This window comes from Stegodyphus dumicola, chromosome 4 (assembly GCF_044657685.1).
Source record: "Stegodyphus dumicola isolate Sdum_Otavi_A_Nest chromosome 4, ASM4465768v1".
Classification (NCBI taxonomy): domain Eukaryota; kingdom Metazoa; phylum Arthropoda; class Arachnida; order Araneae; family Eresidae; genus Stegodyphus; species Stegodyphus dumicola.
The window spans coordinates 96,461,386-96,517,759 of record NC_140771.1 but is presented as its reverse complement, the minus strand read 5'-3'; the positions used below and the strand labels follow the sequence as shown (position 1 = coordinate 96,517,759).

Here is a 56,374-nt window from a genome sequence, read left to right as displayed (position 1 = left end):
TTTTCCCTGGGGCAGAACCTCGCGCTCAATCGACTGGGTCAGGGGAGAATATCGCAAGTTCTAGTCCAGTAATTAAATCTTGTGTTTCAGACTTTAATTTTCAGAGTGAAGTTTTATTATGTACGGCTGTTATTAAAGTTTTAGATTCATCGGGTGAATATCAATTGTGTAGAGCCCTCCTTGACCCTGGCAGTCAAGCAAGCCTGATTTCAGAAGATTGTGTACAAAGGCTAGGGTTAGCAAGAAGAAATGCCAAAGTTTTTATTTTATGTTTAGGGTCTTTGGATACGAAAACTAATGGAATTACGGAAATAAACTTCGTTCCGCATTTTCCGGCGAAAGTGTCATTTAAAACACTAGTATTTATCATCAATAGAATTATTGGAACTTTGCCGCATTTTACATTGGATAAGAAGTACGTTGAGGAATATAATGATTTAATATTATCAGATCCAACATTTTACAAAATTGGGCTGGTGATATACTTTTAGGCGTAGATATTGCCTTACCTCTTTTAAAGGGAGAAATAATTAAATGCGAAGAAGGTAAACCGATAGCTTCTCGTTCTGAAATAGGATGGATTATTTCAGGTAGTGTGAATAATTCAACAGAAATTAATCCTACTATCTATGTTAATAATATACAAGTGGAAACTGATCAGATGCTGTCTGACTTTTGGAAGTTGGATGCTGTACCTACGTTTGACATGCTTACTAAATCGGAGAGAGCATGTGAAGATTATTTCAGATCTACATATACGAGAGAGGAAAGTGAGGTATATACTGTGAAATTACCGTTTCACTCTCCGCCTTCTCAGCTTGGAGATTCCAGACAATTAGTTATGCGTAGATTCCAATCTTTAGAAAATTCACTTCTAAAAAGGCCTCAGATATATGAACAGTATAAGGATTTCATGAGGGAATACCTTGAGCTGAGACATATGGAGGGAGTTCCTGAGGGAGAGATTCTTATTGACTCTACGTATTACATGCATCATCATGCCGTATTAAAGGAATCAGTACTACGACTAAACTGAGAGTTGTTTTCGATGCTTCAGCTAAAACGACATCGGGTCTTTCATTGAATGATATTTTGATGGTTGGGCCAAGAGTTCAGCAAGAGCTGTTTCTAATTCTTCTACGGTTTAGAACTTACAAAATTGCAGTATGTGCCGATGTAGAGAAGATGTTCAGACAAATTCGTGTCCACCCAGAAGATACAAATTGGCAACGAATGCTTTGGAGGGATAGTCCTAGTGAGCCCTTGAGTACATTTAGATTAGTGACAGTTACATATGGGACTGCCTGTGCGCCATATTTGTCTACTAGAGTAATGAAACAACTTGCATTAGATGATGAAGTGAGATTTCCTTTAGGATCAAAAATTGCCCTTCGTGATTTTTATGTTGATGATTTGCTTTCAGGGGCACAAAGTGAAGAGAAAGCGAATGTTCTAGTTCAGCAGTTGAATGAAATGATGAAAAGGGGTGGATTTCGCTTAAGGAAGTGGATTTCAAACAGTTCAGCTATTTTAGAGAATATTCCCGAGTGCTTACGGGAATCCAGTATTTCTCTTGAAATAACCAGTGACAAGAAAGTAAAAGTATTGGGAATTAATTGGAACAATTCTAGTGATACGTTTCATTTTTCGGTATGCATAAGTGATAAAGAGTTTACTAAGAGGACTATTTTATCAGAAGTAGCCAAAATCTTTGATCCAATGGGATGGTTAGCGCCAACAATAATATACGCGAAAATATTATTACAACAGTTATGGAACTTACAGCTGGGCTGGGATGAACTCGTTGATAACAGAATATGTAGAAAATGGAAGCGTTTCTATCTAGAACTGCCCTTACTTTCAAGCTTACAATTTCCGAGGTATGTCTTGAGTCCGAAGGCAGTAGTGATAGATATCCATGCTTTCTGCGACGCTTCAGAAAAGGCTTATTGTGCAGTCATCTATCTCCGAACAATCGACCTTGATTCGTCAGTCAAAGTCAGCCTTCTGACATCGAAAACCAGAGTAGCGCCCTTAAAAACCCAGTCTCTTCCGAGACTAGAGTTGTGTGCTGCGTTACTTTTAACCAACCTCTTACATGCAGTATTATTATGCATAGAACTGCCTATTAAACCTTTAACTGCTTAAGACGTGTTTAAACGTTTTTGGAATATCTTTAAAAATGCTTAAGACGTCTTTACACGAATTTCAAATCGCACGAAAAATGCTTAAGACGTGTATTCACGGAGCCCGAATTCCGAGAAGATTGCTTAAGACGTGTTTAGACGACGCGATCTGGTCTTCCTTCCCCTACCTTTCTGCAGGCGGCTGTCAGTTGACACAAAGGTCTTAATAGGGTGTGAAGTCTCTTTGAAAAGAGCACTTTAGGAAAAAGTCCTTAGAGTGAAGTATCTTTGTCAGACAGCAGGTATGTATTGTCTGTGTGCCGACTAAAAGTTTGCGAAAGAAGATAAATCGTTTTACAACTGTTTGCCTTGTGGTACTTTATACAAATGAAAGTCAAACAGGATCCGACGTTGTTATAGTACATTGCCGAATTTTAGTAGAAACAAGAAAAAATAAGAATTGTAACGGAGGACGCCTTTATGCCTATATGTTATAGAATCAAATATTTTATTTTTGTATTGAAAAATTATTACAATTTCTGATTCGTCAGGAAAAAATATAAAATGTTGCAACCAGCTTTCTTGTTTGCCTTCGTATTTCAAATGCGCGTTATTATAATGGTATATTCTTCTTTTTACATTCTTAAATGTTAAAACTGTGCTTTCAGCATGCCTGAGTTTTGTACTCGTATGTGAGGCTCTATGCTCCGTAGAAATGGCGAACTGACATATAAAAATTATATGAATGTTGAAAGGAAGATATTCTACTCGAAACTTCAACTAAATGGAATAAATGAATACGCCGAAGGAATTTCTAGAAATATTTGTTTTAAAAATTTTATTATTAAGATTTTAAATCCAAAATGTTTTGAAATCTAAAGAAAAAAATATGTAATCCTTGAAACATTTTTGGAAAGAAATCTATCGATATAAAAATCTCTTAAAACTAATGGAGTGTAAATTAATTAAAACAGTTAGTGTACGGAAGGGTTAGATATACTGCGCACAAAAAATTACAGTCAGAAGATCAATTATTTAAAGATATAAATTAATTACATTAAAAGAATTTTAAATAAATTAACATCTGTCCAAATGTCAATGCTAACAGCAATAGCACGAATGAAAGTTATTCTTTAAATTCCGAACTTAGTTCATCCGTCGGTACGCAATGATTGTGTCTTTGCGATTACTTTTCTTATAGATACTACAAAAGGCCACCAACGAAGTAGCGGTAAAATCGTTGAATACTAATAGTTTGAAGCGGGTTCAAATCCTGATGAATGGATTGCCTGCATACCAGTTTTAGCGAATGTTTTTTGCGCATGTTTAATGTGAATATGAGTCAATTTTAGTTAGCTTTTCATGATGACGTGCCTTGACTACGAGTCCTCGCTCGGGTTGTGTTTGGTTTGGCTTGTTAGATTATTAAGCACGTGAAGGCGATCTGTCTAAGGGGAGGTATGCTTTCGTGACAAATTTTCTAAGGGAAACAATTTCGCACTACAAAAAGTTACAACCATAAAAACGCCCATGCAATCACCTTGTTCACGGGGATTTGAATGCAAGTCAAACTACCAGTATGTTAAGATAAGCGATTCCAAGAATGTTTAATTATTTTAAGATATCTGATTATCGCTATTTCGACTCATATTCGAACCCAAACAAACGAACTGGTTGAATTTTGTGATTTTCCCTATGTTTAACATGAACATGAGTACGTTTTACTTAGAAAGTCGTCCATGGAGACATTCATTGCCTTCGGCTGATAGGTCTCGTTACCTTTGCCATACTCAAAAAATCTAAAAATTTTTCAAAAAGTCTAACAGATGCATATAACAAAATTAAATTAAGTAAATGCATATAAGAAAATAAAATTAAGTAAATGCATATAAAAAAACTAAAGTAAATGTATATAACGAAAAAAGAAAAATGAGGTAAAAACAAATTTTCAATAATTTTTCAATACAGTAGTTTTTAAATTGCTTGTTTTCAAATTTTATATCATTTTTATGTATGTACTAATATACAGTGTATGTGTGCGAAAGTGTGCTTGTTCGGCATATCCATATATATTAATTAAATAAATCTGATTTGAAAATGCATGCAATAACGCGCTATTCTCGTAATTTGAAAAACACTAAAGTATTGTCTGAGATAAATGTTTATTAATTTTTTTCTTCTTTATTAAAAAACAAATTAGTTTCTTTTCATCTGTATATGAAAAATAACAAAATTTTGCTGTCAGAATGGAAATTATTAAAAATATAAAACTCATTTTTTTCGAACAAAAGTTTCTGAGAAATTTCTCTAGGTCAGCAGGTAGTAACAGGACCACTGACTGCTTTGTTTGAAAAACCCGATGAAGTGGATGATTTTACCCACAAAAGGTTTTCTTTAACAAAGCAGATGCGGTGCAAATGGCTTTGCTGAGAAGCGTTCGTATTTGAATAGCTTGAAGCTTGAAAGCTTGAAGCTGCGTTCACACTGGCGCGGCAACGCGTTCGCGCGTAAAGCGTTAACCAATCAGAAGCGAGCTCAGAGGCGGCATTCGCCGGATGACGGATGGCCGGATGGATTGATTCAACTTCAACTTTTCGACGCTTGACGCGTGTGTTTCTCGATTCACGTGATTGCAACAACCAATGATTATGTTTGTTTACCTACCCGCTTACTACTGCAGCTTTGGAAGCCATTTTTACCCATTTTAGCACTTTGTACCAACAAAAAATCAAACAAACAAAAATTAAAAATGAGTGTTTCTCTAGCGACGGATGAACTTTTAATAAATGAAATTCAGAAATACCCGTATTTATATAATCTGAACGATAAACGCCACAAAAATTCCCTGATGAGGAGGAATGCGTGGATCAGCATAGCTGAAGCCATTGGATCTACAGGTGAGTGGCATACAATTTTTCTGCATTTTAAACTGATTAAAATTCTTTCTATTTTAACTACTTACGCTAATTCTTGAAATATAACTAATTCAGTTTGACTAAAATTAACTTTTAAATAAACTCATAAAGCATGATTTACTGAATTTGTAAATTAAAAATATCGTAATTTCCTCTCATACTACTGCTTAAGTGAATACTATGTTTTATTTCATTTTTAGTTTATATTCTTTAATCAATTTAAATAACGAAGTATTACGATCTATGACTTTTCTACAGATTAAAGTTTCTCATATTTATGATTTGTTCTTGCAGCTGACAGATGCCAGGAGCGATACAAATCGCTCCGAGATCGCTTCAGGAAAGAAAAACGTTTGCTTAAGCAGACGAGTGGCAGTGGTGCAAAAAGGAAAAGAGAATGGCCACTGTTTCAATCAATGACATTTCTTGAGCCGTTTTTAATTGATAAAGAGTAAGATTTTTAAATTATGTACCTGTTCCACAATATTCTTGCATAGCATTATGATTAACTACATACAATATTATTTTACCTAACAGAACATTTTTTGAGGATTTTAATTTGGAAAGATAATTTTAAGCAATTAATATTTTTTAAATGTATATAGTTTCTTTTGTGTGAGTTTATATGGTTTGAAAATATGTTAGATATGCTTAAGGGATTGAAATGCAGATTGAAAATAGGTATTAGTGTCCTATCAAATTAATATCATCACTGAAATTAATATACAAAAACATCTGAATGAAATTTAACATCAAATTTATTCATGTTAAAATGTATATATATTTTAAGAAGTGTTTCTATGAATTTTAAAGCACTTCTTTTTACCTTAAAAATTTGATTACTTTGAACAGGTCAAGTAATCAAATTTTGAACATTTGAACGTCCAAATTTAAGCTTTTTTCTTTTTTGTATAGAAGACCCTTTATCAAATGGCAAACATTTAACTGTAATTCTTTAATACGATACTAAGAAGTTTTACTTTGAGAGAAACAAGTGCCTATTTATATCGTGAAAAAATATTATTTGAAAACTTCATCTTTTGATGCTGGGAATAAAATGTAAACATTATACAGTATAAAGTCCGGAATGATATAAAATCTGGACCTCAAAACTCCCCCACCTCATTTGCCTCCCCAACCCCTCCATGCATAATAAAACATGTGAAGAGTCCCGATTCTTAATTTCACTTCTACACTAAATAAAATACATTCTTATTGAAGAAACAATCATTTTAGCATAAATTTGTACAATCAGTAATTTGGCTTCATTGCTGCGTTTGAGATGCATTGGCACACATCTCAAACAGAAACATTCCATATAGATACATCGCTGATGTGACACCAACCTGGCAAATCATTATTTATGTGTATTATACTTTCCTTTCATCATGCCATGTTTTGCCTAAACAATTTTTTTTTTATGTTAGAAATTGAATAATAAAGGAGTATGTTAACCTTTTATATTGACACTACGCTTGGCGATGATGAGGTAACATTTAACAAAAATTTCTTTGCATATGCTAAAAAAAGATTTTGTTGATGAGACTCATAGACCCAAAGTTTAACTTTAGGGTTGCTGAGTTCATTGGAAAAAATGGCAACTTGCCATACAACAGCACTATTCAAGTGAGACTTCTTTAACACATTTTGAAAACAATCTTAAACATCATATGATGACATACATACTTTCTTGGACAATTTTTTATTGAAATGAGCTAGGGATGAAAATGAAAAAATTGTAGAGAAAAAGGTCAGTAGGTAGTAAAAGGACCACTGACTGCTTTGTTTGAAAAACCCGATGAAGTGGATGATTTTACCTCCAAAAGGTTTTCTTTAACAAGGCAGATGCTGTCCAAATGGCTTTGCTGAGAAGCGTTCATATTTGAATAGCTAGATGCTTGAAAGCTTGAGTTGGAAGACGTTCCCGTAGCAATCAGTCAGACAGCAATAAAATTTGTTATAGATATTTCTCTCTCTCTCTCTCTCTCTGTGAGTTCTTGAAATCTTGGAATGGGTGAAAGTTTATTTTGTTTTACATATATAAGGAAACTGCATGTAAAGCAAAATAATTCATGGCACCCATTGTATGTTAATCATTGTACGTCCCCTCAGCTCTTCGGTTGGGTATTAAGAAAAGAAATTCCTATACTGCTTTTGTATTACTTGTATAGTGAAAGAATTGAAAAAAATAACTTCATATGAAAAGTTTTTCTCCGATGAACGAATACAGCTGAAACATATTTCTGTCTTCAAGTATATCCACAAAACATGAAATAGTATTATACTCTTTTGTATTCTAATTGTATTTTTATATTACTTCGTGGTAAATTTTTTGATTCTTAAATTTCTCTCTCTCTTTTCTTATAATACACAAATACTCTTTCAAATATGGATGACCTATGAACCTAAATATTTATTCTATAAAATGTTATATAAAAATTAGTCGCAATCAGTAGACACAGCTTTGTGTATATTATATTCTTGAATACATGCCTGCAATTAATACTAAGAATACTATTGATAAAATTCGTGATAGGATTAATAATGAAAATACTGTTTAAGCTAAAAACCGATTTGAATCTTTTTTTCATTATAGGGTAATAGGGTAACATGAGCCAAACAATTTTCGTTAGAAATATACAATTATGCTAACTTGACACATCAGATAGAAAATATTATCGTCAGCGTCGGCTATGATAAAAGATTTTTACGCTTAAGATTTTGGATTATGATAAAGCACACAGGACCTATTTGTCTAAGGGAAAGGAAGTCTTTGGGGTAGATTTTTTGTGGGAAACAAACTGTTAATTCACAATGAATTGTACTTATGAAAAACCCCTAAACACCCCATGCAGCCGCGAGAATTTACCGGTGCTCAGCTATCTTACCGCTTGGAGACTAGTTGGCTTTCTGAACTTACGCAATACCTATCTGAATTTTAATATTTGCATAAAAAACGAGCAAAATAAAATGACACATTGTAAATAGTACATTTTACTGAAATCAGACTTTCTTTGAAAAAGGAAAATTAATTGTAAGGAATAAGATGGATGCATTTAATTAAACGGCGGGCAATAACAGCGCTGATCATATGTTTCGTATAGGAAATCATTTTCTTCGTGTTATCGTATAACGGAAAATAGCCACAGATTATATTTTACAGTTTTTAAGAAGTCATGGGTTATCTGCTTTAAGAGAACACCTTCGTGGGCAATTTTCTAAATAAAATTGGCTTGAATTCACGTTACGCATCGGGAAAATCATAAAGACCACAAGCAGCTAAACTGTTCGGTTGCCAACAACAAAATACCAACATCAAGCAATCGTATTCACTCAACTATAGTGAACTTAAACTAATGTTTGTATATTATTAATAGTATTAAAATAACGAAAATATTTATTCTAATAAAAATTTTTGTTTGAATATCCTCCTAATAAGGTATTTCCTTTGGTTGGACATTTGTCAACAATAAATGCTATGTTTAAACAAGACATTTATTTAGAGCATAATGCTTCAAAAGTGTATGCTGGGATCCCTAGAAAAAAAATATCGCCGGAAAATATATCTCCGAAAAAATATTTAATTATTCATATTCTTATGATTAATTATTAAATAATTAATGACTTTTATAATTATTAAATGAAATGCTTATTTATACTTTACCAAATGTACAGCAACACTCTTTCTTTAAAAAAATACCATATTGAATAAATTATATTGTAAGCTAATAAGTAACAACATTGCTTTGTTTAATTAAGATACAATAACAAGCCGAACAAACATTAAATTGGAAGTCAAACAACAAAAATCAGCGTTATATTTTAAAATTTTCACAATCTAATTTTCATTATATCTTATCTCGTTCATTTGCGCTTTTGCAGCTGAAGATGATGGTTCGGTAAAACCATCGAAACTAGTCCTGTGAAAATTTGAAAATATAACGCTGATTTTTGTTCTTTGACTTCCAAATTAATTGCTTTGTTTGTTATTAATATGTCTCATCTTTCCTATTTCAGATAAAATTTACTAGTGTTTCTTGGACAGGAAAGCAAGAATTTTTAATTTGAATCAATAAATTTATGATACACTGAAAACGGTTTCATGTTATAATTCGCTTTCTGAATATCTTGAATGTATATGAAAAAGTAAAATGCAAATTTAATATTAATATTATCACCCTTAAAAACACCCAAATATTTCGTTTATTACTCTCTTAAAACTACGTAATAATTAAGGAAAAAAGAAATTATTTAAAATAATTATTAGTTGCCTGCAGTTGAAGAATATAGGAAAATGCTGAAGGTTTTAAAGATTTTTAATTAATGACAAAAATACAGAAAATCGGAAATAATACGAAATATTTCAGCAATATCTCAGTAGGAATGAAAGTTGCACCAGATATTTGTCAGAATATAATTTTAGTGATAGCAGTTTAATCAGTCCGCATTGAAATTCCGGTGATAATCAGTGACATACAGATTTAGGTTACTTAGGTTAAAAATGCGTAATAATTTAAAATACAACTGGGTAAATTTTAAAACCAATTTATTTGAAAACTAGCAGCTTCGCTGCGAGCTTTCGCCTGGCTTTTAAATGTACCGGAAAAATGGCTGAAGGGAACTCCAAACGTTAAATTTAAAAACTGCGTAGGATTTTATTCTGCAGAACAACTTCATAAAAAAGTTATTACGTATAACAAAATTACAATGAAATAAGCAATATCCCTTAATACAAATATTAATTATCCTAATATATAAATTAACCAAATTCCATTTGCAAAATCTTAAGAACTCAAATGGTATGAAGGAGGATAAGAACTTTGTTTATTAAAAAAATCAGTCAAAACTTTTCAATATCTTAAACACAGTGAAATGAGCAATAAGTAAAATAAAGGAATGCAAAAAACAAAAAATTCTGAAAAGCAAAGTATAATTAATGATATTTTATCTTATGTTTTCAAGGGGAAAAAATTACAATGAAATAAGCTATATCTCTTAATACAAATAGTAATTATCCTAATTAAAAAATTAACCAACTTTCCGTAGAAGAACAAAAATCATGCAAAACTTTTCAATATCTTATAAACAGGGAAATAAGCAAAAAAAATGACATGAAAGCAACTCAAAAAACATAAAATTCCGCGCAGAATTTTACTCCACAGAACAACTTTATCAAAAAAAAAAATCAAGAAAACTATATTATATTTATATAAAAATGACAATGAAATATGCCAATCTCTTAAAAACAGTGACATAAGAAATACGATGAAAAATTGTTGCCAAACCCATATTTCTAAAAGAATGAAACTATTCAAAATGATGTGATTTCATCAAAAATCTATCAACAACAATAAGACAGGAAAATTGTTGCCAAAATCAAATTTTTAAAGATGTGAGATGTGAAAAATGTACTCGGAAGCTTCATTTAAAAAATCTTTTAAAAATACAAAATATTATCATTTTTCCAAAATTCTTTTTGTAAAAGCATTCGCAAGGATGAAAGTTTAACGTGTCCAAAAATCAAAGAAAAATAAAGTGTACATTTTTAAAAATAAACTTTTTTAGAAAAAATCCCATTGAAAAAGTGTTAAGCTCCCTTTGTTAAATAAATTCGTATTTAATCGATTTATTGAAACACGAAATTTATTTTAAGTTCGTAAAATAGCTAAGTGCCTACGTTTCATGATGATGTGAAAATGGAGTGTGTAGAGTAAAATCTCGCTTTCCTATAGCCCATTATATTTCAAAATGACACGATTTCGTCACAAAACATGAAATTAAAAAAATTCGAATTCGAATTTCGAAAAAATCGCTTCGAAGTGCATTGGCTCTTGTGTAGATGTACCTATGTACCAAATTTCGTAGCCGTGGGTTTATTAGTTTACGCGCAGCGCGAACGAAAGGCGCACACACACAGACAGACACTTTCTTTTTATTATACTGTTGCGTGCGTACGGGTTCGTTACGAAAAGAATGCACAAGTCCGATGAAAAATGAACAAAAATTTATTATTATCACAACAAAATGCTTAAATTTTCTCAAGTTATGATGCAGTATTACAATATCTCCCAGTAGTTATCTTTTAACTACTCAAATGTCCATTAGAACGTAATTCAAAACAGCTAAAGAACGCTAATCCGCGAATTCGCTACAATCAACAAGAGCAGTTTTCTAAACAACAACAAACTAAGCAGCAACTACAACTACTACAAACTGAGATGTTTTCCTCCTTTTATAAGATTTTAAAATCACGCGCTAGAATTTTCCAGTACTTTCTCGAAATCAAAAAGAGATATTTATTTATTTAATGCACGCGCTCTTGTATTTTCAATTTTCCGGCTTAGCTTTCTTTTAACCACTTCACCGTTTGCCCCGATAGAGCATCGTCAGTTTGAAATGTTTATTTAACCGTCAGCGACGGCAGACTATCGTCGAGGTGAAATTTGGCATGAACCGTGACCCCCGAGAGAGATTCGACGCTTCTTATTTTTCCTACCCCTCAGTACCAGTCGAAAAGGAAAAGAAGTGATTGATGGCTTAATTGACCAGACTCACTCCACAGATTGTACCTGAAAAGCAAACGACAGGGGATCGCTTTTTCCGAGGGAATAATCCCCCTTAACACAGATTTCGAGAGATGCACAACAATTCACACACCTTCCCATTAACTAACAAACAAGTCTGAAGGTTTTAAATGCTATCCTTTCAAATCCGAACGTGGCCTTTTTTTTTTTTTTTTTTTTTTTTTTTTTTATGAGTACATACACTGTATACTCTGAACTCTTTCTGAAGTAATAAGAATTTCGCATAGAAATAATTCCCTTACCCCTTCATGATTAACTTAGTATAAATAAAATATTTTCTGTTTTAATTTTGATTCCTTGAAGAATTTTTTTTTTAACTTTTTGAATGTAGAGAAATGAATTCACTTTGAAAACGTACCACTTTTTCAGGTTATTTGGCTGTTTTTTAGTTGAAGTGATTGTATTCGCTTTTGTTTTATTTTATTACTGTGAGAAGTAAAGGAAGTTTATAAGCACGAAAATTTTTGGGGTTCATATTTCATCGGAAATATCCATTTTGCCCGTTCCCAAATCCATTTTCACAATCCTTTTCCAACTGTGCGTACGGACAGAATAAAGAAGTCATTTTTTCTTAAATGGGTAGTTAAACAGTAAAATAGATTCAAAATAGATTTTTTTCCTGACATCTGTATGGTACGTACATACGTATGTATGTATCTCGCATAACTCAAAAACGATTAGTCCTATAACAATGAAATTTTGTATGTTGGGCAGCTATAACATCTAGTTGTGCACTTCTCTTTTTTATTGCAATCGGCAGTACCAAATATATATATATATATATATACTGCTCCTTACCAGCTTAAATGTTTTTACACGGCTTTTATTTTATTTTCACAATCTTTGGTGGTAGTCATGTATATCCAATTATGAAAGTATTATAAATGATGAAAATATGCATGTTTTGACAATGTCAAATTAAAAGAAAAAAAAATTATTTGGATAAATATTGAAATCTATCTTTCAATGTGTTCTTCAGGTTCCCATGCCTATTTAGGCTAGTTCTGTACTCGTTATGAAGAAAAAAAAAAAAAAAAAAGTTTCAAGAAGCTTGACATCTGCACGACAAAAATTTCCCGGGATATTCAGTGCTATTTTTCGTCTCATTTTCAACTTGCATGAGGGATCGGTTAATTAGAATAATTCGAGAAAATAAGTTTAAATGAAACGCAGAAAAAATATGTATGATGTAAATAAGTCGTCTTGTGGTGTTCACATCAGTTTTTTTTATTCTTCTTTTTGTTCATTCCCCAAAGTATTTCGGTTTGGTTTATATGTATGCGGCAAAGCATTCGAGGGCTATCTGCATAAGAGGAGGGATGCCTTCGTAGAGGCCTTTGTAAGGGAAACTGGCTCGTATACATGTTACAAATCGAAAAACAACGAAAGCGCCCATGCAGCCAGCCTCTCCGCAGGGATTCGAACCCCAGACCAAACTACCAGTTTTCAGCGAGTTTACCGCTCAGTTGCTGGTGGGCTCACAAAAATAAACGAGATGTTTGACAAAATATTTGATAATGAAAGAGAAATATCTTATTTTTTTTCCGAATGGCAACAGTCTCGCGAGTCGGAGATAAAAAATGTTTTATTTGGAATAGTGTTGCCACTGCTCGCTTTCCGATCTTTGAGACTGTTAACTAATAATTAATTAAAGTATTACAAAATATGAAAAAATAATAAAACAAATTCGAAATTAAAATTTGTGCTTTCAGGTGCACATGTTCGCATGAAAATTACATTATTCAAAATTTGACGGTTGTATCTACCATCATTTTTTCACAATACATGCAGATTCTTCATTATTTAATTTCTTTAAAAATAATGCAAGGCGATAACATACTTGGTGGGATCAATTTAAAAATGATTCAGACATTTAAAGTGACAGGACGAGAAATCCCGATATGAGATTAATAGCGCTTTTGGGCTAATAATTAAATGTATGAAAATATATGAGAAGTAATTCGAGCGTGTTTTATTACAGTGCATTAAGAAAAATAGTAGCAAAACATTATTTATAGCTATTTCAGATAAGCAAATATACTCATTTTTGCTTTAATTAACAAAGCTTTTATTTCACAATCAAAAATGGCATTTGCATTTGAATAACTTTCAATCGATTTTACTCTTCTTACTAATTATCAGATGCAAATCGAAAAGTCCTAAAATGCATAGCATTAGATGAGACGGATGCGAGTTTTTAACACGTTTTATCATCACATCATTACCCCGAATACACACACACACATTTATATATATATATATATATATATATTATATAAGATATTAAGATATTTTATTTATTTTTATGTAAGATTTTTAATTTAGGAATATTTCGTACGAATATAGTTTTATTATTTATAAAATGATGTATGATATATTACACTTTAAAATTATTCCTATATTTAAAATAATTATAAAAACAGATTTCCAGGGACGACATAGCTTGGTCTTAAATGGTAGTGTGGTCAAAGCTGATAATATCTCCTCTACGAGGTACCAGCTTTTGTGTTCGATGGTCGCCTTTATGGGGTTGTCACTGACGTCCTTGAGTGTGACAAGTACGGGGTTCAGGTTCATTTCAATAGAATTTCTCAATAGACCTCACAGGTAGTGGAAGGGGGAAGGAAATATTTCTCTCGTTAATTGAGCTAAATTTCAGACACAAAATGTTTACCTTTGGAAGAGAAAAATGGTACAAAATATAGAAGTTTTGCTCGTCGTTGAAGTGGTTAATATTCGTCACGCGCTGCACTGCGCGAGAAATAAAACCATTTAATTTATAATTGAACTAACATTAGCTTTTTAAATACCAAATTCGTAACAATATGTAGAGAAGATATATAGAGATAAGATTGTTTAAGGGAAGGAAACTTTCAAGTTTCGCAGCTGTAGCCTGCGGCATTAAGACGATCATCACGGAGAGTCTAGCCTTTTGCAATTCTCTTGAGAGCTCCCAGCTACTGAACAATATCTAGTGTAATCAATCTCACTTAGCGGAATCATTGAAGTAAAATTCTGGGAGGGATGGGAAATAACAAAAGAACTGCTTGACAATTTTCAGAGGTTTAGGGTTATTTTCGCGACATTTTACGGGAAGTTCAGTCCAAAACTAGCGACAATTTTAAAGGGATTCGCAGAAAATCACTCGACAGGCTAAGGGTTAACTATATTTACACTTGGACCGACTCGCGGGTTACATTGGCATGGGTCTCGTCCCTACCTCGCCGTTGGCTACCTTTTGTGGCAAATCGAGTTGCAAAAATCCAGGAAGCTGTTTCAGGTATTCAATGGAATTATGTTGCTGGGAAAGAAAATCCTGCAGACTGTGGGACCAGAGGTTTTATTCCATCAGAATTCTTACAATGTGAGTTATGGATGAAGGGACCGCAGTGGTTAAACGAATCCCTAATTCATGTACAGCAAAATTCAAGTGTAGAATTAGAGGGTGAAGTTATGTTGAAAGAATTGAAAAGGAGTTTCAGTTCAAATGTTTCCAAATTTGAAGAGCCTAGTGTGTTTTCAAGATTTTCATCATAGTTAAAGTTATGTCGAGTGTTAGCGTGGTGTTTAAGATTCAGAAATAATTGTAGTAAGTTACCTACAGAGCGTACAAAGGGTTCTTTATCTACTGAAGAATTCTGTGAAGTTACTTCTATGATTGTTAGGATTGTGCAAAGAGCCGAATTTCCAGAAGAATTATTCTGTTTAGAATCTGGTAAACCCTTGAACACATCAAATAAATTACTGTCTTCAAGTCCTTTCTTGGATTCCGCGAGAGTAATGCGTATAGGCGGAAGGCTCAGAAACTCTACAGTTTCAAATAATCAGAAACATCCTATGATTTTACCTAAGAATCACAATATTACGCGTTTAATTATTAAGCATTATCATGACACGTATCTTCACGCAGGTACGCAGCTACTCACTTCTGTCATACGACATAGATTTTGGATTGTGAATGCTAGAGATATTGTTGCGTGCGTACGGGTTCGTTATGAAATGAATGCACAAGTCCGATAAAAAATGAACAAAAATTTATTATTATCACAACAAAAATGCTTAAATTTTCTCAAATTATCATGCAGTATTACAATATCTCACAGCAGTTATCTTTTAACTACTCAAATGTCCAATAGAACGTAATTCAAAACAGCTAAAGAACGCTAATCCGCGAATTCACTACAATCAACAAGAGCAGTTTTCTAAACAACAACAAACTAAGCAACTACTACAAACTGAGATGTTTTCCTCCTTTTATAAGATTTTAAAATCACGCGCTAGAATTTTCCAGTACTTTCTCGAAATCAAAAAGAGATATTTATTTATTTAATGCACGCGCTCTTGTATTTTCAATTTTCCGGCTTAGCTTTCTTTTAATATTCGTCACGCGCTGCACTGCACGAGAAATAAAACCATTTAATTTATAATTGAACTAACATTAGTTTTTTTAATACCAAATTCGTAACACTGCCCCCTTCCCAAGGACTGCACGTCCCGGGCAGTACAATCCCTGGACAGGAAGCTAAACTTACAACTGTGGCATAAATGCATTAATAAGCATTACATTACAATAATAAACAACATGAACAATAAATGCAATAAATAAAACAAATCAAATGCTATCAAATACAAATCAAATACACATTTAAAAACAAAAAGGACCGTGGTTTTATACTATTTACAATTATTTACATTACGTACTATGGCCATAGTAATGGGCTAACCTGTCGTAATGACCGACTTTAGGTTTAGAGTTCGAAGACTTACGGATCCGAACCACGACGTCATTCAGCCTGTTTAGGACCGTGTACGGACCATCCCAAGGTGACTGTAATTTCGGACAGAGTCCCTTCCGTCGAGTCGGATTCCACAACCACATCTTGTCTCCTTCGTGGAATTGATGTTCAGTAGCTCTTGTGTCGTATCGGGTCTTCATCTTCTCCGTCGCCAAGTTGACTCGCTCTCGTGCAAGGTTGTGCATCACTTCAAACCGGGCCTGTAGATCTTGAATATATTCCTCAGGCGATGAAGGAGCATCCGGAGGGCGGCCAAACAATAGATCACAAGGCAAACGAAGGTCACGACCGAAAAGCATCTGTGATGGAGAATAGCCGCAGTCTCGTAGACAGCACTGCGGTAAGCCAGTAAAAAGAGTGGTAATTTCTTGTCCCAGTCCTGTTGGTTTCTGGAAACCACTAATGAGAGGTTATTAAGGATGGTTCGATTGAACCTCTCTACCATGCCGTCCGACTGGGGATGCAATGGCGTCGTTTGAGTTTTGTCAATGCCGAGTAGTTTGCATAGTTCTTTGATTACTGCCGAGTCAAAATTCCTTCCCTGATCGGAATGTAACTGAAGAGGGACTCCGAACCTGGAAATCCAGTGCTGTATCATTACCTCAGCTACTGTGACAGCCTCTTGATCAGGAATAGGATAAGCTTCAGGCCACTTGGTGAAGTAATCAATGACAACGAGTATGTATTTGTTGCCATCAGCAGTTCGTGGCAGAGGTCCCAAGATGTCAAAGGCGATACGTTCAAACGGCGCACCTACGTTGTAACGTTGCAGCTTGCCTCGGCTGCGTTTCCTCGGTCCTTTCCGACCTGCACAGGTATCGCAAGATCGGCACCACTTTTGTACGTCATCCTTTGCATTATTCCAGTAAAAGCGCTCACGAACTCTCTGTAAGGTCTTCATAATTCCAAAGTGACCTCCTGTAGGGCTGTTATGTAGTTCTTTAAGGACATCAGGAATCCGGGATCTTGGAAGTATCAGTTGCCATCGGAACGTCTTCCCATCATCCGATTCGAATTTCCGGTATAAGACGCCGTTTCGAATGTGAAGTGAATCCCAGAGTGTCCAGTATTGTTTTGTTGTAGGACTACAGATAGAAATGTCCTGCCAAGTAGGTTTTCTGTTTGATGACTCCATTAAATCAATTATGGGTTTAATGTCGCGGTCTTCCAGTTAGTCTTTCCTGACTTCATCATCACTCCACGGGTCTCGATCAGCCGTTGTTGATTTTGTAATTTGTTTTGCGACCGGAGTCAGCAGCTCGTATTTCGCTTCCACCCTGGAACAATATCGGCAGCTTTCTGGGCAAGGTCGTCTAGACAGGGCGTCGGCGTTCCCGTGTGATGATCCCTTACGATGACGGATAGTGATGTCATATTCTTGGAGTCTCTGTATCCACCTGGCTATTTGACCCTCAGGATTCTTGACATTTAAAAGCCAGGCCAATGAGGCATGGTCCGTGCGGAGGAGGAATTTTCTGCCGTATAGATAATGATGGAAATGTTCTACAGCTTTGACTATGGCGAGCAACTCTTTCCTTGTGACACAGTAATTCCTCTCCGGTTTAGACAGGCACTTGCTCCAGTAAGCTACTACACGTTCTTGGCCGTCTATTTCTTGGGACAAAACCGCACCGACACTTTCATTGCTCGCGTCCGTGTCGAGAATAAATGGTCTGTCGAGCTGAGGATACGTCAGGATTGGAGCAGATGTTAAAGATTCCTTTAAGTCGCTAAATGCATCCTCGCATTCTTTTGTCCACAAAAACGTTTGCTTGCTCTCTGTCCGCTTGTGAGGGGGTCTTGCGATGGAAGAAAAGTCCTTCACGAATCTCCTATAGTAGGTGCAAAGCCCTAGGAAGCTTCTCAGCTGATGGACATTTTCGGGACGTTTCCAGGATTTAACCGCTGATACCTTTTCAGGATCCGTGCGTACACCTTCTGCAGAGATGACATGTCCAAGGTAAGTCACTTCCTTTCGGAACAATTTGCATTTAGCGGGACTCAGCTTCATTAAGGATGGTTCGATTGAACCTCTCTACCATGCCGTCCGACTGGGGATGCAATGGCGTCGTTTGAGTTTTGTCAATGCCGAGTAGTTTGCATAGTTCTTTGATTACTGCCGAGTCAAAATTCCTTCCCTGATCGGAATGTAACTGAAGAGGGACTCCGAACCTGGAAATCCAGTGCTGTATCATTACCTCAGCTACTGTGACAGCCTCTTGATCAGGAATAGGATAAGCTTCAGGCCACTTGGTGAAGTAATCAATGACAACGAGTATGTATTTGTTGCCATCAGCAGTTCGTGGCAGAGGTCCCAAGATGTCAAAGGCGATACGTTCAAACGGCGCACCTACGTTGTAACGTTGCAGCTTGCCTCGGCTGCGTTTCCTCGGTCCTTTCCGACCTGCACAGGTATCGCAAGATCGGCACCACTTTTGTACGTCATCCTTTGCATTATTCCAGTAAAAGCGCTCACGAACTCTCTGTAAGGTCTTCATAATTCCAAAGTGACCTTCATAATTCCAAAGTGACCGGTATAAGACGCCGTTTCGAATGTGAAGTGAATCCCAGAGTGTCCAGTATTGTTTTGTTGTAGGACTACAGATAGAAATGTCCTGCCAAGTAGGTTTTCTGTTTGATGACTCCATTAAATCAATTATGGGTTTAATGTCGCGGTCTTCCAGTTAGTCTTTCCTGACTTCATCATCACTCCACGGGTCTCGATCAGCCGTTGTTGATTTTGTAATTTGTTTTGCGACCGGAGTCAGCAGCTCGTATTTCGCTTCCACCCTGGAACAATATCGGCAGCTTTCTGGGCAAGGTCGTCTAGACAGGGCGTCGGCGTTCCCGTGTGATGATCCCTTACGATGACGGATAGTGATGTCATTTCCGACGATGATGATGTCGTCCAGGTATATCAGGCAGGCTTCGTAGGAAAGGCCTTTCAAAACAGTCTCCATGAGGCGTTCGAATGTTGCCGGCGCATTACACAGTCCAAACGGCATCACCTTGAATTGCCAAAGCCCTTGTCCCGTAGTAAATGCCGTCTTTTCTAGATCATCAGGATGGATTTCTACCTGCCAATACCCACTCTTTAAATCAAGTGTTGAGAACCACTTGCTTCCAGAAAGAGTGTCTAGAATGTCATCAATTCTAGGAAGAGGGTAACTGTCTTTCTTCGTAACCTCATTCAACCGGCGATAGTCAACGCAAAATCTTGTTGAGCCGTCTTTCTTTCTGACGAGAACGATGGGAGATGCCCATGGACTCGCTGAAGGCTCGATGACATCGCCTTCTTCCATATCTTTTAACAGTGTTCGCACCTCTTCCTGTTTAGCAAACGGTAGACGTCTTGGATGTTGCTTGATCGGGGGATGATCGCCGGTATCGATTCTATGTTGTGTCAAACTAGTTCGACCCACGTCAGAAGACGAGCGGGAGAAAACAACTTGAAGATCTTTAATGAGGCGATCGGCAACATTTCTCTCTTAATCGTTTAATTGTGCATTCTGCAATAACTCCGATGTAATGCTCTCTGAGGACACGGGTTCTGGGATGTTACTCTTTCTTTCAACGCTGGTTATTGGAGTACATGCTGCAATCACTTCACCTTTCTTAATAATTCTCACCTTCCTTCTCAGTTACATTGGCAACTCTCATCGGGATAACCGTTCTGGATAGGTCGACGAGTGTTGAGGCTACTAGTACTCCTTTTGGGCTATTACAGTTATTGGGATATTCTATGATGCCGTAGCGGAAATTTCTGTTTTCGGCTATGGATCCAGGAAGTAAAATTTCTGTTCTTGCCGGTATTGTGATATTGTCTTGTGCTATGATTTTATGGACAGATTTCACTTCTTCATCATTATCTAGAAATAACGCTATGTCCTCAGATATAGAATGCAATTCGTTATTTTTAAAATCCAAGGAAAAATTGTATTTACTTAGAAAGTCCAATCCGAGTATGCAAGAATCAGTGATCTCTGCTACATATGCCGTGTGATGGTAAGCGGCACTTCCAAACGTGATGTTAACATTTACTTTTCCGTCGATGTCGATCTTCTCACCGGACACAGTCTGGAGGGTAACCCAGGGCGGCGTCCAGATAAGTTTGTTTCCTAGTTGTTGAGCCAAATCTTTTCGGATGATGGTAACGTTGGCTCCTGTATCTATAGTCATATTGCACGGAATTCCATTAATATGTCCTATATGTCCATTAATATGTTATGAAAAGTCCATTACTGCCGCCTCTCACTGCAGAAATCTGAAGCGCTTTAAACGGGGGCTTTTCATTATCTGGCAACCTCCGCCCCGCGAGATGGCCAATAATTAGTTTCCCTGCTGCTTGTTAGAAGCGGTCTTAACATCCGTACCCTGGGCTATTCTGCAGTTTCGTCGTATGTGTCCTTCAGCACCGCAGTTCCAGCACTTAACGGTCGGTTTCTTCTCACCAATATTCCGTCTCAAGGCGTTCAGTTGTCTAGTTAAATCGTCTAGACGAGCGGTGCCTTGATCCTCTGGCTCTTGGACTTGAGCAGCTCTGACTGGGTGGCGGTCTCGACGAGTGGCTTGCTGGGCTGCCTCGAATTTCATGGCGTATACTAGAGCGCTTTTTGAATCTTTTACATCTGCCATTCGTAGAGCTTTCTGTATTTCAGTATCCTGGATGCCGTCGATAAAGTATTGCAAGGACAGGATTTCCCTTGTTTCTGTCGGGCATTCCGAAAAGGCGAGATGGGACAGCCTTTCAACATCCGTGGCGAGCTCCTGAAGTGTTTCGGTAGGCTTCTGTTGACGAGATTTTAATTGGAGCCTGCTGTAGTCTTTTAAACACTTCTCCCCAAAGCGCAGCTCCAAGGCGCCGGACAGAGCTTCGAAATCTGACCTTTTGTTTTCGGGAAGTGTCTGAAGGATATCCGCTGTGTCTGCTCTCAAAGAAGCGGCGAGATGACAGGCCTTAATTTGGGAATCCCACCCATTCGCATCCGCCACTATAGCAAATTGTGTTTTATACACTTGCCAGGAAGTCTTCCCATCATATGTGGATAGCTTCAGAGATGGACGAGTAGGCATCGGTAAGAATTTAAAACCATCACTATTATTCCCTGCCGTCGCTACGAATTTCTTTAAAATATCCACTTCTTTGGCTACTGCAGAAACCCTATCATCAATTTGTTGTTCGATTTGGTGTTGGACGGCACAAACTCTTCCTTCAATTCGTTCCTCCACAGCAGAAACTCTCCCTTCTATATGTTCTTTTACAGAAGAAACTTTTTCTTCTATTTCTTCTTTCACCGAAGAAACTCTTTCTTCAATTTGATTTCTTACGGAAGAAACTTTTTTTTCAATTTGTACAACTTCATTTTCAACTGTCTCAATTCTGCCTTCTATAGCTTCAAATTTATTTTCTATTATGCAGGTAATTTCTCTTTTCATTTCTTCTTGACCAGCTTGAACGGCTTTCATTTCGTCCTTAACGGATTCCTGGCCCAATTTCATTTCTTCCTTAACGGATTCCTGGCCCAATTTCATTTCTTCCTTAACGGATTCCTGGCCCAATTTCATTTCTTCCTTAACGGAGTTGACGGCTCCTTCCATCTTTTCTTGGAAAGCAGCAAATGCAGTCATCATTTGCCTGAATTGTTCTTCCATCGCTCTTGTTATTGGCATTCAATTCTCACTTCTGACACCAAAAATTGTTGCGTGCGTACGGGTTCGTTATGAAATGAATGCACAAGTCCGATGAAAAATGAACAAAAATTTATTATTATCACAACAAAAATGCTTAAATTTTCTCAAATTATCATGCAGTATTACAATATCTCACAGTAGTTATCTTTTAACTACTCAAATGTCCAATAGAACGTAATTCAAAACAGCTAAAGAACGCTAATCCGCGAATTCACTACAATCAACAAGAGCAGTTTTCTAAACAACAACAAACTAAGCAACTACTACAAACTGAGATGTTATCCTCCTTTTATAAGATTTTAAAATCACGCGCTAGAATTTTCCAGTACTTTCTCGAAATCAAAAAGAGATATTTATTTATTTAATGCACGCGCTCTTGTATTTTCAATTTTCCGGCTTAGCTTTCTTTTAATATTCGTCACGCGCTGCACTGCGCGAGAAATAAAACCATTTAATTTATAATTGAACTAACATTAGATTTTTAAATACCAAATTCGTAACAATATTATAAGAAAGTGTACAAACCAATGTGTTATCTGCCGTAGAGTTAGAGCGCAAACTGCAACTCAGCTAATGGCAGATTTACCCGCTTCAAGAGCTACTCAAAGTAGAGCTTATTCTCGTGTAGGGATTGATTTAGCAGGACCATTTAACGTTAAATATCGTTCTGGTAGAGGAGTCAAAATCTTTAAGTGTTACGTATGTCTATTTATTTGTTTTACTACAAGAACAATACACTTAGAATAACTAATTCAGAAGACAAACAACAAAAATCAGCGTTATATTTACAAAATTTCCACAGGACTAGTTTCGATGGTTTTACCGAACCACCATCCTCAGTTGCAAAACCGCAAATGAACAAGATAGGAAAAAATGATTAGATAAGATAAGAAAGCCTGGACAAGAATAAGCAAGTGGCGCCATCTGTTGGTGAAACTAGAACTAAAACATAATTTCTTTAAAGGCCGAAGGCAAATTTGGATTGGAATTAGGATAGTTAACTAGAACAGAAAGATTTTTATGAATGTAAAATGCCTCTAGAAAATCCAGGTCTCCAACGGAAGATGTTTTTTGAATAATTTTGGCAGCAGAAAAATTGAAAGTGTGATTTTCGGACCAACAATGTTGCGCAACAGAAGACTTCTGTGTTTCCTTTTTTCTAACATATGCCTCATGTTCCTAGACGCGAAATTTTAAAGCTCTCTTAGTTTGGCCAATGTAAATTAAACCACACTGTCAAGGAATCCTATAAATACCCCAGGAATTCATGTCCGGAAGGGGGTCCTTAAGTATGGAACTCGGAATTTTATTGATGGGAGAATAAACAACCCGAAAGTTAAATTTCTGCAAAATATGTGCAACTTTATAGCTAATTGATGGAAAGAAGGGAATGACAACAGAATTTTTATAATCTCCTAAAACAAGAGTGTGCATTTTAGTGTGTTGAGATGAGAATTTTTTAACTGCTTGATTAATAATGTTGGGTGAAAAGCCCCTGTCAATAGCTATTCCATTTAAATAATTTAGTTCTTCATCAAGGGCTAGTTTGGAGGAGCAAACTTCACGAGCACGGAAAACATAGGAATAAAATGAAGCTAACTTTTGTTTAGTCGGATGACATGATTTAAAGTGTGGTGGAAAGCAAACCGATGAAGGTTTACGGTAAACTGTAGTACTGAAGTTGGATGTGTTACGTGTGACCAGAATGTCGAGAAACGGAAGAGAATTGCAAGTCTCAAGTTCAAAAGTGAACTGAATAGCAGGATCAATAGAATTCATTGTTGAAAGAACTTTATTTAAATCATCTTTATTACTTTCAAACAGGGTAAAAGTATCGTCTACGTAGCGGAACCATGCCGGGAAGTTTAAAGTTTCAAACAATTTTGATTCATAATAATGCATGTAGATATCAGCCAGGATGGGACTGAGGGGGCTTCCCATGGCTAATCCCTCAGTTTGCTTGTAATATTTATTTTGGAAAACAAAATGTGTTTGTTTCAAACAGAGTTGAGTGAGAGAAATTAGCTCATCAATCAAAAAACTCCTTTTAGTGTGTTACAGTTTAATCAAAAAACTCCTTTTACAGTCTTCCAGTTCAAGTAGTTCAAAAAATCTTCCCATTGTAAACATCAAGCCAATAGTTAATATTTCTAATGTTAGTCTTCCAGAAGAACAAGAGAGAATTCTAAAATATAATTTTAACTTCTCACAAACCTGCAAACCCTCGATTCCAAAGATTTTGGCTCCTATCGAAAAAGCTTTCAAGTTCAGTAAAGTTTCAGATTCACAGAAAGAAATGATTAGGCATCTTATCGCTCATAATGTGAAATTCAATAATAAACCTTTGAAACCAAATCTAACTGCGAGAGAAAGAGCTACAATGCACGAAATTCATTCTAACCCGGATATTATCATTTCAAAGGCCGACAAAGGTGGCCAAATAGTCGTCATGGATAAGAACACTTACATCGATGGTGTCACTAAACTCTTAAACGATGGACCATATAATCCGATCCCTAAAGATCCTTCACCTTCCGACTTATCAAAAATAAAATCTGCGATCAAATCTTTGCAAATCATTTCAAGCAACTTAAAACATTCGCTTATCCCATCTGTTGCGAATTGTGCCAGATTATATGCTCTTCACAAAATTCATAAAAGTGGTATTCCTTTCCGCCCTATTGTATCAAATTTAGGTACTGCCTCGTATCCATTAGCTAAATATTTGGTTTCTAGATTTTCCACACTCTTAGACAATAACATTTACACCATAAAAAATTCAATAGATTTTGTAAAAAGTTTAAAAACATTTCTCCTAGTAATTTACTCATGGTTTCTTTTGATGTAAAATCATTATTCACCAATGTCCCGGTGGAGGGTGCATTAAGATGTCTAGAAACCAGACTTCGCGAATTTCATTTCTCTTGCAACGAAATTGATGAGCTAATTTCTCTCACTCAACACTGTTTGAAGCAAACACATTTTGTTTTCCAAAATAAATATTACATACAAACTGAGGGATTAGCCATGGGAAGGCCCCTCAGTCCCATCCTGGCTGATATCTACATGCATTATTATGAATCAAAATTGTTTGAAACTTTAAACTTCCCGGCATGGTTCCGCTACGTAGACGATACTTTTACCCTGTTTGAAAGTAATAAAGATGATTTAAATAAAGTTCTTTCAACAATGAATTCCATTGATCCTGCTATTCAGTTCACTTTTGAACTTGAGACTTGCAATTCTCTTCCGTTTCTCGACATTCTGGTCACACGTAACACATCCAACTTCAGTACTACAGTTTTACGGTAAACCTTCATCGGTTTGCCTTCCACCACACTTTAAATCATGTCATCCGACTAAACAAAAGTTAGCTTCATTTTATTCCTATGTTTTCCGTGCTCTTCAAGTTTGCTCCTCCAAACTAGCCCTTGATGAAGAACTAAATTATTTAAAAGCAATAGCTATTGACAGGGGCTTTTCACGCAAAATCATTAATCAAGCAGTTAAAAAATTCTCATCTCAACACACTAAAAGGCACACTCTTGTTTTAGGAGATTATAAAATTTCTGTTGTCATTCTCTTCTTTCCATCAATTAGCTATAAAGTTGCACATATTTTGCAGAAATTTAACTTTCGGGTTGTTTATTCTCCCATTAATAAAATGCCGAATTCCATACTTAAGGACCCCATTTCGGATATGAATTCCTGGGTTATTTATAGCATTCCTTGCCAGTGTGGTTTAATTTAGATTGGCCAAACTAAGAGAGCCTTAAAATTTCGCGTCAAGGAACATGAGGCATATGTTAGAAAAAAGGAAACGCAGAAGTCTTCTGTGGCGCAACATTATTTGTCCGAAAATCTCACTTTCAATTTTTCTGCTGCCAAAATTATTCAAAAAACATCTTTCATTGGAGAACTGTATTTTCTAGAGGCATTTCACATTCATAAATATCTTTCTGTTCTAGTTAACGATCCTAATTCCAATCCAAATTTGCCTTCGGCCTTTAAAGAAATTATGTTTTAGTTCTAGTTTCACCAACAGATGGCGCCACTTGCTTATTCTTGTCCAGGCTTTCTTATCTTATCTAATCATTTTTTCCTATCTTGTTCATTTGCGGTTTTGCAGCTGAGGATGGTGGTTCGGTAAAACCATCGAAACTAGTCCTGTGGAAATTTTGTAAATATAACGCTGATTTTTGTTGTTTGTCTTCTGAATTAGTATTTATTCGGCGTGTTATTGTGTCTTAATTTTCTTACTTAGAATTAGTTGGAGATCTTTCAACAAAATCATTCCTCGCGACACTTAATTGGTTTAAAGCTCGTAGAGGCAAACCATGTGAAATTCACTGTGATTGTGCAACGAATTTTATAGGAGCTAATAAAGAATTAAGGAAAGCCTTTTCTACTGTTCAACGCGATGAACAGCTACAGGGTTATATTTCTTCAGAAAATATTAAATGGTTATTTAATCCTCCCTCTGCCCCTCATTTTGGAGGGCTTTGGGAAGCGGGTATCAAGTCTATGAAACATAACTTAAAAAGATGTTTAGGAACACATATTTTAACATACGAGGAATTTTTGACATTAATAACCCAAATTGAATCCTGTCTTAATTCTAGGCCTTTGGTACCAGCTTCAAGTGATTGTAGCCACTATGAGGCGATAACACCAGGACACTTTTTAACCGGAGCGGCTTTAAGCGCTATTCCAGAATCTAACCAAATTCAAGAAACCATGAGCTGCAGTGACCGTTGGAGAAACGTGCAAAGGTTTTTTCAACATTTCTGGAATCGATGGAGCAGTGAGTATTTATCTAGATTGCAGCAGAGACCCAAGTGGTGCAAGTTACAACAAGATCTGAAGATTGGTGATATGGTTCTTATTAAGAACGAAAATCTACCTCCGCTACGTTGGAAATTAAATAGAATTACTAAAGTGTATCCTGGTCTTGATGAGAAAGTTCGAGTGGTGAGTTTACGCACGTCTAATGGTGAAATAAAACGACCTATAGCAAAGCTCTGTGCTTTGCCATTTAATTCCTGATTTATAGACTTTAATTTTTATTTTTCAGGTTTATACAGTTCAACAGTTTAAATTTATTGTTTGAACCCCTTGGGACTTCAAGGCTGGGGTTATGTTCGATGTTATGCAAATTGTATTTCTTTCTTTGTACCGAGGAGCGGCGCAGACGCAAATTTGTTAGGATTTTAAAGCTCGCGTTTAGAGCTTTGAGGTTGCTGTGAATTACTGGAGTTTCAACTAAGCAGAGGTTCTTCTGAGTTTGTGTTGGTAAGCCGCTACCGATGTCGGAGTTTGCAGTGTGGTCTTCGCCGTTCCTCAACCAACCTACTGTTTGAAAGCCAATAAAGAAGTTTCGGTCGACATTATGACTCTGAGGTTTCTTGGGTTCTATACTGAAGTAATATCAAGTCAATTTACAGTCCACTATTTTTAACAACGGATCATACATCATCGTTTAAAAACAAAATGTTGTCTCTTAATTCTGAATTTCATGTCTCTCAGATGATTTCTCGTGGAGTTATGCAAAAAAAGAATACCTTTGCTTAAGTTTTGCACACCAGTGTACATTGATACAGAAACACTAGCAAGATTAAACAGCGCCCTCTTACGGGGGCCAATGGATGGCGTAACATCGTATATGTTTCACTTTGTGGCGTAACATCGTATATGTTTCACTTTCAATTATAATTAAATATTACTGTAAGACTTACTGTATTTTCATTTGAAATAGTTACTTTTAATGTCTTAAAATATATATAAATATAGTTAATTTGTCTATTTGCATATATATATTGCGCGTGTTTGTACAATGCTATGCTTTCAAACATTATTTTTAGTAGTATTTATTTATTCTCCCTCCCCCCACACACAAATAAATAAATAAATAATCTTGCATTGCATACAGGGGAGCTCATTTACCACTTTGCCTCAGGTGAAAAAATATGTAGGCATGTCTCTGAATGCAGCAGGAGACTTATTTTAAGAGAAAGCTACGCCGAGAATGTAAAAATGCAGCTGTTTATGTGAGTATTGTTTGCTTCATTTTATTGTTGCAAACAGCATAAATTTCTTTTGTTTCTCTTCGTTTAGTTTTGAACTTTATGTGTGGCAACAAGATAATTAATTGACTGATAGAATTGTGTTTGTGACAGCCATGTAGAATGGCTCGCTTATTGTGTATTAATTATTTCGCATCGCTGATATCTTTTTTATAATTAGTGTAATGAAATAAAAGTGAAGGAATACAGTCCGTGTGTTATTATTGTTTGTGAAACATATTAAGTAAAGATCATTTACTAATGGTCAAAAGTCTAGCCGGAGTGCTAGTGAAGATAGTGACTGTTCTAAGTGCATTGTAACAACGCAAATATGTATATTGGTTGGTGACAAGTTGCTCCACTTTGTGAGGTAAGTAGATTTTGAACATTTATATTCTACTAAAAATTAGTTTATAACAGATTTTAAGAACAATGTTGTAATACAGCATAGAAAAGTGTTTCGATTTCGTTTTAATAATAGTGTTAAGTGATTTAAGAACAATTTCTGTTTTTGAATTGATCAATTATGAGTGAACTTATAACTTTTAAAACAAAAAGAGCAGTTTTACGCAGGAGTGTTACTAATTATGTAAACAAAATTGAAACTATTTTAACTGTAGATGAAATTAATTTAATAGAACTAGAGGAATGTGTCGAATTATTGAAACAAAATAAAACTGAGTTAAGGAAGCTTGATTCTGAAATCAAAAGTTTAATTACAGATACAGAATTAGAAAAGAAATAGATAATGTTCAGGTGTACACAGATAAAATTTATTTGTGGAAATTTAAAGGTGAAAAAATATTAAAAAATCAAAATAGTAAAAATAATTCTAATAGTGTAATTTCAGAACAGGTTCTTGACAATATTAAATTACCAAAAAATATTACCGACTTTTGGTGGTAATATTACAGAATGGATAGCTTTTAAAGATCTTTTCAGTGCTTCTGTAAGAAATAATACAAATTTATCTAATGCTCAAAAATTGCAGTATTTGAAGGCTTCGTTGAAAGGTGAAGCATATCGCATTATTCAAACCATTCAAATTTCGGATTGTAATTTTGAAATAGCATGGAATCTGTTAGACGAAAGATATTCAAATAAGAGAGAACAAATTTTTGCATATATTAAACGTTTTCTAAGCTTACTAACTACTCAAAATGAATCAGCATTTGCTATTTTAAATTTAGTTGACTATATTAATGAAGTAATTCGTTCTTTAGAAGTATTGAATCAAACCATTGATAATTTGGGTGACATTTTAATGACTTTAATTAATTATATTTAATTTTGCAAAAATTAGATCCTTCTACAAAATTATGGTGGGAACGTCAGTTAAAATGTAATGAAATTCCAAAACTTACGAATTTAATTGAATTCCTAAAAAACTATGCAAGAACACTTCAAAATAGCAAATCAACAAGTAATAAGGTACCTAAATCTGGGTTTCAAAATAAGAATAATGTTCTGGTTGCTACTTTGGGTTGTGGTTATTGTAAAGAAGATCATAGTTTAGCCAAATGTTCTAAATTTCTAAATTTATCGATACAGCAAAGAATCGAATTTGTAAAATCTAATCGTTACTATTTTAATTGTTTATCTAATATGCACTTGCTCAAAAAATGCAAGAGTTTAAATACATGTCAATATTGCTTTAAGAAGCATCACAGTATTTTGCACATTGTAAATAATTCAAAGAATAAAACTCAGTTAAACAGTATATCTCCGCCTACGCAATCTATCCCTAAAAGAGATGAATTAACGACTCCTAAGGATGTTTCAGCCACAGTTTGTGTCTCTCATTATGATTCGAATGCAAAAAGTAATCAAACCAGCCACATTTTATTGTGTACTGCTTTAATACAAGTTCAAAATTCTGAACAACAATTTGTGAAGTGTAGATGTTTATATGACACTGGATCTCAGAGATAATTTATTTCAAGGAATCGTGTGAAGAAATAAGGATTACGAGTGAAAGATATTTCCATTTCTGTATCATGTCTAGGAGAATTTAATACTATAAGTAATTGGGAAGTTGATTTAGTATTCACTTCTCATTTTAAAAGTGATATTCGTGTATCAACATCAGAGTTTGTACTGGTCAAGGTGACAGATAACATTCCCTATGTATCTTTGCCATCAATCATCTTCGATAACTTTAGTGATTTACAATTAGCTGATCCATTATTTTACAAGTCACAACCAGTTGACATTTTATTTGGAGTAAATGTATTTCTGCATTTAATGACGGGAGAAATTGTCAAACGTGGTCCTGATCTACCATTTGCTCTAAATTCGAGGTTGAGATGGATAATTTCGGGTACTACAAATTTTGAGCCAGTATATGTAAATCATTTGAATACAAACACAGATGAATTAGAAAATTCTTTCTGGGAGTTAGAAAAGTTTCCAAATGTACAACCTTTAACAAATGAAGAAAAACTTTGTGAAGAACATTTTAAAAACTCGCATTTTAGAGACACATCAGGTCGTTATTCAGTTGCATTACCATTCAAAAGTAAGAGAGATATTCTAGGTGACTCCCGTGAAATGGCGCACAGAAGATTTCAATACTTGGAGAAGAGGCTGTTATCTATGAAAGAAATTTACAACCAGTATATTCAGTTTATGAAAGAGTACTTTTCACTAGAACACATAGAATTAGTGCCAGACACAGATTATGAGTTAAAGAATAAACACTATTATATCCCACATCACTTCGTGTTGAAGGACTCTAGCTTAACAACAAAATTGAGAGTTGTTTTCGATGCGAGCGCTAAAACAACCACAGGTGTTTCTTTTAATTATACGGTAATGACAGGCCCAAAAATACAAGATGACTTAATTTGTATTTTACTAAGATTTAGACTTCATAACATTGCAATAACCGCTGATATTAAAATGATGTACAGACAGATAAAGGTTCATGAAAATGCTAGAGATTTTTCAGAGAATATTATGGAGAGATAGCCCGTATAAACAAATGCAAGTTTGTCGTTTGGAAAAACAGTTACATATGGAACTTCAGCTGCTCCATATCTTGCAACCAAAGTTTTGAGTCAGTTAGCGATTGATGAAGGATTGAACTTTCCAAAGGCAAAGAATATAGTTTTAAGAGATTTTTATGTTGATGATATGTTAACTGGTGTAAAAGATAGTTCGGGAGGTATTGCACTAATAGACGAATTGCAACAACTGCTAAAAATGGGTGGCTTTGAGCTTCACAAATGGTCGACAAGTGAACCGTCATTGTTAAAAACCTCTGGCTTAACAAACACACATAGTGACAATATTCATCGTGTAATAGAAGACAAAACTTTGAAAGTTCTGGGATTGGAATGGCATCTGGACAATGATGAATTCAAATATAATGTCGGTGTAATAGAGTATCAAAGTGTTCCGACTAAAAGGATTATTTTGTCATTCGTATCAAAGCTATTCGATCCATTGGGGTGGATAGCTCCGTTTGGTAATTCTCGCTAAAATGATCCTTCAGCCATTGTGGAAATTACAATTATCATGGGATGATCCTGTAACAGAAGAGATTGATCGAAATTGGAGAAATCTATGTAGAGAAGTTAAACTTTTGAATTCTATAAATATACCTAGGAAAATTCTGCTACCTGATTATTTTCAATGTGAACTTCACGGATTTTGTGATGCGTCTGAAAGGGGTTATGCAGCAGTTATTTATATCAAAACTTGCAATAACTCTGACATTAATGTTAAACTTGTAACAGCTAAAACTCGCGTAGCACCATTAAAATATATTACGATTCCAAGACTGGAATTATGTGCAGCAGTGTTATTGGCACGCTTGATTCAGTCTGTAAAAGCTGCATTAGTTATAAATTTTGATTTAGTGCAAGCTTGGAGTGATTCACAAATTGTGTTGTCATGGCTAAGGTAAGATCCTAAAAAAATGGCAAGTATTTGTATCCAATAGAGTTTCTGAAATACAATCCATCTTACCACCTGAGAACTGGAGTCATGTTGATGGAAAAGAAAATCCAGCTGATTGTGCTTCACGTGGGTTATTTCCTGCAGAACTATTAGCTCATCAATTATGGTGGAATGGTTCTTCTTGGTTAAAGTGCAGTGAGATTGCCTTGTCTAAAAATATTCTTATAGATGAAGAGGCATTACCAGATGCACGTAAAACAGTCTCATTTGTAGTTTCTGAACCTGTACAGGAACTTGCTATTATATCAAATATATCTTCATTTCCAAAGTTACAACACATATTTGCTTGGATATTAAGATTCATATCGAATTCTAAAGTAGCATATCTAAAAAGAAATACTTTTTTTATCTAGTAAGGAAATTCGAGCTGCAACTTTCTGTATTGTCCGAATAATGCAGCGATTTCATTTTTTTAAAGGAATTCAGTGTTTGGAGTCGGAAAAGGACTTACCTACAAACAGCAACCTCCTTAGCTTGTGTCCAAGTTTAGATGACAATAAAGTGTTACGTGTAGGAGGAAAACTGAAAAATGCGCAACTATCAGAAAATGAAAAACATCCAATCTTATTACCTTCAAAACACAATCTGACAGAAATCATAATTAGACACTTTCATGTCAAATATCTGCATGCAGCACCAGAACTTCTTCTATCTTTAATTAGACAGCAATTTTGGATCATAGTTGCTAGATCTGCTATCCGAAAAATAGTAAGATCTTGTATCACGTGTTGTAAACTTACAGCTAAAACTGCAAGTCAAATAATGGCTGATCGGAATCTAGAGTAACACAATCGCAACCATTTCATCGAACTGGAATAGATTTTTCTAGACCGTTCATGATAAATCATCGTGCAGGACGTGGACAAAAATCATTTAAATGTTACGTATGCTTATTTGTGTGCTTTGTAATAAAGGCAGTACATCTTGAAGTGGTAGAAGATTTGTGAACAAAGGCATTTTTAAGTGCATTGAAACGATTTATTGCAAGAAGAGGGAAACCATTTGAGATTTATAGTGACTGCGGTACTAACTTTAAAGGTGCAGACAAAGAAATCAGAAAATGTTTTTTGCAATGTAAGGAAAATCAAGAAATTAACCAATTTTTGTCTTTAGAGGAAATAAAATGGATATTCAACCCGCCATCATCTCCCCATTTTGGTGGACTATGGGAATCGGCAGTAAAGTCAATGAAATTACATCTAAAAAGGACTGTTGGTGATACTGTGCTGACCTATCCGGAATTTCAGACCTTGATAGCGCAGGTTGACGTTTGTCTCAACTCTAGGCCATTGTCTCCAACATCGGCTGATCCAAATGATTTAACTGCATTAACACCTGGTCATTTCCTAATAGGAACGTCTTTAACTGCCAGTCCTGAACCAGACCTAAATTATAGTTCCTTCAATCACCTTGACAGATGGCATGTGAGACAGTTTATTTTTCAGCACTTCTGGAAAAGATGGAGTCGAGAATACCTGTCTCAGCTTCAGCAAAGACCTAAATGGCAAAACAGTCAAAACAATTTAGAAGTCAATGACTTAGTCCTCATCAAAGAAGACAGTCTTCCGCCTCTTAAATGGAGGTTAGGGAGAATAATTGCTATTCATCCGGGCTCAGATCGTAGAGTCGGAATTACTAGTATTAAACCTGGTCATGGTGTCATAAAACGACCAGTCGTGAAATTGTGTCCTCTTCCTATTCAGACTAAAAACTATGAACTGCTTCGCATATAATATTTTGTATTATTTTTCTTATGTTTATCTTTTATTACAGACTAAGAAGTTTCAAAATGCTCCAACTGTTGAAATCCCCTGGGATTTCAACGAGGGCCAGGATGTTTATGTGAGTATCGTTTGCTTCATTTTATTGTTGCAAACAGCGTAAATTTCTTTTGTTTTTCTTCCTTTAGTTTTGAACTTTATGTGAGATAATTAATTGAGTCATAGAATTGTGTTTGTGACAGCCATGTAGAATGGCTCGCTTATTGTGTATCAATTATTTCGCATCGCTGACAGCTTATTTATAATTAGTGTAATGAAATAAAAGTGAAGGAATACAATCCATGTGTTATTATTGTTTGTGAAACATATTAAATAAAGATCATTTATTAACAGTACGCGCATTTAACATTTAATAAATATACATCTCGTTCTTCTACTTTTTTGCTTTTCAGAAATCTCGAGAAAACGGAAATTACCAGAAGCTTCTCGTGACTGTTTAAAAAGCTCTAAAAAACTGGAGAAAAACATCTCAGTTGAGTTTTTATTAGTTGCTGTTTACTTAGCTGCGGTAAATTTTGTTGAACGGATCTGCATTCTCTTCGATTTGGATTGCATTCTATTTAACGTTTCGTTTTAGTAGTTTAAAATATAGCCACTGATTATATTGCGTGATATTTTGATATTATACGAATATCTCTGAGGAAAACCTTTTCATTCAACATTTCATTTTATTTCTTGTGATAAGAATAAATTTTATTAACTTTTTATCGGATTTGTGTATTCGATCTATTACGAACCCGTACACACGCAACATATAATAAAAATTATCATTTGGTAATTCAGTTACGATACAAAGTATTCTTAACTGCTCCACTAGATTAGTTACTTCCAAGATATTAATCACGTTTAGCATGTATTATTACCAAGTTAACAACATTAAATGTACTCACATATTTTATGTTAGCAAAATCGGTTAAAGAAAGGAAACTCTTGTTACATTCTACTTATTTTTAAACAGCAATTAATATGCTTTTCCTAAATTTCTAAATTAAAGTTATAAACTTTTAATTTAAATCGAAGGCATCATGCTTAAGCTAAAAATTTATAGCACTTTCCATGTTACTGAAAAGAAGTGCAGTTTATTCTATTGATGATATCTCAATTAATTAATATGAAAAACATGTGGCCTGATCCTTGAAATCACTTTATTATAAACATTCGGACTGAATTTTCAGTCACTAGTATACCGCTGTAAAACTTTTTTTTTCTTTCCATTTCTAGATCTTGCCATTGAGCATCTTGTGTAAACGACGATGGTTAAAATATTATGGTAGATGGTTATAATATTTTACAGACACAAAAAAAAAATTATCACTTCAAGATGCTAAACAGAATGGCTTGAATGTAAAATTTATCTACTAATCACATTAATTTGAAGATGCATACATCCAATTTTTTATACATTCCGTGTTGAAGAATGGAGCATTAATTTTATCTTGATACACTGAAACATTTTGCTGAGAGAAATCAATTTTGCCGTTAGTGCTACACGCGCTTACGACAAGCATTAACTTCATTTCATTTTCATACTCGGAAACGTTTTGCTAAGGCAAAATCCATAGGTGTCCCGGCACTTACGATATCCTTTCGACGGATTCTAATAGAGAAGATTTAGCTGTATTGATAGCGTATAATGTGGTTTCAAACTGAAATGCAAACTTGGCAGAGGGAAAAACATATTAATCTTTATTTCAATTGACATTTGCGGCCGCAGTTCACTTGGCACTCTAATCGTGGTTACTGAAGGACATTTTAATTTTTTATACTGCTGCCAGAGGAAGAAAAGCGGCACGCGAACATCTTAACGGTAAAAGATCTAGAAGCAAAAGAGCCCAGTTATCCAATATGGCAGCTATTAAGAGAAAGTTTGGGTTTAAATACCGAATTATCTACGTCATCACTGAAGTCATATGAAAATCATATGAAATGAACTAATCTAGACATGACCCAGTCCAAAAAAGGAATTACTGTTTTTAGAGTACATAACAGGAATTAATGAGCTATTTGAAGTTTAAATTATAATTGAGATTAATTTTATCTTTATAATTTTTATCTAATGTTTTTGTCTTATTTTAATATTATTTTAATTTATATTACAATCTTACATAATGTTGTAGATTTAGATATAATGATGTAATAATGTTGACTATGTGGATACAAGGATGACATTCACAGATGTCACAGATGCCTGAATTTAACATAATTGTATTGCTGGATAAAGCACTTCCAGATGCTTAATATTGATTCATATATTTTTATCATGGCTGCGATAAGTACCGCAAAGTTTCATTATATCTTGCATATCTTGAAACAATGAAATTATGCAGAGAGAGAAAGAAGCGAACGTTGCTAGCAGCAAGCGAAGGGGTTTAAACGGCAGAGGCTGGCTTCCGCTCCGTAATGGCAAACCGCACGTTGAGTTGATCAATGTTAACCGAATTTCGCTAACTGCGCATGCCCAGAATAGAATTTCGTGCAATTTTAAAAGACGATACGCACGGTATATGGTTGATATTGTGTTATCTACGCGTAAACAGTTCGGGGTTTTAAAATTTGTTAGATTGTAAGTTGCTTCATTACTTTGATTATAATTATCGATTGTAAACTACGCACATTTTCGTTTAAGAAGTATTACAAACAAGAAATATTACACGATATATTAGCCGAATTCTTATTGATTATACTTCTGAGGAATAAAAGCAATTGAGCATTTACTATACGTTCCTTTCATATATACTGTCAAAAATTAAGGAATAAATCCAGTTTAAATTACTGAATTAAAGTCAAATTGTCAGGACTTGTGGTTCTCTTGATTTACTTTGGAAACATAAATGGTCCTGAATAGGAACAGGGAGCTTACTCAAGCTATGTTCAAGAAGGTGTGAAGTAGACAGCACAAGCAGTAAGGGTATACGAAACCCTTTATTTTCAATCTTTTTACAGGGTCTTCCTAGCTTCGGAATACAAAGACCAACCACTTGTGACCTGAACGTAAGAATATAAAAACTACTAACTAAAACTCTAACTAAAAGAACTAACTTTGAATTAGTATACAAATGCCTAGCACTAAGACTAGCCTTTCTTTAAAAAAGGTATGTATGTAGTACGCCGAACTGTTTAAACTACAATACGTTTGCAACTATCAAGAGGGCTAAACCTCTGACCTTAAAGGCAACCAGCAACAAAGTGACAACTCGTAAAACTACACTGGCAAGCGGCTTGCTTCCTATAACTCCTTCTCTCTCTTTCTTGGCAAAAAGCCACAACTTAAGTACTTGGGCGTTAACAAGACAATTTGCATAAACAAGTTAAAGCATTTAATTCTGGCCGGAAGTAGAAAATAAGAAGTGATAGTACAGTTTTAAAATAAAATAAACGTTAGTAAAACTTAGGATCCTTACAAAATAACTGATGTTAAATTAAATGTTTATGAACAAAATAAAACAGAACGAAATGAAACAGAAGCACATGCAATAAGCACACACAAATTTCTGTAGTACTGCAATTGTAAAACAGTAAAACCAACATGACTAACAGGCTTGTGTAGGGTTTCCCCCCCCCCTTAGTCGCCAGTATTTCCTCCCACGCCAACGGTACACCACTGAGCATGCGCACTAAGCGAAATTTATTAAAATTGATCAACTCAATATGCGGTTTGCCATTACGCGCCCCGATATATCTGGGTATACCCATACGGAATTGAGTGCCAACCCAGCAGGGAGATGCCAAAGAGGATCATCCCACGATAACGCAACTCCGTGGAGACGGCAAATTTAATGTTCTATTACTAGAAAAAGAAAGGAGGGTTCACAACAGGGCCACGGTTACGACGCCCTTGATGAGTTGCTAACATTCTATTGTCATACTGCATAAGTCAAGTAATAGGGGTTACAACAACTGAGTATGAAAATACATACACTGTTGTTGCATTACATATTGTTACGAATTTGGTATTTAAAAAGCTAATGTTAATTCAATTATAAATTAAATGGTTTTATTTCTCGCGCAGTGCAGCGCGTGACGAATATTAAAAGAAAGCTAAGCCGGAAAATTGAAAATACAAGAGCGCGTGCATTAAATAAATAAATAACTTTTTTTTTCATTTCGAGAAAGTACTGGAAAATTCTAGCGCGTGATTTTAAAATGTTATAAAAGGAGGAAAACATCTCAGTTTGTAGTAGTTGCTTAGTTTGTTGTTGTTTAGAAAACTACTGTTGTTGATTGTAGCGAATTCGTGGATTAGCGTTCTTTAGCTGTTTTGAATTACGTTCTATTGGACATTTGAGTAGTTAAAAGAAATCTACTGTGAGATATTGTAATACTGCATGATAATTTGAGAAAATTTAAGCATTTTTGTTGTGATAATAATAAATTTTTGTTCATTTTTCATCGGACTTGTGCATTCATTTCATAACGAACCCGTACGCACGCAACAATTTTTGGTGTCAGGAGTGGGGTTTGAATGCCAATAACAAGAGCGATGGAAGAACAATTGAGACAGCTCATTAGTGCTTTTGCTGCATTCCAAGAAAAGATGGAAGCTGGCCAAGCATCATTTAAGGAAGAAATGAAATTGGGCCAGGAATCCGTTAAGAACGAAATGAAAGCCGTTCAAGCTGGTCAAGAAGAAATGAAAAGAGAAATTACTTGCATAATAGAAAATAAATTTGAAGCTATGGAAGGCAGAATTGACGCAGTTGAAAATAAAGTTGGACATATTGAAGAGAGTTTCTTCGGTGAAAGAAGAAATAGAAGAAAGGGTTTCTTCTGTAAAAGAACAAATTGATGAGAGAGTTTCTGCAGTTGCCAAAGAAATGGATACTTTAAAGAAATTCGTAGCGTCGGCAGGGAGCAGGAGTGATGATTTTAAATTCTTACCAATGCCTGCTCGTCCACCTCTGAAGCTATCCACATACGATGGGAAGACCTACTGGCAGGTGTATAAGACACAATTTTCTATCGTGGCGGATGCGAATGGATGGGATTCCCAAGCTAAGGCCTGTCATCTCGCCGCTTCTCTAAGAGCCGACGCAGCGGATATCCTTCAGACTCTTCCCGAAAACAAAAGGTTAGATTTCGAAGCTCTGTCCGGCGCCTTGGAGTTGCGCTTTGAGGAGAAGTGTTTAAAAGACTACAGCAGGCTCCAATTAAAATCTCGTCAACAGAAGCCTACCGAAACACTTCAGGAGCTCGCCGCGGATGTTGAAAGGCTGTCCCATCTCGCCTTTTCGGAATGCCCGACAGAAACAAGGGAAATCCTGTCCTTGCAATACTTTATCGACGGCATCCGGGATCCCGAAATACAGAAGGCTCTACGAACGGCAGATGTAAAGGATGTAAAAAGCACTCTGTTGTACGCCGTGAAATTGGAAGCAGCCCAGCAAGCAACTCTTAGAGATCGCTACCCAGTCAGAGCTGTGCTAGTCCACGACCCAGGGGACCAATTGATGGCTCGTTTAGATGATTTATACAGACAAGTCGATGCTTTGATACGGAGTAGCAGTGAGAACAAAGTGGCTGTAAGATGTTGGAGATGTGGTTCTGAAGGTCACCTACGACGGCATTGCAGAACACCCCAGGGCACGGATAATAAAACGGATGAGTTGACAAGACCAGTGAATGCTTTAAGACGGAATAGTGGTGAAACAAAACCGACCCTAAAGTGCTGGAATTGCGGTGTTAAAGGCCACCTACGAAGGAACTGCAGAACTCTTCAGAGCACGGAAAATAAGGCATACGATTTAAACAGACAATTAAATGCCACGGGAAGGAAAAGGACTGACAAGAAACCAAAGTGCTGGAACTGTGGAGCTGAAGGCCACGTACGAAAGAATTGCAGAACACCCCAGGGTACGAAAATTGAGAAAATTTCTGAGCAACGACGCAGGAAACAAATTAATGACCATATCAAGGAACGGAGGTTGCCAGATAATGAAAAACCTTGTTTTAAAGCACTTAAAATTTATACAGTGAGTGGCAACAGTAACGGACTGTCCATTAATGGGAATATCGATGGAGTTCCTTGCAATATGATCATTGACACAGGAGCTAATGTTACCATCATTAGGAAAGATTTAGCTGAACAGTTTAAAGATAAACTTATTTGGACGCCATCCTGTGTTACCCTTCAGACTGCGTCTGGTGATAAGATCGATATAACTGTTAAGTTAAACGTAAGCATCACGTTTGGAAGTGCCGCCTACCATCACACGGCCTATGTGGCGGATATCATAAATCCATGCATACTCGGATTGGACTTTTTAAGGAAATACAATTTTTCCTTAGACTTGAAAAACAACAAACTGCTTTCAGCATCTGATGGCATGACTATCCATCCTCAAAAAGGATCCTCGCCTGGAAATGCCGACGCCTTGTCCGAAAGATCCAGCTTGGGAAGCTGCCGAAATCATACTAGGGTCGAAAAGAAACGCAAGACTACCAGCTCTTCTCCAGCCCAGATGCTCTTTGGTCGAGACCTTCGTCTGCCTTGTGACCGCCAGTTTGATCGCCATACGGATGCGCCTTCATCGCCTGAGGAACACATCCAAGATGTCCAGGCCCGGTTTGAAGTTTGAAGTGATGCACAATTTTGCACGAGAGCGAGTCAACTTGGCGACGGAGAAGATGAAGACCCGATACGACACAAGAGCTACCGAACATCAATTCCACGAAGGAGACAAGGTGTGGTTGTGGAATCCGACTCGACGAAAAGGACTCAGTCCTAAACTACAGTCACCTTCGGATGGTCCATGTACAGTGCGGAACAGACTGAATGACGTCTCCGTAAGTCTTCGAACTCTAAACCTAAAGTCGGTCATTACGACAGGTTAGCTCATTACTATGGCCATAGTACGTAATGTAAATAATTGTAAATAGTATAAGACCATGGTCGTTTTTGTTTTTAAATGTGTATTTGATTTGATTTGTATTTAGTATTTGATTTGTATTTGATAGCACTTGATTTGTTTAAGTTAGTTATTGCATTTATTGTTCATGCTGTTTGATATTGTAATGTAATGTTTATGCCTCAGTTGCATTTATGTCACAGTTGTAAGTTTAGCTTCCTGTCCAGGGATTGTACTGCCCGGGACGTTCAGTCCTTGGGAAGGGGGCAGTGTTACGAATTTGGTATTAAAAAAACTAATGTTAGTTCAATTATAAATTAAATGGTTTTATTTCTCGTGCAGTGCAGCGCGTGACGAATATTAAAAGAAAGCTAAGCCGGAAAATTGAAAATACAAGAGCGCGTGCATTAAATAAATAAATAACTTTTTTTTTCATTTCGAGAAAGTACTGGAAAATTCTAGCGCGTGATTTTAAAATGTTATAAAAGGAGGAAAACATCTCAGTTTGTAGTAGTTGCTTAGTTTGTTGTTGTTTAGAAAACTACTGTTGTTGATTGTAGCGAATTCGCGGATTAGCGTTCTTTAGCTGTTTTGAATTACGTTCTATTGGACATTTGAGTAGTTAAAAGAAAACTACTGTGAGATATTGTAATACTGCATGATAATTTGAGAAAATTTAAGCATTTTTGTTGTGATAATAATAAATTTTTGTTCATTTTTCATCGGACTTCTGCATTCATTTCATAACGAACCCGTACGCACGCAACAATATGATTAAGAGGTACAAGTGCGTAGATTTACATAGAGTTACAAGTTAATAATAATACACATTTATATGATATTGGTTACAATTATATATAGAGAAATTCAAACTATACATAGAGAAATGCTCGTGGTTACCACCAACAGGGTACAGACAGAAGAGTGTAGGAGCTTTACGAGTTTACATTAGTTGAGAGTTATGTAGTTCATGTGCTAGTGCATACCTCCATATGAAGGTGATACATTACAATGTAACTACCAGTTGACAATCAGAAGTAGGTAGCTGTGCTGAAGCTGATGTCTCTAATTATTAAGGTTTGATGAGTCAATGTTGGCCATAGTCACAGAGATACTATGTGCCCAGCGAGCAAATGTCTGCCGGTGTGTATACACTGAGCCCTAAGGGCTTTCAAGTGGGCCACTATGGTCGTTACTGCAAATTTGCACTCATGTTTCTGGGCTGTGCCCTGTACATTATTACGCATTCATCTATTACAGCCTTGACCTTTAGCTAGTCTTATCTTAGTCTCTTTGTAGTCTGGAACCATTGGAACCAGTAATTGCCATTAGGCTTTTTGAGTCTGTACTGGGCTCTGAGGGTGCATGAAAAGAAAAAATTTGTACGTGAGGAATAGGCCATGTCCCGTTAAAAACTGCGTCATAAAATATGTGTGGGACTGTGTATCGGTCTTGACCTTTGGGATAAACTTAAAGACCAGACGTCCCGTGGTGCCCTGAGTCCATCTCTGTTGCCACTGAGACAGTAATTGTTCTTGCGTCTGTCGTTTGATGAAAGAGATCGGCTTTAATGTGTCTTCCTCATTGGCGTCAGTGGAGCGTGCTGCCTCCTTTGCCGCAGCATCAGCCAGATCGTTGCTTGATATAACGTATGAGCCAGAACTCAGCTGAGACTTGGGGCGTGCTCCTGGTTGAATTGTAACAACTCTCGCCTAATTTCTTGAACTAGCGGTCTACGTGCTCTCGTTAGCAAGGCCGCCAGACTAGAGGCCGAGTCGAGTAGATCTGTGTGGGAGCTCCTTCAATTTCTGCGCTATACTTCAGATCAGCACTGATGGGCAGCAGTTCAGCCTGATATACGGAGTTGTAGTGCGCCAGTCTCCTTTTCCATACATGCATCACTTCCCCGTCTGAGACGTGGCAGAATGCGCAGCCGGTTCCTGTCGATGTCATAGAACCATCGGTAAAGAGACCGATAGGCTGTATGTCTTGAGTTGCTCTCGAAATGGTAATATAAGTTTGGATGTTGTTTTCCGCCGGGTGACAGGGGATAACTGGCCTATGCTCTTCATATTCTTCATTGTTGTAAGTCTGCTGTAGGGAAAGTTTTATAAACAGTGCAAATCATTAGCAGTTGTTGCCGCTGTATAGTATTCAGTTTGCGTCGCATGTTGGTGTTAAGACATGTACCCCATACTGATGCACCATAGGTTACAATGTGTGGCTGTGTGGCAATCTTCTGCTCTATTTTTGTGGACTGTGTCGACTAACTGTTGTAGCGCATGTTCGGTTAACCAGCACGAAAACCATACTGTGCTTGATGAATTAGGTTATTATGTTCGAGATGGAACCACAGTCGGCGCAGGATTAGTCTCTCCAAAAGTTTCCCAAGTGCATGAAGTTGGCGGATGGGTCTATACGAGGATGGATTGATAGGATCTTTCCCTTGATTGAGAAAGAGGGCTACCTCAGCTATCTTTGTGCCAGCAGGGAAGCAGCAGAGCTTTCAACTGGCTGAGAAAGGCTGTAAGAAGGTATAGGAACGTGCTGCTGATAATCTTAATGATATTATTATCGAGTCCATCAGGTCTAGGAGCTTTATTCGAGTCTAGCGCTTTTACTAACCGCCCTATCTCTGTGGCAGTTGGGGGAGTTTCATAGTACTGTTGTAGTTTCCCTTTATAGTTAATGAATTTCCTTTGCATTTTCCGGTGCATTGGCTGGTTTCTTGCCACATTATCCTCTGGGAAAATGTTATCAGGGATATGTCTTACCACATCTGCATTGTATTTCGCACTCGGGTAGATATTTCTCGGAAGCGTCGTAGGTCGAAAAACTTTATTGGCTGCTACTTTGTAAGCCTGATTATATACAGTGATTGTGTTGTGTTGGTTCAGAAGTTCCGCCAGGAAGCGACCTTACTAAGCTGAACTGCCTTTTTATATTTCGCACGGGATTTACGATACTCCTGTAGCTGGAGCTCTCTTACAGTCGGATCTTGTGCAGCTTGCGCATGTCGACGTAGGGCCCTTGTGCGGCTCCGTTGCATTTTGAGCTCTTGGGTCCACCAAAGCATATTTCGCCAGCTCTTGTAATTCTTGGTCCTGTAAGCACTTTTGCATGCAGTATCTATGTAGCTAACCATTTGATTGTAGGCATCATCCAGGTCCTCTTGAGTTTCACATGTTGTGAGCAAGTCAATTAGATGTGGGACATGGGGAGCCAGGGCATTTAGAAAATTTTGATATCCTCCGTAAACGGTTTTGTAACGCTTCTTCACTACATATGTAGTGGGAAGCCAATTTTGAAGGTAATCAGACGATGGTCGCTGGCTGTCTCTTCATCTTCTACTTTTCAATCCTGCAGTGGAGCAGCTGTGTTTGGCATTGCGATAGTCAAGTCCGGCCATCTCTCAGCTCGCGTTGTCCAAAAAGTTGGTGGGGAATCTGCTTGACTTGCGACCACAAGATTATGGCATGCCAGGAGGTCCATGAGTATCCTGGCACGTGTATCTTCTCTCCTCCCTCCCCACAAAGGGCAGGTGGCGTTGAAATCTCCGGCTATAATCCCATATGTTGCCGAGTGAGTAAAACTAACTTCCAGATCTCATAAAGGAGGATCTATCGGTGAACTAGGAGGACAGTAAATGGAGGTGATCATAAATTTTGTATCTCTTGTCTCAAAAATTGAAGCGAAAGGGTGGAAAGGGTTCGCAACAGCAAAGCGCTAGATCTGTAGTAAAATATTTCATTAATCCAATTGGCTGAGAGTTTGCTGAGACACTGCAACGTGACTGCATAAAAGACATGAAACTTATTAATTTTCAGATGATACAATTTATGTTCATACATTAGTATTTTTAAGACAGGAAGGGGCAGTGACCAAAATATAACTATAGTTGTGAGTCTCACCTTTAATGGTGAGCCGAAATGTAGTGCACTTATACAGATTTTAAAAGACTGGCAATACGACGTATTATAGAAAACAAAATGCAAATGGTTCTAGAAAATAGTTATTGCATATAATGTATTGTTGCGTGCTATGGATTCATCTAATTCTTCTTAAATATCTTAGCCACCTGAACAGGAAAACTTGAATCTTAGTTGACATGAACAGTTAAACAACTCACATCACAAAACAAAAATAAATTAGAAACAGCCGAGAAGAAAAAAAAATGAGATGGAGCAAAAGTCTTCTTAATATGTGAAAAATATCTCAGATCAACAAAATCGCTCGCACTGCAAATAATCCAAAATTCGAAACACTAAGTTGAATTAACTGACTGACCACAGCTAATAACTTCCCCCTAACACTTCTGGAAGTTTCGAGAATAATCGTCCTCAAATTTTGGTAAAGTGTTTTTCAGAAAACCAGGATGGAAAATCTTTTTTTCCAGGCGAGAAGTTGTGAAATACAACCAAAATCTGTTAAAAGGGTCTCTACCTATATTTCTGAACTTGAGCTATGTTTGCAATCCAAATGTCAATTGACTCAAACATCAGAGATCTGCATCATTATAACACATTAAACAAGCACGTACAAAGACAAGAAGCAGCCTCATATTCATAATTACTTAAAATCATTAATTTTCTATAATTTATTTATTTATTCAGTAAAACTAAAGTATGAAGTAATAGAGCAAATATTTTAAAAAAATTAAGACAACATATAAATGTCCATTGCCATCATATCAACCCATAAAAAGCTATTCAAATTCAACTTTGGATTCATCTTTGGATTCGTTTATCCTTGAGAAGACACATGCTGGACTACCAGATTAATCGCCTTTCCCGAATGCAACGTTTTCCTTATTTGCTGTTCGTCTTTGAGTCGCAATAACAATTTGCGATAAGCAATCTTAAGCTCAAAGAATGATGCCCATTGAGCAAGAAAATATTGTGGGCTGTATAAAAGCTGTGTTAGTTATTTCTTTCGTTTTTCATGGAATATTGAGGAAAAATGTGGTAGCTTTTGTTAGATGAAGATCTGGTTATTTTGCGCATGTTTTGGGTATAATCCCAAGGAGTCATACAATTTTTACAAATGATATTTCAAATAAAAAAACGAAATCTCGCAAAAGGTCTAATTGTACGACCTTTTGTGTAGTTTTCGCCCTATGCAATTTAAATACAAGCCAGTTTCCTTTAAAAGGTACTGTTGCTTTGGCACAGTAAATTTAAAAGTTTTAAATGAACTATTGTGAAAACGCTACGAATAAAAAAGTCATACTTCGTTTTTTCAATACACTTCTCATCAATGATATAAATTCAAGACAAGATGAAAAAAATAATATACAAAGTACACTTCCTGTTTAATTCTTTTAAATTTTAGAAAATAAAATTCACAGCAGTTTATAAAAGTTATACAATATGCATTTGGCTATAACATTAAAACAAAAAATAATGAAAACTCAAATTAGACAAGATAGACTCTTTCTGAAAATGTAGTTCCGGAAAACAACTTCTCTATGCTCATCAGTTTCATTTTGCCGAGAAAGACGCATTTGCTCTGCGACTGAAGCAAGCCTTGTCTTTCTCTGCTCAGTTTGTGATAAGGTCGCATAAAGGAAGAAGAAACTGAAGCTTAATATGAATAAGAATGTCTCGAGAACATAAGATGAATATTATTATTATTTAACTTCCGAGTACGTTTTCAATAGTTAAGTTGAATTAATTGTTTTAAAATTAATATTAATATGTTGGCATTGTTTCAAACGCCAGGCTCGAGAGCCACGTATTGCTCTCGCACGTAAAATGTAGAGATATTTGAATTTGTTTAAAAAAAAAAAAAAAGAAAGATATAGGTTTTTCTCTTGTTGATTGTATGTAGCCTTTTATTTTGGACGTTCAATAAAATCTTCATGCGGTGTACCATCATTAAAGTTTTCATTAGAGTTCAACACCACACCGTTGAACACACAAGCATTAAATACACACCACAAGTGGTTTCTTTTTGTCGAGAAAGCCGTTTTTATGCAGCTTTAGCTCCTTTTCTCTCCTCTTCACTGCTGTATTTTCTAGGAGGCATTCTTTAAAGAAATTACGTTAAGACGTAGTTTTTATGTAAACCAAATGATTGCCAATGCAAACAAATATTCACCTTCCCCCTGACACGCTTAGTTTGCGTTCAGTTGTAAACCATTTCAAAAACAGATGATTGCTAATGCAAACAAATGTTCACGTTCCCCCTGACACGCTCAATTTGCGTTCAGCTGAAAATTCAGTTTCAAGCACAATGTCGAAATAAAATTGGGCAAAATTGTAAACTCTTTACGCGAAAGGATATTTAGCATAGGAGTTTGGGTAAACCTACCTGACGCACGACTAGTTAGTTGATTTCGTCTCCTTTAATTTCTCAACGTTTGCAAGTTTCTAGGTAATTCATATATAAATATAGTTAAATGCATTATAAGCAACAATTGTATGAATTAAAGATATTTAAATGTTCTTAAATACCATGATAATTTAATTAAAACAAAGCTAACTGCATGTATGGTATCTGTGTATATGGACTATTTGAATACCGTGGCAACTTCACCCCATTGGCTAGTACAGTTACGCAAACAGCCAATAAACTATCGGCGACAAACAGACACTCAAGCCGCATATAATAAAGTACGCAAGCAAACAAATAAACTATCGGCGGCAAACAGACACTTCGGCCGCATATAGTAAAGATTTTACTGTTTTTAGATTTTTTATTAGTGTACTAAAATTTTCAGAGTTTTCTTCAATACATTTATATACATATTAGTAGTAAGCTTTGTTAGTTATTTCTTTCAGTGTAGGGGTATATTGGAGAAATGTCTAGAACTGAGAGTTCACTGACTGGTGATAGTGAAGATAAAGGTTTTGATTTAGCTATGAATGAAGCTATTGATATTGTCGCTTTGGCTAGAGAATCACTGAAGATCGTGGAAGAGACTAAAAATTAAAAGAAAATAGGCAGTACATTGCCGGCTAGGTTAATTGAAGGACTACATAAACTTCTTCACCTTGCTCTAAAACAGAGTGTCCTTATGGCAGAAGTCTATATTATGCGCGGTAATAGAAATGATATTGTTACCAAATATACAGACGCGGTAAGATGGCTTCCCCGCAAAGCATTTTTAGGGTTGCCGTAAAATAGCAAGGAAGGTAGAGTCGATCGAGTTGACAGCCGGGCAGTGGCTAGTGGGTCGTTGAGTGCACCGAAAGAGTCGCGTAGTGTATCGCGGTTAGTGCATCGTCGAGAGAGCGTGTTGAGCTCCGGGAACGACTGAACCGAAGAGTTGAGAGCTGTGCTCTGTGTGTCGTTGAGTGCCTTGCGAGTTGTAGTGTGGAGAGTCTCGAGAGTACGTGGAGTTCCGAGAACGGCCAAGCAGAGTCGGAAGCTGTACTCTAGTGCTTTGACGTGAAGCTGTCTCCACCGTGATAACCTGGAGGATGTGTCGTTGATCGTGTCAGCGTGTTTATAGTAGTTCATCGACGACTATAAAAACGTGTTTTGGAGCTGTCCTGACAATACTTTCCAATAAAGTGTGTTTTGATACTTCATCAAATGTCGTCTTTATTCACTCCAAATCTACGAATCCCGTACAAACCAGAAGGAAGAAAATAACGTAACAATTGGTGTCAGAAAAGAAAAACACAACAATATTAAAGACATTAAAGATGAAATTTCTGATCTTAAGATCTCCCTATTGAAACGAATGGATTGCTTTAGTGAAAATAAGATATCCAACTTGAAAAGAACGGCTTTTTCTTTTCTTGAAAAAGGTCATGATGAGATACTGATAAAGCCTGCCTCTGATGATGTTGATGTATTTGATGAACTTAGTAGCATGATCAAGCCAGACGATATCGAGGTTTAGATTAAAAGGTCCATTGGAAGAGAAAGTGAAGATTTTTTGTTGAAACTAGGTAGTAAAGATGAAGTAGTTAGTCGCTTTGCCAAGAGAAGCCGAAATATGGTCGTCGTGTCGATAGTTCACGCGGCTGCAAACGTCAACACACCTTACGAGCTGATACTGGACGTGCTTCAAATATGCCCATTTACTGACTAATGGTCCGTGATGTGGTCATACGGTTTTGCAGGGTTGACCTCACAATATATCTGTCCTCTCTGGCGTTAGTCATTGAAGAGTGTTGAGATTCTGCATGCCGTTCATTATGACCCTCAGCAATCCATTGATTCCATATTCGCATGACAGTGGTTGAATGTCGACCAGTGCAACTGGCGATATCACGGAATGATAATCTACACTTTTGATAGGCAACGATCCTGCCTCTATCGAATTTTGAAACTTGCTGGTAAGCATTTCCTCTTCTTATTCGAGGCATAACATGATATTCGCAGCAAACTCCAACCTTACAAAGCACTTTCCGAATGAGAAAATCACTACACAACTTTTCTTTTATGCAATTCTTCAAATGTTGTTTCTCCCTCCTGCGTCGTCTAAATGTACTGAAATACTAATCATTTGCATGTTCCAACTTCTTTCTTTCATGTTATTTTCATGTTCCAACTTCTTTCTTTCATGTTATTTTCATGTTCATCACAGATTATTCCTTCCTGATGTTGAAATTTTAATGGCCACCAGTGTATATAAAACCAAGGAGGGGTAGATTTATTAAACCGAAAATAACCGAAAACCTAAAAACCGAAAATTATGGTGTGGGAGGAGACTTTTAAGAAAGAAGAGCTTGTAGATGCCTTGAAGCGTAATTGTGTATGTAATGCCGAATGTGATAGGCATTTGTTTGATATTCCTGTAACATGACTAGGATGGAGACCCCATTGTGTTTTTTCTGTTAATTCTGTTTGCCAAATATTGGAAAAGCAATGTCTGGCAAAAGGATGGCGTGTTTCTTTTGCGATGTTAGTGCTGGCGTGCTTCTTTTGCAATGTTAGTGCATTTGCTAAGAACTGCCTCTCTTTAAAGAGATAAATTGAATTTATTGGAGATCATATGGAGTGATTTTAAGTAATAATTAGTATAATATAATTTTTATGAATTTTAGCATGTATATACTCGTTGGTTCTAGTATTTTATATAATTAGATTTTAGCATCTGTGTTTGCATTTATGTGTATATTTGTTTTATTTTCACATGATTTTACTATATATTTATATGATTATTTTAAGTATCAACCTAACTCACTGTGCCTTAGCTGCTTCTCAGCTCTCTATTCTCCAAACTGTTATTGGTATTATTCCTCATACGATGCTACTGCAAGAGCCTCATTGTGTTAATGGAAAATTGGGTTAAAAAAATTTATTGAAAATAGTTGGAAAATTGCAGCTGGAGATAGAGGACGAACTGCAACTGTTGTTTTAAAAGAGGAAATTGGTTTTGTAGTGGATTATGAAATGGATGAAATATGTAGTACTGTATTAATGGAGACTAGAAGTTGAGTTTTATATCTGTATACTTTTTGCCTGCAGAGGACGTTGCTATGAATCTTCATAAGTTGGATCATGTTTTAAAAGATATATAAGGTTTTTAACCATTGGGGATTTTAATGCAAAGCATTTTAGCTGGGGGGGCCAAATTGTTTTATGCAAGAGGAACATTGGTATTTGATTTAATTTAATTTTGTTTAATGATTTTAATTCTATTGCAATTTTTAATTCTGCTGTAGGACAGATTTGGTTAGGGGACCTAGTAACCTGCTTAGTGGCAAATGTAAACTTGAAATTAATACTGAAGAATCAGCGAATGATCATTGATATGTAATCCTTCAAATGTCAGATTCTTATCTTCAATATGGAAAACGGACTTTGTTATTGAGAAATATTTTGTGTGTCAATAGGCTGTGTAAGAAACTTAAAGGTGATTTGACGAGACTTGGCTAGAGAATTGGTGTTGTAAAAGATAGTGAGCAATTGATTGGCGTAGTAAACGATTTTAGAATGTTGCTTTAGGCGAGAATAGATTGTGACTTGCTGATACAGAGGAACAGTAGAAATGTGATCTCATGGCAGACGACCGAATTAGGAAAGTTTAAAAGACGTATTCATGCATATAGGAGAAGCTCACAGGTGATTGGATTAGATGATAATGCTAGAATTTTATGTAAGATAAAGTATAAGAGAATTAGTTATTTATAAATGTTTGATTAGGAATACCAAGAGAGTATGTAAAGAGAATTAGTTTTTTAAAACATTGTTATTATGATGGTTTTTATAAGACGGTATTTGGAAGGCGAAATTTACAGCTTAAGGTGAAAGGACCTGGTGGCATGGGTGATGGCCAAGATATTAATACAATACTGTGTATGTTGAAGGAATGTTTGATTTGGGTGAACCAACAGATTTACATATTTTTGAAGATGATGTTTTGAAATGTAATGGAAATAATTCACCATTCATATATGATGAAGTATTATATTCAGTTTGAATAATATGGCTGCTGCAAGTCCGGATCGCATGTGATCTGTTTTTGATTAAAAGATTGGTCTTCCACTTCCTAGATTTTTTGTTTGCCTATAAAATGCCTGCGTTTACTCATTCTCCAGATTGTTGGAGAATTGGTCGAATTATTTTGATCCCTAATGGAAAGCAAAGACCCATTACACTTTTCAATGTTATTGATAACTAGAGTTTTACATTTTACGGTTAATAAATATCCATTTAGTGAGTTTCAATATATATTTACCTTTGGAGCATGTACTTTATCGGTTGTTGGATATGTCAGACGTTTGAGAGCTGAACAGCTCGTAGTTTTGGTTTCTTTAGACATTTCGGCTGCATTTGACTCTGTTGATTGTTTTCTCCTGTTACATAGTTTAACTGATTTAAAAATACCTAGAAATTTGTTTTATGCATATTATTATATTTTAGTAACAGAAATATTGTTTTGATTGCTTTAAACATAAGAGTGTAAAGATTTAATAATGAATATTTATAAGGCATGCCGTCAGGCTTCCTGCAGTGCTCCCCTGCTCTGAAATATTATTCTGGATAAATTTCTGAAACGGAAGTTTTTTGAAAATGTGGAATTAGTTGCATGTGCTGATGATATTATTGTTCTTATGAAGCACGATTCCCTTGAAAAAAATGGACAATTTATTTGATGAAACTGCTCTAATACTGAGTGATTTTCAAAACAAAGAAAAATTACAATTTAATATTGAAAAGACATGTGCATTGTTTTTCCCAGAGGAGGTTAAAAGGACTAGACCACCACATGTGAAATAGCAAGGTAAAAGAATAATATTTGTAGATAATATCAAACATCTTGTCATTATGATTGATTAAATTTCATAAAAGATTTAAACTGATACAAAGACGAACTGATCTAATCTTATGAAGTTATAGAAGAACGTTTTTAAATGATATTTTAGTCATGAAAGCCTCCATTCTGAGAAAGATTTACTTAAATGTTGTACCGCCAATCATCATATATGGAATTGGAGCTTAGGGATCGAGGACGGGGAAATTGGTTAAAATACGGATGAAGTTAGACAGTATTGAGGGAGCTTGGGGTTTAGCTTTAACCCGATGTTTTAGAAAGGTGCCTTTCGAGGCCGTCTTTGTGTTGTCTAGGCTGCCGCCTCTCTCAATTTTATATGAATTTTATTATGAGAATTTTTTTTTAGAACTGGACGAATGGAATTGAAAATGTATGAAGATTATTTGATTACAAAGAATGCTTTTGAAAAATTTAATATTAATTTAATATATCCTTCCAATAGATTTGATTTCGATTTTGATGGAATTAATCCAACTGTTGATGTATTTAATATATATACAGATGGTTCAGGGTCAAAGGGAGCATAGGAGCTGCTGTTGTTTTTTACTGTTGAACTGAGATGGACAGTAAAATGTTTAAGTTGAATACATATAATTCAGTATTCCAAGCATAAAGCGAAGCTTTCAAATAAGCCTTGTTATGGATTAAAAATACCTTGTTTATGCCCACGTCTGCAAGTATTTATACTGACTGCCTCTCACTTCACTATGCGCTCTCCCGCCCAGACAATTTCAACCCATTAATTGTCGAAATTAAGAGTCACTTAGAAACTTTGAGTCTGTATTTAAATATTAGGCTACATTGGGTTAATTTAAATGTTAAGCTACTTTGTGAGGCCCTCTCATTACCAATAAAGCCAATGTTGGCTTTACTAGTAATGAGAGAGCCGACATTCTGGCTAAGTAGGCGGTCTCAGATGTCAGTGCAACTAATATTGCAATTCTTAATCCTTATGATGTGCCCTACCTTCCCTAGAAGTTTGTCGCAATATTTACGGTACACCCTGCATATAATACAACTTAATGTCATATAATATATTTAATATAATGAAATGTAATTTTCGTAATGCAATATAATAGAACGTAATGTAATGTAATGTACATGCGCTTTAAAGCTGGTGCAGTTATGGTGTTGAACTCTCCAAACGCTAGTGAAACCAGGCACATTGACAAATGACAAAACCTCAAACTCACGTAATACATGATCATACATTCGCAAGTGATTATGAGCCTACTTTTTTGGCGTTCTTACAAGGATCACTTCGCATAGTTCTTGGGGTACGTGTACCCCACTTTGGAGGTAGATCACTATTGTATACTGTGCCTGATTTTGTTTTAGATTACTTTCATTTGCCTATATTATAGTCAAGAAACACGTTTGTATAGTTTTTTTAAGTGCTGGAACGTCTGTTTTTACGACGTTTATACGAAAGAAGCAGAAATCATATTCTATTTTTTTTTTAATTTTACGCCTTCATATTGATTTCCGTCATTGCTAGTTCGGGCGCCACTGCAGATACATTAGGATTTTTTTGGAAGCAGGGGGGAAAAAATTAGCAACGCCTTCGCCGGGAATCGAACCACGGACCTCTGGAAAACCGGCCCAATGTGAAGAACCACTATACCACGAAGGCACGCTAGGAAATGCCTTATATTTTTTACTGTGAGTTTAATGGCTAATTAATAATATCTCTGATAACCTCCTTTTTTGCAGTATGTTAAAAGCATTTTTTCTGTCATACCATAACAGTACAAAAAAACGAGAGTTCCATATGTAATAAATGTATTAAAAGCGTTTTCTTAACACCTTCAATTTTCATAAGAAGTACTCTTTCTTCATCTGAAAATAAATTTAGGATATTACTTCAAATGAAACAAAGAACTGTTGAATTGGTGACTAATCAGGCATCGTTGAATGACGCTACCTACGGTATTTTGACAAAAAATGATAAACTGCATTAAATTATTGGAGTTTTAAGTATTTAAATCAATTCCAAGTTTCCATTTCCGTATGCTTAGGAAGACTGATATTTGCCATTGCTTTTTGAGACTAACTTTAAAAGAATTCACTCCTTCTCCATTCGCTTTCAAATACATATTCATTGCGTGAAAAGTCCACAGGAAGCCTCACAGTATTCTTTTCATTTCAGACTATATTAGAAAGAGCCACCTTTTCTAGGAATCCATATCAAAGTTGCGAATATTTTATTGATATCATCTTCTGCCTTTCGTAAATGTGATAGATAACGTAGATACAAGTAACTGCTATTTCTGATACCATATAAGTTGAATTTATTCTGCTTGAAAAAGTAAGGTGCTTCTTATTTCCGCACTATTTTCGTTTGATATTCTTTTTTCTCACTTTCGTAAATTAAATGCTTTTGAATTCCTCCTTCCAATGAAAGCCTGAATAGCTAATCTACTGTAGAGTACAGAAGAAATGAAGGAATGCTTGATGCCTCGTTTATGCAAGAAGTTATTTCAGTTACTCATTTTACTGTAAAAAAATAATTACAATAGAGTGCAATAATTAGCATTTTATTGAATGAGATATATGTGAACAATATTTTATTTGGTTTTAAACGCTGAATCTTTAAACGCTGGTTCTTTAAACGCTGAATAAGTAAGATTTTTATAAGTTACCTATAGCTAAACGAAAACAATTTAGATCTTAGATTAATAATTTGTATTGATGAAATCCGAAATTTCATGTAGATGTGCAAATAAATTTCTTATAGACATTAAGTAAAATTGTTAAATGCTGCAAATGTATATGAACTAATGTTTTACAAAGTTTCATAAGCAGATAATATACCTTTAGTTTCAAATTATTATAATCATATTAAAATTTGCAAGAAAATAAAATTCACTTCAAATAACGCTACTTTGTCATCATTTTACAGCTTAAGCAAACATATATTTGTATAATCTTAAGGGCAATTTATTACTTCTAATATATATTTTAATAAACTCTTTTTCCAAACTGTGTCACATTTTAGTCGGATCAATGGTATACATCCATTATATTCCTTTATGGTACTTTCGTATTAACGAACCACCCTGGCGCAGTTACAGTCAGGATAAAGGGGAAATAAAGGTTGATTCGGTGAATTTTGCAACTTACAATGGGTTATGGTTATCTAAAGAACTCTTATGCGCATGGTTGTCAGAGCTTAACTTACGATGGGATATGGTTACTTAGAGAACTGTTGTGCGCATGGCTGCCAGAGTTTGGCGATTTCTACTAAGGTGATTTTAATAATATGTAAGTACCTCATTTATTATTATAGATTTATCATATAATGTAACATTAATATTTATTACATTATTAAACTGTGAAGTTCGCAGTTAACACTTTTCCAGTTCGAAGAGAATTTTTTTGCTTTTTACCATTATTAGCTTTAGCCTGTTTTCTAATGTGAAGTGCTATATATGATTTGCCTATAATAATACACTCACGTTTGTGAAAATTGCAACACCAAGAAGGAATCGTCATAATTGAATGCAATTTAATACACAGTTGAGTGGTAGTGGTACAAATAAATGATTAAATGTTCAAAGCAAACAAACAAGAACAAGAGATCAGAATCAGTATTTTGTGTGGCCACCACGCGCCGCAATAAGTGCTGCTACACGACGTGGCATGGAGTCAAACAAAGTTTGAATGTATGACTGAGGAAGAGCATTCCATATCGTTTGTACGCGTACCCAAAGTTCGTCTGCAGACGCAACAGGACGAGGATCACGAGCAATACGCCGACCAATGACATCCCACACATGTTCAATTGGCGACATATCCGGGGAACACGCAGGCCAAGGAAGAAGCTGTACCTGCTGCGCTGCAAAGAAGGATTTAACAATCCGAGCAGTATGAGGGCGGGCATTGTCCTGTTGAAATACAGCGCCTGGCAAGCTTTGAAGGAAGGGAACAGCTTCGGGCTGTAGAACTTCACGGATATACCGGTTGCTGTTCAGATTGCCCACAATTCGTAGCAATTGAGATCGTCTATGATATGCTATGGCGCCCCAGACCATAACTCCGGGTGTTCGTCCACTGTGGCGTTCGATAATGCACTCCGGAAGGTGGCGTTCACCGGCATAGCGTCTGACACGAATGCGGCCATCATGGTACCACAAATTAAAGCGGGATTCGTCAGAAAACACGACATGCTGCCAATCAGCACGCCAGTCTCTATGCTGATTGGCCCATTGTAGCCGCAGGCGGCGATGGTCGTGCGTTAGGGGGATCCTGTATAAAGGAGTCCGTGCGCGCAGTCCACACTGCAGCAGACGTCTACGAATTGATGAAGCACACAATGAAACACCTGTAGCTATTGACCACAGTGCTGCCAATTGTCTAGAGGAAGCTGTACGGT

At 36.0% G+C, this 56,374-nt stretch overlaps 1 protein-coding gene across 1 annotated transcript; it reads left to right on the top strand.

Annotated features, from left to right (window-relative positions):
- Positions 1-4,806: 4,806 nt before the first annotated feature.
- On the top strand, positions 4,807-27,662 carry LOC146997615 (uncharacterized). Its single transcript, XM_085814256.1, has 2 exons — positions 4,807-5,492; positions 26,735-27,662. Exons 1-2 carry the CDS (start codon positions 5,458-5,460, stop codon positions 27,156-27,158), a joined length of 459 nt encoding a protein of 152 aa, XP_085670382.1. The 5' UTR covers positions 4,807-5,457; the 3' UTR covers positions 27,159-27,662.
- The last annotated feature ends 28,712 nt before the right edge of the window (positions 27,663-56,374 follow it).

Bases quoted from the DNA above. Each gene is read 5' to 3' on its own strand.
- LOC146997615 (XM_085814256.1), top strand. From the start codon at position 5,458: ATGACATTTCTTGAGCCGTTTTTAATTGATAAAGA. The intron at 5,493-26,734 runs GTAAGATTTTTA...TCTTAATTCTAG, and splicing joins CCGTTTTTAATTGATAAAGA to GCCTTTGGTACCAGCTTCAA.